The 67,591-nt window shown below is 51.4% G+C and overlaps 5 protein-coding genes and 1 long non-coding RNA gene across 8 annotated transcripts; all 6 read left to right on the forward strand.

Annotated features, from left to right (window-relative positions):
• The first annotated feature begins 136 nt into the window (after positions 1-136).
• HOXD10 (homeobox D10) lies at positions 137-2,567 on the forward strand. Its single transcript, XM_059055318.2, has 2 exons — positions 137-896; positions 2,290-2,567. Exons 1-2 carry the CDS (start codon positions 152-154, stop codon positions 2,565-2,567), a joined length of 1,023 nt encoding a protein of 340 aa, XP_058911301.2. The 5' UTR covers positions 137-151.
• A 3,398-nt stretch (positions 2,568-5,965) lies between these two features.
• On the forward strand, positions 5,966-8,400 carry HOXD9 (homeobox D9). The gene is made up of 2 exons (XM_059055319.2): positions 5,966-7,082; positions 7,430-8,400. Exons 1-2 carry the CDS (start codon positions 6,275-6,277, stop codon positions 7,669-7,671), a joined length of 1,050 nt encoding a protein of 349 aa, XP_058911302.1. The 5' UTR covers positions 5,966-6,274; the 3' UTR covers positions 7,672-8,400.
• Positions 8,401-13,310: 4,910 nt separating this feature from the next.
• Positions 13,311-18,684, forward strand: HOXD8 (homeobox D8). Of its 3 annotated transcripts, XM_059055327.2 has the most exons (4): positions 13,311-14,390; positions 14,775-14,917; positions 16,792-16,850; positions 18,515-18,684. In XM_059055327.2, the coding sequence occupies exons 1-3, from the start codon at positions 13,850-13,852 to the stop codon at positions 16,807-16,809; spliced, it is 702 nt and encodes a 233-aa protein (XP_058911310.1). In that variant the 5' UTR covers positions 13,311-13,849; the 3' UTR covers positions 16,810-16,850; positions 18,515-18,684. The 3 variants fall into 3 exon arrangements, with proteins under 3 accessions (XP_058911310.1, XP_058911306.1, XP_058911307.1); XM_059055323.2 differs by lacking the exons at positions 16,792-16,850; positions 18,515-18,684 and having other exon boundaries at positions 14,775-16,246; XM_059055324.2 differs by lacking the exons at positions 16,792-16,850; positions 18,515-18,684 and having other exon boundaries at positions 14,778-16,246.
• Positions 18,685-20,358: 1,674 nt separating this feature from the next.
• LOC136793603 (uncharacterized) lies at positions 20,359-33,579 on the forward strand. Its single transcript, XR_010839141.1, has 3 exons — positions 20,359-20,549; positions 31,139-31,164; positions 33,338-33,579. It is a non-coding gene; the product is annotated as an uncharacterized lncRNA (long non-coding RNA).
• A 424-nt stretch (positions 33,580-34,003) lies between these two features.
• On the forward strand, positions 34,004-37,473 carry HOXD4 (homeobox D4). The gene is made up of 2 exons (XM_059055329.2): positions 34,004-35,543; positions 36,084-37,473. The coding sequence occupies exons 1-2, from the start codon at positions 35,126-35,128 to the stop codon at positions 36,425-36,427; spliced, it is 762 nt and encodes a 253-aa protein (XP_058911312.1). The 5' UTR covers positions 34,004-35,125; the 3' UTR covers positions 36,428-37,473.
• Positions 37,474-51,881: 14,408 nt separating this feature from the next.
• HOXD3 (homeobox D3) lies at positions 51,882-55,399 on the forward strand. Its single transcript, XM_059055314.2, has 2 exons — positions 51,882-52,422; positions 54,569-55,399. Exons 1-2 carry the CDS (start codon positions 51,882-51,884, stop codon positions 55,324-55,326), a joined length of 1,299 nt encoding a protein of 432 aa, XP_058911297.1. The 3' UTR covers positions 55,327-55,399.
• The last annotated feature ends 12,192 nt before the right edge of the window (positions 55,400-67,591 follow it).

Consider the following 67,591-nt stretch of genomic DNA (forward strand, 5'->3'; position numbering starts at 1 on the left):
CGAGGAGGCTGCGGCTCAAGGCCATTTTCAAATCTCATTGGCTTGGTTGTCATGTGGTCGGCAGAGGCATCCACAATTACACGGGGAATGTTTTCCTAGAGATGTCAGCCTACAAAGGACACAATCTCTCTTCTTCAAATTCCTCCCCAAAATGTCCTTTCCCAACAGCTCTCCTGCTGCTAATACTTTTTTAGTAGATTCCTTGATCAGTGCCTGCAGGAGTGACAGTTTTTATTCGAGCAGCGCCAGCATGTACATGCCACCACCTAGCGCAGACATGGGGACCTATGGAATGCAAACCTGTGGACTACTCCCGTCTCTGGCCAAAAGAGAAGTGAGCCACCAAAATATGGGTATGAATGTGCATCCTTATATACCTCAAGTAGACAGTTGGACAGACCCGAACAGATCTTGTCGAATAGAGCAACCTGTTACACAGCAAGTCCCTACTTGCTCTTTCACCACCAACATTAAGGAAGAATCCAATTGCTGCATGTATTCTGATAAGCGCAGCAAACTCATTTCTGCTGAGGTCCCTTCGTACCAGAGGCTGGTCCCTGAGTCCTGTCCCGTTGAGAACCCTGAGGTTCCTGTCCCTGGATATTTTAGACTGAGTCAGACCTACGCCACCGGGAAAACCCAAGAGTACAATAACAGCCCTGAAGGCAGCTCCACAGTCATGCTCCAGCTCAACCCTCGCGGCGCGGCCAAGCCGCAGCTCTCGGCCGCCCAGCTGCAGATGGAAAAGAAGATGAACGAGCCCGCAAGTGGCCAGGAGCCCGCCAAAGTCTCCCAGGTGGAGAGCCCCGAGGCCAAGGGCGGCCTTCCAGAAGAGAGGAGCTGCCTGGCTGAGGTCTCCGTGTCCAGTCCCGAAGTACAGGAGAAGGAAAGCAAAGGTCGGTATGAGCAGAGTTGCCACTCCAGCGGGGCGCGCAGCCCGGGAACCCGGCAGAGAGAGGGAACTCCTGGGTGCCCAGTGCCAAACCCGGCAGCCTGGGCCCCCGACTGGCAAGTGCCACTCCTCCCCGCTCTTAGAGGGGCAATCTTAGTCCCGAGATGGTTTCCGCTTTTCCTGCTCTGCCTTCGCTCTCCTGGCTACTCCTGGCCCCGCGCTGATGGCGCCCCGGCAGAGGAAGGGCTTGCTGGGTTTATTTTTCCTGAGCTAGACCTGAAATGCAACAAAAGAGCGCAAATGAGACCTGCGGCTGGTAAACACGGCCCCAGAACCTCCTTTCTCCTGCTCAGATTTGTAGTCCCAGCCCTGCCTTTCACCCAACGATGATTTTAAGGTGGTCAAAGGCACCGTGTTCGTGTTCAAGTGTATGCACCCCGCATCCTGCGAGCTTGGGGGCGGCAAGAGGAATGAGGTAGCTGGGCTGGTTGGTGCTTGGGCCGAAGAACAGGGCTCCTTGCCTCTGCGGAGCTAGGTAACCTTGGCTTTGTCTGGGGAAAGTGCCGCAAGCTTTGCAATCCATTTGCAAAGGCGGCAAAGGCAGGAGGGGGAGAGAATGGAATGTGTGTGGCCCACCCAGCAGGGCCAGCCTGAGGGCTGGGCAGGGCAAAGAGCCAGGGGCTCTGGCTTTTCTGCCCCTGATCCTCTCCCTCATTGCTCAGAGTTGGGCCACAGCAAGGAGCTACATTTCTGGGAGAATGTTTTTGTGTGGGGGCAAGAAAGCATAAGAATTCAGGAAATTCTTGGGCACACAGCGATGCCGAAGCAGGGCGGAGAAGGTGTACTCAGTTATCTTTTGAAAGAGAATTGGTGCCTATTAACCTGGCTGTGCGGGGCTCTCTGCCTACCTAGGAGAAGTGGGAAAGAAGTGTCAGACTTGGGGATCTGAGGAAGCAGTGGGGTTTGTAGGCTTGTCAGGCTGTGGCTTGCTTCTTCCACTCTAGCCCTGTTGTAAGATGATCACTTAGAATGTTGCTGGTGAGATCCTGAAAGTTTACTATTGTACTAATATTTTGTGCAGGTCAGAAAAGAGAGAGAGAGAGAGAGAGAGAGAGAGAGAGAGAGAGAGAGAGAGAGAGAGAGAGAGAGAGAGAGAGGTGGAGAGAATGCTGACACAGAGGGCGAGAGTACCCACCCATCGTGTCATTTGGGGTATTTTAGCTAATCTGGCATCATTTACAAATCCCTTCCAGGGCCCACCTCGTGTGAGTAATGTGTAATACCAGCATTTCCCAAAGGGCCTGGCTGCCAGAGGGGTCATGGCCAAGGGTACATTTGAACAGACTGAGAAAAAAAATTCTTGATTTTTTTTCTTCTTCTCCCTTTAATTTTGTTAGAGGAAATCAAGTCTGATACTCCAACCAGCAATTGGCTCACTGCAAAGAGTGGCAGAAAGAAGAGGTGCCCTTACACTAAGCACCAAACGCTGGAATTAGAAAAAGAGTTCTTGTTCAATATGTATCTCACCCGCGAGCGCCGCCTAGAGATCAGTAAGAGCGTTAACCTCACCGACAGGCAGGTCAAGATTTGGTTTCAAAACCGCCGAATGAAACTCAAGAAGATGAGCCGAGAGAACCGGATCCGAGAACTGACCGCCAACCTCACCTTCTCTTAGGTCCGAGGCCCGTCAGAGGCCAGGATCGGAGAGGGGGCACCGATTTCCAGGGCCGAGTACTGGAGGACTGGGAAGGCGGAAACAAAACCTTCATTGCTCTTTGTTTTTTTGTTTTTGTTTTTTCCTGCTAGAATGTGACTTTGGGGTCATTCTGTTCGTGCTGCAAGTGATCTGTAATCCCTATGAGTATATATATATATATATATATATATATATATATATATATATATATATATATATATATATATAAACTAGCACATGTAATTTATTATTTTTTTCATCGTAATGCAGGGTAACAATTACTGCGAATTTTCATTTGGGTCTTAACTTATTGCAACTGTAGAGCATCCATCAATCCACTTGTCCATCCAGCAATGTGACTTTTTCATGTTTTTCCTAACACAAAAGGTCTGTGTGTGTGGTTAGTCCATGAGCTCATGGCGTTTTGAGTGCATCCAGTACTTAAAAGTACTTTAACATATATAGTTTAAAAAGATTAAGAAAACCCACAAGCTTTGGAGGGGGGAACTAAAAAAGCACATTACAATGTATCTTTTTGCAAATGAGTTTAGCAATTGTCCTTGGTGAGATGGAATATTGAGACTTTGCCTTGTAGCCTTTCCCTTGTGGTGCATCTATGGTTTGGTAGAAGTACAACAGCAACCTGTCCTTTCTGTGCATGTTCTGGTCGCATGTATAATGCAATAAACTCTGGAAACGAGTGTACTCCCTCTGCTTTCTGAAATGGAAATATGTTACGGTGGAAACGAAAGAATTTGGTGAGATTGTCTTCCTGTTAAACTGCTTGTTTGGGGGCAGTTGTCCGGGTGGTAGAGAGCAGGGGAGGGGAAATGGGAGAGAAAAGCTGAAGGGGGTCTTTGGTGCTGAAATTTGGCAGTGGTCAGGGGAGTGCTAATCCAAACTGTGTGTGCTGTTCTCCTAGTTGGGAAGAAGGAGGGTCCCCTCTCCCCCTCCCCCAATGATAGTAACATAATTGATTTGTCAGTGGGTGTGAGCTTCCCCTCTAGTCTCAGCCTGGTAAGTAAGCCTGTGCCCAAACCGCATTTTCCTCGCAGCTCCCCACTTGTGTGTCTTAGTCTCTTTGGTTTTGGTTGTGTTATTTTTAATGCTTTCATTGGAGTCTCGGAGATTTCTGGCTGGTGTGCCATCATCAGGGGCTGGGTTGAAATCTGTCTTACCCACCTGGAAGCCGCCAGGCCTCCATTACAGGAGCAAGGACAAGCAGCAACTTAGCATTGCATCGGATCCAATTCGGCCCCCATTTCCCTCACCCCCACCCCCACCCCCACCCCCAGTGCAAGACAGCCAGGCCAAAGTGAAGTCGAGGATAGGTGAGTTTTCCCATCCCACGTTGCCCTGGTTTCCTTGTGGAAGGATTTTATGCTCAGTCATTACCTTTTAGTGGCCTACATGAAAAAAATTTTTAAAGGCAGAAAAGGTTTTCCCCAGTTAGTCCTCCTCTATTTAATTACAAAATGCTGGTTGGAGCCATTGTATCTGGGAGGCAAGAAAATATACGAAGGGTGACCGAAAGAGAATTTACAGATGAACATGACTTCCCATGAAGTCCAATGTTCCAGCTACCACCATGGCTCAGAAAACTCCAGCCAGCTTTCACGTGTGTGTGTATAGATAGATAGATAGATAGATAGATAGATAGATTGCAGGATCCTCAGCCCAAGAGGGTCCAGACTTTAGTCTGGCCAGGAAGGAGAGAGGAGAGGCCTTGGGGGTATGAGCTGACAGAATTCGTTACCCATGTTGTACTGTGGTTTCAGAGGGTCTCCGATAGATACAAGCAGCTTCACAAAACACGTCCTTTTCATTTGTCCCCTTTTAAAAGGGTGTCTGAGCCTTAAAACCCTCATCCAAGGAGTCTTTGGGAGACTCAGTATTTATTCAGAGTTTTAAACTTCCTCCTGAAAACGAAGAGTCTTTCCCAGTTCCAAGACAGAACTCTTTAGGGTAGCCATTTCCTAGGGTGGAAGAGGAACGGCTGCGCATCAGTGCCAGGTTGGTAACACTGGAATAGATTTGCCCAGACCTCCATTGGTTGGGCAGAAGAGGAGGGCAATTTTAGCTTCTCAGTTGACCCCCTGCGATGTGGGGAGCACCATTCGTTGTTGACAGGGGGCCATGTCTCGGAGGAAAACCCGTGCTACAGGCAAAGGCAGCTCCTCTGGAATAAAATCAGGAAGCCATTGGCAAAGGCAATAGATTAGGCCAGAAATAGCCATTTTCCCCCTTCCTTTCCGGGGCTCGAGGTGGGCTGGGAGCCCTCCAAGGGTGCGCTGGGCAACTTGTAGAGCGAGGAATATATCCTCCACCGCTGGCGCCCCAGCTGCTTTTGTCTCGGCTCCCAACCGGACTTCCGAGGCTCTGTACCATGGATTTGGGAGTGACAATGGGCATTTCCCTCAGATTCAAGGCTGCCCAGCCTTACCTTTGGAGGCTTTAAAAAAAAGAAAAAAGAAAGAAAGAACAGAATTCCTAAGAGAGTAGCTCAAGGACCAAGCCATTTAAAAGACATATCCGAAATCCACTCAGAGGCCTTTAAGTGGGAACCATGGGAAGCGGCCTGGCCCAGGGAGATGCTGGCCTCTTTGAGGCGAGTCGGGGCCGGGGGGGCAGCGGGTGGGAGCGGGCGGGAGCGGGCCTGCTCTACAATCTGGGTTCTGCCCTATGGCGTGTTCTCTTCCAGGACCTTTCCAGAAGTCCCGAAGAAGATAAGGCAACCTGGCCGCCACTGTCCGCGCAGTGCCCACTGCCAGCTTGCGGACGCTTCCGAAGGCAGACAGAGCCCGGGCGGTGGCCGCCGCCACGCCCAGCCCACGGGCCAGGCCGCCCCATCTCACCCCTCGGGCCTCGGCGTGTGCTCAGCCTCACGTCGGGGGTGTGTGTGGCTGCGCGCGCGTGTGAGTGTGGTAGGGGGAGGGGACCCTCCGAGCTGCTCCATCCGTCCGTTTTATTAGGGACACATTAATCTATAATCAAATACACCTCATAAAATTTTTATTGAAAGGCATAATATCATTACAGAGGTCTTCCACCTGTTTTAAACAACACGACAAGCTGTGAGAGAGCGTGTGTGTGGGTATGTGTAGGGAGGGGTGGGTTTGGGTCGGGAAAGAGGCACGGGGAAAAGAACTCCTCTCGGGCGCCAGGGGGGCCGCCTCCAAAGGCCGTCCTGTCTCGGGCCGCACCGGCTCTTCGCTCCCCCCCGGGCTACTCTGGGCTCTGCCAAGTGCTCTGTGCGCTCAGGACGCACGGCCGGTAGCTCCGAGTCCAGGCACTGGGGAGGCAGCACCAGCTCCGGACTGCAAGACCGAGTGCGGCCAGAAGTGAGGAACAAATAGTCCCCAGCGCCTCCTTCGGCCGCGATCGGGCGTGTGGTCCCAGCCGCCGCCGGGCTGGCCGAGTCAGGCCGGGCTGAGCTCGGCGCACGGGTTGGGACCCGCGGGCTCTAATTGCCGCGCTTATGTTGATGATTTTTTTTTTTTTTAAATCACAGCAGCCCCCACTTTAGCGGACTGATTTACTCCCGGTATTGGTAAATATGATCACGTGGGCCGCGCGACCAATGGTGGAGGCTGCAGCCTGCGAACTAGTTGGCGGCTTGGGCGCCGGCGGGGAGCGGCGCGCCGGCGGGCAGTGTAACCTTGGGTGGGAGCGCAGGGCGCCTCAAAATGTCCTCCAGTGGCACCCTCAGCAACTACTACGTGGACTCGCTCATAGGCCATGAGGGCGACGAAGTGTTCGCCGCGCGCTTCGGACCTCCAGGGCCTGGCGCGCAGGGCAGGCCCTCAGGTGTGGCCGACAGCCCGGCCGCCGCCGCCGCCGAGTTTGCCTCGTGTAGTTTCGCCCCCAAATCGGCCGTGTTCTCCGCCTCGTGGTCCGCGGTGCCCGCCCAGCCCCCAGCGGCGGCGGCGATGAGCGGCCTCTACCACCCATACGTGCCCCCGCCGCCCCTGGCCGCCGCCGCCTCCGAGCCCGGCCGCTACATGCGCTCCTGGATGGAGCCGCTGTCCGGCTTCCCGGGCGGTGCGGGCGGTGGCGGGGGCGACGGTGGCCCGGGCCCTCGTCCCAGCCCTGGCCCCAGCGGTCCACCCAACGGGCGCCACTACGGGATTAAGCCTGAAAATGGAGCGGCACCGGCCGCCGCCACCGCCGCCACCACCACCTCCACCTCCACCTCCACCTCCTCCTCCACTTCCTCCTCCACTTCCTCGTCTTCCTCCTCCAAACGGACTGAGTGCTCCGCGGCCCGGGAGTCCCAGGGGAGTGGCGGCCCCGAGTTCTCGTGCAACTCGTTCCTACGGGACAAGGCGGCAGCAGTGGCTGGGGGAACCGGGCCCGGGGCGGGGATCGGGTCAGGGTCCGGGGCAGGCGGCTCATCGGAGCCCTCGGCTTGCAGCGACCACCCGAGCCCAGGCTGCCCGCTGAAGGAGGAGGAGAAGCAGCATCCGCAGCCGCCGCAGCAGCAACTTGACCCAAGTAAGTGCAAAAGAAATTGCCCCCTGATTTATTGCTGAAACCTGTAAGGCTCGAATGTGCAAAACTGATAGTTTTACTAACCTATAAAAACGTCTAGACGCCTACCCTAGCCTAGGCGAGCAACACGCATCCATAAAAAAGCTTCCCATAACCACCTACCCTGGGCGCGCGGTTTGTACGGTAAACAGAGCGCGGGCATTAAGGCTTTTTATGATAATTCCCCCCAAGTTGTGAAAAGCAGCCATCCTTGGTGAAATTAATTTAACGACCTCTCTCCCCCACCCTGTCGTCTCTCCCTGCCTCCCCTCCGCCCCTCACTCCCCTTCTCCAAACACCCCTCTTCATAGACAACCCCGCAGCAAACTGGATCCACGCTCGCTCCACCCGGAAAAAGCGCTGTCCCTACACCAAATACCAGACGCTTGAGCTGGAGAAGGAATTCCTCTTCAACATGTACCTCACCCGGGACCGGCGCTATGAGGTGGCAAGGATTCTGAACCTCACAGAGAGACAGGTCAAAATCTGGTTCCAGAATCGTAGGATGAAAATGAAAAAGATGAGCAAGGAGAAATGCCCCAAAGGAGACTGACCCGGCACGGCGCCGGTGGGACCGCTCGCTTTGCAGTGGCAGAGGGTTTTTGTGTGTGTGTGGGTGCTTGATTTCCAGAAGTTCTCCAGCGATTCGGACATTACCCCCGCCGGCCTTTTTTTTTTTTTTTTTTTTTAAGGTAGAAGTGACTGTATGGTTGGTTTCTGTGAGGTATTTGGGGGACTGTATTTGCTCGCTTATGTGTTGGAGAAACCAAGTGGCTTTGGGGTGTTCCCCTATCCCGCTCCCCCGTTTCCTGTCCCTTTGGTTCCTTAGGAAATGCTATATTTTGTGAGTGCACGTCGGTTTGAGGAGCCCTCTCCTGTGTAAATGTCCCCTATGTTTCTGAAAAGTGCTGTAGTTTAGCCCCCAGCGCTGCTCAAGCAGGGGCCAAGCGCACCCCACTTCCGAGAGCGGAGGCAGAGCGACGACAATGAGGAGGCCGGCCTAGGCTGAGCCCCGGCCGTGTTGCCCACCGGTTACGGAAGCCCACTTTCCTCAGGGAGCCCGCGGGCCCTCCACTGAGACCTGGAATGAGGCCGAGAGAGAAGCCCAGGGCCTCCGGTGGGTCGGTGGGTTTCTTCTCAGGTCACTGGAGGAGCCGCTCTCTCCCCTGGAGGGCTTAGCTCCCGTGGGCGGCCGCGGGTGTAGGCCCTCCCGGTTCCTGCCTCAGGACCAGTTGTAAATGTTACCGCTTCCTACCAATAAATGCTGACCTGATCAAATGGAGCCCAGACGCTGGCCCTGAACATTGTGTGCTTGCTTTCTCCGGCTCTCTGCAAAATGTCACCATCATGGGACTTCTCCCCCATCCCTGGGAAGGAGACGCTGCTAAAAATCCGGGGCTCTTCCACCTGAGAGGTCTCTCTGATGTGCCTCTGAGTCTCCCTTTGGGCGGGCAGACCCAGCCTTGAGCACAGACCCTGGGGGCACTTGGCCGTCCTCCCCCTGCCCCCCGCCGCCCAGCCTGCTTCCAGTGCCCCTGCGAACTCTGTGCTCTGGGCCCAGTGTCAGCCTTGCAGCAGTGCCAGCGGCCCCACGGGCTCCAGAAGCCAGGCACCCTCTCGCTGGGGCTTTGACGTACCGTGCCCCACCTCTCCCCCTGCTCATGGAGTCGCAGCCATCGACACCCCGTCTCCAACCCCGGGAGAGGCCAGTTCTGCCCTCTGGGGCAACTCCTCCAGGTCCGCGGGGCTGGCTGGCTGGCTCTGGGAGGGCTGAGCCGGGTAGACCGTGAGCTTCCGCTCCTCCCCACGTGAGCCCCAAAGTGACCTTAGCAGATCAAAATGGTCAAGGCTCTCCTCCGCAGCTATCCCCACCCCGCTGCCCCCTCCCCCCACCCAGTTTCTGTGTGTTTAGCCCCAGCTCGGCCCTCTGAGGGCCGTTCAGAGGCTAAAATGAAGGTCATTGTAAGTGAAGGATTGGGCCCAGCCCAGCCTTTGCAGGCCGGAGAGGCAGGCGCCTGGCGGCCTGGGCTGGGAGGAAGGCGGGGGCGATGGCAGAGTTTTGGGGGATCCGGCTGAAAGAGGGGACTTGAAGGAAAAGCAGAGGGGGGCTGGGAGGGAAACCGAAGGCCCAGATCCGGCAGAAGGTGCTGCGTACCCCCGCCCCTGCGGCCAACCCGATACCTTGGGCTCTTTGAAAACAGGAAGAGACAAGGTGTCATAAAGCCATCGAGCCGGCGAGACGTCTGGAGGTAATGAGTTTACGACAAGCCCGGCGCTTCTCTTTGAAACCATCTCATTTTGATGTTTGTGTTTGTGGGAGGAAAGGAAAAATGCAGACAAAACTGGGTCTTAAAATCTGGACAATAAAATGTAAACAGGACTCTGTTGGACTAAGAAGGCAGGGGCTTGGGACCCCCGGATGAGGTGTGAGCACCTAGGGAATAAAAATGGAGGGCGGTGGGAAGGAGGAGACGATAGATTTTTGATTTTTAAAATGGGCTGGGTATTAGAAGTAGCCGGTGGGTGGCTCTCAATAATATTTGACTATGGCCGCCTTCTAGCTTGTACTTTAAAAAAGAGAAAAATAGGCCTGTTATTTGGGGGTGGGAGAGTTTGTAACTGCAAACTCATGGTCTTTTCCTGCATGGTCGGCGGGAAAAGATGCAGTTACTTAAATGACCTTTCACAAAATATCTGGCCCTCCACTGCAAACCTCGTTGCAGAAATATTGTTGGAAATTATATCTATTTGCTTATAGAAAAATTAATCGTTACAGCTGAATTAGAGGAAAGAATTTTTGAAAATGAGAAAAAAGATTAACCTCTCAGGAAACACCTAAACTGATTAAAGTCTTTGCTTAAAAAAAAATCAAGTGGAATGCTTAGTCAATTCACTTCACTATGTGTCTTTTGATATAAATGTAATGTCTCATTTATTGTGCATAGAAGTTCCAGTGAACACCGCCCAACAGGGCCTTTTCAGACAGCCATTCAGAGATACAGCAAAAAGCTTTTAATTTGACTTCTATACCCCCTCCATTGTCCAGTGAAATGGGCCTGAAGCATTAAAACTACAAAGTTAAAGTAGCAAATAGTCACGATTTAATGCTAAGTGTAACGGCTTTAAAAGAAAATAATTAACAAATGTAACTTCTATAATTTCTTAGTTTTTGAAGTCCCTGGCTCCATTGGGGAAAAAAAACAGGCCTGTTGCAGTTGATATTTAGAAAGTTGCGGTTTTTAAAAATCTAGCCCATCCTATAATTGTGGGCGATTACAGAATGGGGACTTACTGTGTCTGGCAAAAGAAGGGCTGGAAGCTTTTGAAAAAGACACTACTGGAAGCTCTTGGGAGCCCAAATATCTTCGGCATTCAGGAGCCCCTGTTTGCTGCACTTGACTCGTTGACAAAGGGATGAAGCTAATTATTAGTGTCTGTGATCCAAGCCCCAGTCAAACTAAAGAACAAGATTGGAAATGGTTTGAGTCGAATAAAGAGAAGTTAAGCTCCGTCGGCTAGAGGTGGCATTTGACCACTAGAGAGCGCCGTTGCTCCACTTTGTGATAGTAAAGCTGGCGTTGCGGCGGAAGGTTTTGATTAAAGATACTTACAATCTTATTTTAAATTCCAAATTAGGATAAATTTAAGCAAAAAGAAGCAATGTGCACTGTTAAATTCTCCAGAAGTGTTTGTTACTTATAAAATTTTGGCTTAGGATTTCAGAAAATTTGGACTACGGCACAGCGGAAACTATAAAACGTTATGGTAAGTCAATGCATTGTATCAAAACAGAAATGTGTAAAAGCATACATCTTTACGAAGTTAATCGCACTCTGTTCCCATTCAGATTATAAACAGAATGCTTGAAGGAAAAAAAACAACAACTAAGTGTTTTGTCCCAAGAGGAAATGTTGTGTTCTAATGTTTTCTTAATTAGGCCAGAATGCGTAGAAATGAATTCTGTAGTGTTTCTTTTTCGCTCCCCGGCCCCCTCGCCCCAAGAATCACAAAGTTCTAGAAGGTGCCTTGTATTATTGAGATCTAGGCTCGTTCTTCTTTTTCCCCCATTCCATTCCAAAACCCACTATCGAGGGTTTAAACACGCACACACGCCAAACAGTGAACTAAAAAGGCACAATTACATTCCAAGGCTTTATTGAAAATAATACTCTTTTAATTGGGTATTTGCAAGATTGGAGTACAAATCGTTAACTGTCAGAATCAGTTCGTTCGGCTTCGGATTTAAAGGAAATTTTACTTGGCGATAACTGGCAGAAAACAACAACAAAAAACCCTTACCCGTCGCCATGCCGACAACAAAAGCCCCCTTCCACTCCCTGCTAATTTAAAAGTTAAACAAAGCATGCCTTTATCATTTGGAGATTCATTAGAAATCCGTTTACCTTAACCATTTTCAGCTATTCCCTGTAGAAACAATAGAGTCTTAAACATTATCTTGTTATGCCTTTCCATCTCGACCTTATTTTCTCCATTTGCAAAATATGATAGTCCACTCGGACTGACCTCAGCTCACCCACAAGCTGGGCCAACCCACAAGGAGAGAGTAGTTGAAATCACTCGCCTGCTGCACCTTTGGGAGCCGTCTGGGGGTTTTAGACGTTCGCATGTGGCGTGAAAAGCCGGGGGAGGTGTGTTTTAGCTTTAGCTGGAGCTTCCTCGGTGGGCTCGGGAGTGTTTCTGATGTCGGTTCCCAAGGACGGTGGGCCTGGCGCCCTCAACAACAGTAGCTCATCCCAAGGAAAAGGGTCACTCAAAGAACCCACGAAAAAAGGCAGAATAGGCAAAGGAAAACGCACTTAAATGTAGAGACCTATTACATTTATTGGACATGAAAACGGGAGGGGGGAGTGGGAGATGTAGGGAAGAGAAGGCGAACGGTGGTGTAACGCCAAGCGGCTTCAAAGCGAGTTTCTAAAATCAGGAATATTTTGCCGATTCACACTCGATTTCCCCACATGACACGGGACGTTCCTCTTCCTCATCGCTCATAAGCTAGAACGAGCTTTCTTTTTTTTTTTTTTTTTCTTTTGGAAAAATCGGTAACTTTTAAAGCTGAGCCGGGCACCCGCTATCGGCGGTAACTTCACCGGCTTGTTGGATGAACTAGAATCGTCAGAAGACGCGCGCCGCCTGCAGCTGCTTGGAACCGGCGCGATCCGAACGCCGGCCCGGAGGCTCCTTGGGGGGGGGGACTCGCGGGCGTCGGTCCCCCGTGCTCCGCCTGGGGCCACCGCCTGCCCTGGTCCGCTCCGCGCAGAGGCTGAGACCCGGGAGTCGTGCGTCTTGCCCGAGGAAATACCACCCACCCCAGCGTGAGTCCTCCCTTCCCGCCTTGGAACATTTCTGTCCGCTTTTCTATTTACTCCCTCAGCAATGCTAATGTTCCCCCCCCCGCCGCCCCGCCACATTCTTCAGCCTCCCCCCTGAGCCTGGTACTGACGTCTATCGAGGGTGAAATGATGGAAACTATATTCAAGGGCATGATTTCCATTAAATATCAATTAACCTGGGAGCCTCAGCCAGGCGTGCAGTGCTTCAAGGGTAAATGTACATCTCATTTCCACAAGGCCTGCTCGGCTGGAAAAGAAGGGCTTAGATTCGCTTTGATAATGCAAGGTATTGGGGTCACCCTTGTGGCCTTTAATCAAATTACTTGGATAGAACCTAATGCAAATGTTCGGTCCGGATCTTCTACACGGCTTGCCCTCGTTCCCCGGGCTGCGCCCGCGTGTCCAAAGGCGCAAAAGCCACAGCCAGCCTCTGAGGGGCTGCTCCAGGGGCCCGGGGAGGGAGTCATTTGCTCCACAGCCTCCTGGGAGTGTCCTCCCTGCCTCCCTCCCCGCCAAGTGTAAGGCTCTGCTGCGCCCCCGCCCCGCCGGCCGTGGTCCGCATTCCCTCGGCCCCCGGGGGCATGGCGAGCCCTTGGCAGTGCGGCTTTATGGGCCCCCTTTAAGGCCGGCGGAGGCATCTCCCAGCCACTGTGAGGCGTTCATCGTGTGCAGCAGTGTCGCCTCCGCGCGGATCCCTCCGCGCGGTTATCTCGCGTCCATCTCGCTCCCTCTCTGCGCAGTGGCTTGGTGCGAAAATGCCTCGCCGGGGCGCACCGGGGTGGCAGCCTCGGCAGCGGCGGCGAGAGCGGTGGGAGGGGGCTGCGGGGGGAGCGAGGTGAGAGGTGGCGGCGGGCAGAGGGTGTTTTTTTCCTTTTCCCTCTAGAGCGGGGGTTTGTAAACCGAAGCCAAAGAGTGTCCCCGTGGGCCGGGCGTACTTTTTTTCTTGTCCGGTGCGCTCCTGCAGGGCCGCCTGGTGCCTGAGAGGAAACAGTGGAGGCAGCGGGGCAGGTCACCCGGGGCGTCGGCGATTTTACTGAGGCCAAGCCAGCGCGCGCCGGGAGAGGCCGGGCGGGCGGTGGAACGCGGGGGCTGGGTGAGGCCCCGCGACCCGCCAGGGAGGCGGCGCGAGGTAGAGGCGGCGGGCGCGAGAGCGGAGCATGAGCGCCCAGTAGCCGAGTGCCCGCGGCTACCCGACCTCAGAGGCGACGCGAGGGCGGGCGGGCGGCAGCAGCAACGTAGCCCGGCGGCCCCAGCGGCGCCAGCAGCCGCCCCAGAGGCCCCCGCGGCAGTGCGGTGGCGCTGAGGCACTTTCCTTGCCTGCTCCGCGCCGCCCGCCCGCCCGGGGCCGCCCTTCCTCGGCCCCCGGCCGCCGCCGCCCCGATGAGTTCGTACTTCGTGAACCCGCTGTACTCCAAGTACAAGGCGGCGGGCGAGGCCATCAATCCCACTTACTACGACTGTCATTTCGCGCCCGAGGTTGGCAGCCGCCACGCCGCCGCCGCCGCCTTGCAGCTCTATGGCAACAGCGCCGCCGGCTTCCCGCACGCGCCCCCGCAGGCGCACGCGCACCCGCACCCGTCGCCGCCGCCTGCCGGGCCGGCTTGCGGTGGTGGGGGCGGCCCCGGTCCCGGCCAGGAGTACTTCCACCCCGGAGGGGGCAGCCCGGCCGCAGCCTACCAGGCCGCCCCCCCTCCGCCGCCGCCGCCTCCCCCCTGCGGCGGGATTGCCTGTCACCGGGAGCCCGCGAAGTTTTACGGATACGATAACTTACAGAGACAGCCGATTTTTACGACCCAGCAAGAGGCCGAGCTGGTACAATATCCTGACTGTAAATCGTCCAGTGGTAATATTGGCGAGGACCCAGACCACTTAAATCAGAGCTCGTCTCCTTCTCAAATGTTTCCCTGGATGAGACCACAAGGTTGGGATGCTTTTTTTTTTTTTTTTTTTTTTTTAAGCGGGGAGAGGGGGAGAAATCTGCTTTCATCTCACGTTCTAGCTTTAAAACTCCCTTTTCCTCTCCCTCTCCTTTTCCTTTTTGTGTAGCTTACAGTGACTCTTATAAAGTAAGATAAACTTCTCTTTTTAAGTGGAAACCATGTAAAGATGATGGGGACAGAATGATTGCGAAGACGTTTTCTCTGCTCCTCTTGATTGCCCATCCTACATACATATCAGACCTAAGGAGAGTTGTGTATATTTCACCCCTTAGACCCTTCCAGAAACCTTCAGCAACCTGCAGATGCACCATTACATTTTAAAAACACTTATTTTTCTCTTTTTTTTTCCTGTTTGTTTTAATCAGCAGCTCCTGGTAGACGAAGAGGAAGACAAACCTACAGTCGATTCCAAACCCTAGAGCTGGAAAAGGAATTCCTTTTTAACCCTTATCTGACCAGGAAGAGAAGAATCGAGGTTTCCCATGCCTTGGCCCTCACCGAGAGACAGGTAAAAATCTGGTTCCAGAACAGGAGAATGAAATGGAAAAAGGAGAACAACAAGGACAAATTCCCGGTTTCCCGACAGGAGGTGAAGGATGGGGAAACCAAAAAGGAAGCCCAAGAGCTGGAGGAAGACCGAGCCGAAGGCCCGACAAATTAACTTCCACCTTTAAAATTTTACCACAGATTATTGAAACTAATGATCAGCATATGCTGGTGAACACCACCTATTTTCTTTGTTGGAAAGGACTTTACCTGTATTTCAAGCTACCTTCATGTCACTGCACTTGAGGTTTCTGCGCTTTGAGAGGGATTTGGGTGTTTAAAAAAAAAGTTTCTAGTGTCGTATAGAAACAGCCCTTGAGCTGTCCTGTGTAAGAGTAATTTGATACTGACCTTGTAGCTATATTTTTATAATGGTAGTTTTTAATGGCTGAGCTGGTGATTTTGCCTCAACAACGTAAACTTCCTAATGTTTAGCACTAAATAATTGAATATAAAATGCTTTATTAATCAAACAAGTGCACTTGAACATTTTAAATTTTTTCTTTATGGTGAGTAAATTAAAAGAAGTCTATTAATTTTTTAAAAAAATTATGCCTGCAGAATATTTACTTTATATTATTTGATTAAAATGTATTATTTATATTTTTTCTTTCTACTTTTATAATGAATGGTTCGGGTGCCTTTTGTTTACTCCTAAAAGGTTTCTTTGAGTATTTTGTAAATGTAATATCTCTGGGAAAAAGTCTGGGCCAAATATTCAAAAAGCACATGTTAGCTGAAAAGTGTAATGTGTAGTCCTGGCTCTGCAGCTTCCTTAAACTTGGGGAAAATGTTGGGCCAGTGACAGAAGTTTCAGGACAATGTCGAAGTTGACATTTAGTAATTTTTCTATAGTTTATACAAATTACGGCAATTTAATCATCTAGAGTGAATGAATACTTGAAAAAACAATTATAACATTTTCACTCATACTTTTTACTTTGGCAAGTCGCCTTGTGGAACGCCTCTCGTTTCTGAACTTGCTTTCGTTTTGAACTGTGCTTGGTATTGCCTGAAATTGCTAGGTCTCTGTGCTGTGGCCGCCGCTGTGATTCCGTTTTTTTGAGGAGGTGCCATATTTATTTGTATTCCCTTCGCTCTGTTTGCACGCCCATTGTGAGCCAACTTGCTGTGCACGTCTCAGATGTCGGTTGGTACGTCCTCTGCTGTTCTCCAGGTTGGCCTCACCTATTTGAAACAATCCTTGAGAGCAAACGCAGAAAAATCCGAGTGTAAACAACCGCTGCAGAACATAGCTAGCTCCTTAATAAAAGAAATGAATCTTTTTCTAGAGCTAGTGTCTTTGAGCGCCGTCAGTAACCCTTTTCCTGAGTCAGGAACAATCGCCTGGGCTCACGTGAAGGCAACATCCTGCTAAAGCATCTATTTGATTTTTTAAAAGGGGGGGTTATATGCACCCTTGCTGTAAAAATAAATAAATCAGTACAAGGAGGGGGGCCTCTCTTTCATTCCAGAGAGGGCTGGCTCGGCTATCCCAGCTTCATCTTGCTCTAAATAACCTTGATAAGATACTTTGAAAGCTTTGAACTTCGCAAAGGACTGGAATCAGGTCCAGTGGGGAACAACCCAGAGTCCAGGTTACACCACAGATTATTCCACTGAGCTGGCGCTGTTGCTGGGGTTTGGGATCTGTTATTAACAAGATACCCATTTTCTATTTGAGGCTGCTCCTACAGCTGCCATTTTATGAGGGAAGAGGATGGGGGAAGAGGGGCAGGAGGGAAGAGGAGAAATTCAAGTAAACTAACATTTCTCCCCCCAAAAGGGAAAGCACCTTTATCAGGTAGGCATTGAAGAATTCTCTTCTTTTTCTAGATGCCTGTATATTTTTAAAGAGGTACATTTTAATTTCCAGAGTGGCTTTTACTGCACAGGTAAGAAACTGGAATCCTATAGTTTTAGGCCTGTATCACACCCTCAGGCATTGGTGAGCTGTTTGCCTGCTGTTTTTCAAGTACCAGGGAGATGTTGGCACTGGTTTGGCAAGAGGCAAAGCACCACCTGGCTTTCTATCCAGGGAAGAGGCCATGGCTGTGGCATTCGCTGACCTGAGCCAGGAAAGACATTTTAAATCAAGGGTGGTGCACGAGAGGAGACAGCTGCAAACGTGCATGCTGCATTTGGAAACATTTTGCTCTGTGTGTTGCCTGAGATTCTGCTGTTGACTAGTTTAGAGCAAGTATACCAAGTGCCTGAAAGCATGGCTAGGGAACAGCCTGGCTGGGGAGAGGGTGGGAGTAAGCTGGCTAGAGACTTGTGCTGGTTGAGCTCTAGCTGCCCTCCATTTAAGGGACTTCTCTACTAGCAATATTCACTCTCTCCTACACAACAATGCTCCCCCAAAATTATTTTTAGAGCCATTGATATGGGCAAGACTCTCTGTATGGTGTGGGACCTGGTTGCATGGATATATGTGGAAATCAGTGAAGGAAGGGAGGTAAAAATATTATTTCCTCTCCATTTTGTGCTACTCTGAAAGTGTTGTACCTTCTGGCCCCATCGGCCCCCTAACCCATGGTAAACTCGTAGCTCATGTACAGAAAAAGGCTGTTGCAATAATTAGTACATTTGAGAGTATTTGTACATTTGCAAATTTGGTATTTTTGGTATATATTTGGTGTATTTGTACATATATGTAGATTAGTCATGTGTAGAAAGTGTTGGTAATGAATATAGTAGGTATATGTGCTTCCTTTTGTAGGTAGGAAAAGAGTGTAGACTTGTCTCCCAATAAAGAGCTTGTGGAATTACAAGTCACACACACTCACCACCTTCTTTCTTACAGTGGCTAGAAACCCCCATCACAGTGTTTCATGCAGACAACTCGCAATGACGAGTGCAGGAGATGCCCTTCTAATTGGCTCAAATCTGAAAACATCCGAGGGTTTGCAGCAATAAACCGACATTTTTGCTGCAGCAATTTGCATAAACCTTCAGAGAACCCTTTGCAAACAGCCGACACTCTGGTGCTCTGGACTGCTTAGAGAGTCTGCTTAGAGAGGTTTGTAAACCGTTTACAGAAAAATCGGACCCTCCAATGTTAACACTGGATGAAAATACCAAGAATCCGAAGTGATTTAGGTTCTCTGTTTGTGTGGATCAGAAACACACAAAAGAGGATGTGGGTGTCAATGGTTCCTAGAGAAAAGTCAGTTCAGGGGCTCCCATTTTGTGAGATTCCACAAAGCCCAGCACATGGCTTACAGGCTGCATAGGGGGAGAAGTGCAAATATGGCTGCTTTTTCAAAAATGCAGTCTTTTCCCAGCCCTCCTTCCCCCAGCTGAAAAGGAGGGTCATAAAGCTCTGTCTTTATTTGGGTAGTGGAAAACTGACAATTGAGGTAATTTCTCAGAATATTTCAGAATTGAACAAGTTATGTTCAGTTCCACACGTACAGACCAATGTAAAGTGCTCTAGCTTGGGAGGGTCCAACAACATGATTGATTTTCCTGTATAATTAAAAATATTGTTTAATTATTCTTCAGTGCAGAAGGTGTTGCTATTTCACGACCAAACCTCTGTCCTCTGCTTCCCCAGTGTTTGCTGAATCCTCGAGCATCTGGTGGTGAACAGGGCAAGAGAGAGAACATTTAATGGACCCTGGCTGCTGCTGTGGTTACCTCCAGCAAAGTTGGAGCCCACTGACTTTTTCTAGAAAGAATATGACTTTTGCTGACACATGGCAACAGAAGTACTTTAATCAAAAACATCCAAGGTCATCGGCTTTTTCAAGGGATACAAATGGCCTGCTCCAGAGGGTGCTGCGTGCTTCCTGCTTAAGTCCATGTCCACTTAGGTACTTACTGGGTGTGAGGATGTTAATAGAGAACTTTCAAATAGACATCCAATGCAAATGTTTATAAACGTATTACTAGAAATCCAAAGACAGTGTCCTTGAAAGGATGGGGGGTGAGAGGTTACCTCTTAACAGGCAGGTTGTAAAGCCTGATGGCCATGCCCATGCATTAATGATGAGGGGAGCCAGTCAAGGACATTTACTTTCAGCTGGGGTTCACTGGGGCAGCTTCCATGAGAAGTGCAAAGGGAATGTGACTCCTGCCTTTGAAGAAGGACTATTTTTTTTTCCAAGCCTGAAACTGGGGAGTTGCTTTTTTCCTAAACAAATGGAGCCCCTCTCCTCTTCAATGTTGCATTGACCAGGCTTTCCAGTGGACAAACATTTGGGGGGCAAGGGAAGAGGGGCTAAAATTAATTCCATAAAAATGAGAATTGCTCGTAGGGGAGACTTAAGCAAGGGGTTTCAGAGGGAATCCAAAAAGATTGCCTCTCCTCTAACCCAGGACTGTTCAGGAGGATGTTTCTGCCGAGAAAAAGGATAGGCATATTGGGAGTTCAAACTATAATTTTGGAGAAGTTGACAAGTACGTAAATGCATTTCCAGCCTTTGAGCTAGTTGGCAATTCTCCTACTGCAGAAACTGGAAGAAATGGGAGGGACCCCAACTTATGTAGGAGACGGTTGGTGGGGGGAGAGCACATTTCTTGGCCTGCAGAGCCCGGGTTTTCTGCGCAAGGTCAGACGGGAGGGCTTGCCTGGAGCTGAGGGGCAAAAACCGAAAGTGCTTGTCTGCTCTTTCAGAGCGGCCTTTTGGTGAGGTAAGGGGAGGGGAAGCCAAGTGAAGGGAGAGTTGGAGGGGTGACTGCCAGGATCACCTCCCCAAGCGAGCGCGGGGGGCAGCACACCGCACTCATTCTCCCTGTAACACAGCGCTCAATGAGCAGAGGTTTCAAGCCAAACCACCAAAAGAAAAAATAAAAGGAAAAGAATTCCTAGAAAAAGAAACCGTGAAGGCAAGAAAGGCAGAGAGAGCAGTGGAGAGGGACACAGAGGAAGAAAGAGGAGAGGAGGGAGGGAGGGAGGAAGGAAGAGGAGGAGGAGGTGGAGTGGGAGGAAGGAGAGCAGAAAAACAGAAGAGGGAAGAGGAGAGAGAAAGAGAGGAAAAAACATGGCGCTTGCGAGCTGTATGTGCAAAATCCGCAAGGAATTGCAGTAAATTCCTTTTTGTTTGAAGAAAATTTACAACTTGGTAATAGACCTTTTTATGACCTATTTGCGGTCGTCATTGGCTGCGGCTGGTCATGTGCAGGCTCCGCTCGCCTTCACGGCCTTTTTCCTGATTTCCCAGGCGAATTTCCCCCCGCATTCTGCCTTCCTAGAGCCTCACCCCCTCTTTTTCTAACCTTTGTCTCCGCAGAGGTGGGCTCCAGTCGCCGGCTGCGGGATTGCGGGGTACGCGGCGGTCTCGGCTCCCGCCCGGCTCCCAACTTGGCCCCCTCGCCCCGGCCGCGCCGCCGCCGCCCCCGGTGCCGGTGGGGATCCCGGCGGGCGGGAGAGCCCGGAAGGAATCCGGGGCGCCGAGGCCCCGGCTGGCGCCGACACCGCCCGCCGGGAGCAGCCGGCCTGCTCTGGGTGACCGAGCCGCGCGGTTCCGACGCGGCTTCTTCTCTAACATGAGCGGGTCCCTGCCGCGCAGAGCGCGCGTAGCCCGGCAGCGCCTAGTGGATTACAGCAGCCGCCCCGGCCGACCGCCGCCTCCAGCTCGGCACCTCCGGTAAGAGCCGTCCCCTCCCCGCGCCTCCAGCGCTGCCACCGAGAAGCTCGAGGCGCCCACCCGTTTGGGCAGCTCGGAGATCCCTGCCCGACCCCCCTCCTCTACTCCGGGACCTGGGAGTGGCTGCCTGCGCCCCCTGCCACAGATCACTCCATCTCTGAGCAGGCGTCCCCTGGGGCCCCGGGTAGGGTCCGGCTGAGCTCAGAAGTCGAAGGGAAGCCCTTTTTCCTCTGGAGATTATGGGAGGTGGATAGCGGCATAGATGGAGAGCCCCTCTATCCCCACCCTGGGAAGAGTGTGCAGATGGTTCCTGGATGTGTCAGCTTTGCTGGGGGTCACTAAAGGCACTCTGTAGTGCCTTTAGTGTTTTGAGGTTTGTCTGTGGTCAGAGGTACCTGGGAGGCTAACAGGTGTGTTTTGAGGGTTGGAGCTTGGGGGTGGGGTGGATTCTGTGTATCCAGGATGTGCTTGGTTTGTTAATCTAGGTTTTGATGAGTGATGCTAATTTCTAGGGTTTATGGTTTATTGGGCCTTGTATATGAGATGGAATTTTAAATATTAACTGCTTCTCTAGTTCTTAGATAGTTTTTGTAACAATTCAAGGAAGATTCCTCACACATCTAATAATCTGTCAGGTGAATTTGGATTATTCTATGCCACAAAATGGATGCATGTTTTGAGAGGTAGTAGTATCAGAAAATCTGGTGCAGGTCTTGGGGGAAAACCAGGAGACATTTCAGAAATTCGAAACATGTCTAAGTTCAGACATCGCGTGTGTTTCTTATTTGCCGGATTGGGAAAAGAGTAGATATTTTGCTCTCTAAATGTACTGTCGTGGTGTGTGTGTGTGTGTGTGTGTGTGTGTTGCCTACGAATGAATATTACATAGCAACATTTCCAACTCTACTTGAAAATTACTGGACCAAAATATCTATGAGTCGAAAGAAAATTATTTGCAGAAAAAAATGCTATTTTCTCCCACGGATTTTGAATGGCACTTGAGGATGCAGTTCTCAAATCCTATTGCCTATTCTCTCGTGGACACGTTGTGAAATACTAAAACCTTTGGGACAATCTGCCGCATTGCGCATGAGGTTGACCTGCGCGCAGCGGAGTATCGTTTTTTCAAGCACCCAGAGGAAAATCCTAACATTTTAATGTTCTCCCAAATATTCCAGTGTAACCGTGTTGGCCGTAAAAGAATTTCTGAACAATAAATGACATCTTTGTAGAAAGGTATTTTTAGTAATTAACGACGGAATCATGCGAGTTTCAAAATGGAGGGCCACTATTAGTGGCCAGTTGAAGTCTAGCAGAATTGTCGTGAATCACTATGAGCACTAACAAATTAGAAACTCAGAGTGATTTTTAAATCTGGAACGTCTGTATTTTGTAAATATTTCTGTATTACGGTACTGCTGAGATCATTCTTTCATATTGGTTTAGAGCATTACCTACTGAAAAGCAGGGCCCTGGTCAGGGGCTCACAAGGCCCTCCCCTGGCAACTCCAGAGCCTAAGGAGCCCCTAGGCTGCCTGAAAGCTCGGTGGGGGTGGGGATGAGTTGTGGCCATGATGGCCAAGCCCTTGTGTTCAGAGCTTCAGTCGCCTTTCCCTGGGTTCGATGGCTGAGCGCGCCCAAGTGACTGAGAACCTGGGCGGGCTGCAGGTCCGATTACGCAGCAGAGGGTGACGTCATGGGCAGATAGGGAGGACCAGGGGGCTCTTTGTAAGTCCCCTAGTAGCATTAAGAGTTTAAATGGTCAATTGCATTAAGAGCTTAAATGGTCAATTGCATCTAAGGAAATAAATAATCTGCAAATCACATTTGAACGCAGGCCATTTAGTCCAAGAGGAGACTAGTTAACGCTTTTGCCACTGCCAGAAATGCCCCCACTGTCCCGGTTAACCCAATTTTTAAAAAATTAAGCGAAATTAAAAAAAACACTTGGACCCTAGGACCTCACAAGTGGGGGAGTGTAACTCTCAGCGTCCTTGGGCCGAACCTCTACCCCTTTTGTAGATCAGGGAGCCGGTGGCACGTCCGGGCCTTAGTGTCTAAGGTCAGGCAGTGAGCTGGGCTTGCGCTCTCCAGGAGGACCAGAAAAAAGCTCGTTGTTATAAATGCGGTCAAGCACCAGGGCTGAAAACCAAATGTATTTTCCTGTCAGATGCTCCTCCAAATAAATATATTTCGCCAGAATTCTGTTTTCCGAGATCGAGAAGCAGGGGAAGGAACAAAGACAGTATTTCACTCTGGACTGGCAGGCAGCTGTTAGAGGTATTTACGGCCTTGCCGCAGTGCGGCCGCCGGGCAGGGCACGCGGGGGCACCGGAAGCTGGGGAGAAGGCACCAAGAACTCGGAATTCCGATATAAGTCCAATTTAGGGCCACTTTTCCGGAATTGGTGTGAATAGATACCCTCTTTCTAGGAACTGGTCCCTTAGACTTCATAGTTGTGCAGACTGAGGGAGAAGTTGTGCTCGCTGAACGTAAGGTGGTTCCCCCCCCCCACCCCGCCTTGATTAACGACTTGGGAGAAGGCGAGCACTAGATGTGAAACTGCTGATCCAAACGAAAACCTTGAGAGGGTTCACCGGCAACATGGCGATTTTGTTGGTTTGGCGCAACAGGGCTTGCAGATCAGAAAGGACGTTTGAGGCTTTTAACACAGGTTTTCCTGAAAAAGTATGTTTCCTGCCTCTCTAAGATGGGGCGTCCAAGCGCTTGTGCAGGTAGGCGCAGAAGCAGTGCGCGGTGCCTCACACCGCCCAGCACTGCGCACAGCTACCGCACAGCTCAGTGCCCCAAGCGCCTGCCTTGCCCGCTTGCCCAGCGTCCGGCGCATGTGCAATGAAATAGCCCAGCCTGGGGATCCAACCAGCAAAGCACGGAAGGGGGGAGGGGGCGAGTGGACTCAGAGCAGGAAGATATAACCCGATCTCTCCAACTCCTCCCTCAGGATTCGCCACTCATCTTTCCTTTATTCCAGCCTTCATTCTAAATATAGTCAAACATCTTGCCCTTGACTACGTTATTTTCAATCATCTTGACTCACCACCCCACCCCAATTTAAATCTGTACTTTAGAAGCAGTCTGCAAATGCGAGCTCTGGCCAAAAGGAAACCAAATCTTTGAAGGTGTTAAAATAAGCACGCACACATACATTTTTTAACACCTTCAAAGAAGATATGTGTGTGTGTGTATCTGATCCTTGGGTAAGTGTATATAGATTTTCTTCAACCTGGTGCTTCTGCTTTGGGAAAAGGCCTTTCCTCTTGGCGCCTGTTCAAACCGCCAAACTTCAGGCCAATCCTTCAGCCGGACCATTCCCAGATCTTGTTACGCCAGCGCAGCACGTTCGAGGGCTCTGTGGGGACCACTGGCTCAGCAGAGAGCGGTCAAACAATAAATAAATAAACGGACAAACTGGAGGGCTTTTCCGCCTGGGCTCGCCTAATTAATGGAGGATGCACGCTCCTGGGCCGCAAGCTTGTTGTCAGTGCTGCTGGGGGAGGCGGCCTCAGAGCCCTCTCAACTCCTTCTGACCGCCCCAGGGGACAGGAGGACCAGCTTGCAGCCTCTGGCGCGGGAAGACCTCCGCCCGCGCGAAGAAGCCCGGGCCTCGGGTTTCTGGGGCTGGCGCAGTCCCCCTGCTCTGCTGTCTGGCGCCTTGTCCAGGAGGAGGCGCTGTAGGACAAGCGTCCTGTGGGCTACGGAGGCGCGGGAGACGTCCCGGGCGCCAGCGGGCTGGGGGAGGGGAGGACACGTGACCCCGCCCCTCCGCCTCCGCCCCCGCCTCCGCCTCCGTCTCCTCCTCCTCCAAGTGTTTTCCGCCTGCGAGGAGAGTTGGCGGTGCTGCGCCTACACCCAGGGGCGGCTTCCCGAGCAGAGGCAGCCCAGAGTCCCGGGAGCCAGAAGGCAGGTTTCGCGGGTGGCGGGCTACCTCAGTTCCTCTGCTTTCCCGGAGGGGGCGCGATTTTCGCGTGCTGGGCTCCTAAGAGCAGGAAGAGTGAGAGGCCGGTGGTGGGGCAAGCTGCAGCCAGTCCCAACCAGCCCCCTAATTTGGGCTGCTGTTCTTGCCGCTTTCCTTTCCCTTAATTCCTGGTACCTAGAACCGGCAGCCTTGAAAAGCCGAGCGTTCAGCCCCTCCTCCCTCAAGCTGACAGGCCTCGCCCTGGCTCACCTAGAACAAGGCCTTCGTCCTGGGACTCCTCGGGCCTCCCTCGAGGCTCTGAGATCCAGGGTGAATCCCACTGACTGTGCGGCTTGAGAACAACACAGATGCTCCTCTCTCCCCTTTTCCACACCACCATACACCCTTCTTTCCCCATTGTACCCATTTCAGGCCTTTGGTGGGTTCCATGGGGTATTGCATCAGCTGTGACACCCAACTTCAACGACTGGCTCGGATCCAACCCCACTGTTCCTCGTTGCCTCCTGGCAGCACAGTCTTTTGCCTCCCTCTTTTCCCTAGTTTAGGGCAGTGATTCTTAATGAAGGCCTGCATTCAAACCTCTTGTTTATAATGCAGATTCCTGTGTTTCATGCCATACTTACTGAATCAGAATGTCCAGAACCTGCAGTTTGTAAACACTCTCCACCATGGCAGTTAGGATGTACGCTTATGTTTGAGTACTGGTCAAGGGTCTCTCCTGCTTCTTCTATGGTTCTTTGGTCTCCGGAGGCCAAGTACTCTCTACCATTCAGCAACAGCCATTCCCCTAGGTTTGGGGGCTCCCTCCTTAATTAGGTTTTGTAATGTCACTACCCCATAAGCTGACTAGTTGCTCCCATATAGGGAAGGAGACATTGATCCCTTGCTAACTTGGAGATTTTTTCAAAGAGGTGAGTAGGTTCTGGGTACAGACCTGCCTTCTTTCAAATCTTTATCACTTACCTGCTGTGTGACTTTAGGCAAGTAGGACAAATTCTCTGGGCTTGTTTCCTCATTTAGAAAGTAGGGATAATAAGAGTACCTTCAAATGTTGTTATGAGGATTTTTACTTATGTAGCACTACTATATGCCCAGCACTATTCTAACTACATACATTAACTCACTGATTAAGCACTTAAAACAGTTTTTTTTTTGGCACAAGCCAAACATTCAATACCTGTTTCGACCACATGTTAAATAACAAACATTCAATAGGAGTTCCTTATCATCAGTATCCTTTTTCTGTTCAGTAATCAGGCCTAGACTTTTAGAGCTGAAAGAGACTGGTTCACTCACCTAATCCTTGAATTGTACGGAGAAGACAGGACGAGGTTTGGTCACAGGAGAACATGGATCTGGGACTTTTCCTTTTGCTGTAGTGGGCCTCATAGGCCCCTCACCCTTGGGTCTCAGTGTCTGGCCCCTGCCTACAGGTAGACTTAAGGGCCAAACCTAGGAGGAAAGTGCCCCTAGCTCCTCAGTGGACACATGTCAGGTAGGGGAGGCCTCACACCTACATGGGCACATCTGTGACTCCTACAGAAGGCTCAGGCCTTACCACAGAGCAGGCCCTACTTTCCACCTTCTGGAGTCACCTTCTCCACCACCACCCATCAGTCGCACCCACTAGGCCAAGCATCCTCTTTTACAGCCCCAGGGCAAGTACCCTCTTTTCAGTCTCTTGAAAGCTCAGACAGGGTGGGAAAGCAAAAGGCCAGTGAGCAACAGCAAAGGAGGCAAGGAGTGCCCGACTCCCCCTTAATCTGCTTGTGTTCCAAGATCTGGGCTCCAGGACCGTGGCTGAGCCACAGCTCCAAACTTGGGCCAAAGTGATGTCAAGGTGTGGCTTAAAGAGGCCTATGCCCCTCAAATCTCCAATTTTTTTGATTATTTATATCTTTTAAAAATAATTATATGTATACTATTTCACTCTATAACCCACACATATGCGCGCGCGCGCGCGCACACACACACACACACACACACACACACACACACACACACACACACACACACACACACACACACACACACACACACACACACACACACACACACACACACACACACACCCGCAACCAGGTTCTACGCCTTAGCCCTGGCCTCCATGACTTCTGACGATAGGCTTTTCCTAAGAAAGCCTCCGCAGCCCTTGGTCAAGCTGCTTCTCTTGGCTTAACCAGGAGTCCACCTGGGTCAGATTTTCTGTCCAAACCCACCTAGTCTCTTCTGCTGTCAACCATGTCGGGCAGAGTTTGGCTCATGAAACCGGGCAGTGCTGTTGCCACCCCTATCTCCTGTGCCATCTACCCTCTATTCTTGGTTCTAAAAGGACTTAGGTGACTCCCCAGATCCTGCTTTTCTTGGGACTGCTGGAGCCTTTTCCAACCTCTGGCCCCACCATCAGAGATCCTCCCCCAGAGCCTGTTCTTTTGGATGCCACATCTCACTGTTAGAGTGGTTCCCTCTGGGGTCACCTTTCCTTCCCAGAGGACACCAAGGCAGAGCTCCAATAAGCAGACTCCACTTAGGGGGGAGGGGCGGGGGTAGCAGGAGACATGGTCCTCTTTCAGTGATGGGATATAATGCCAGGAATATGGAATTATATTTCTCTCCTGCTTGGGACTCCCTGTTCAGCCCTTTTCTGGCTCTACCGCCAGCCTGTGTCCCTAAGTGCCAGGCCTGGCAGTCTTTCTTTATCTGCCCCCAGCCTAGGGAGTTCATCCAAAGTCCCATCCCCACCTATCCTGGTTGTGCAGACAGTTTAAGGGAAGAGTTCAGTACCACTTCTGGGCAAGAGGCCTCTTGAAAATCAAAGTGAGGATATTCTTTCCTGGGCCACATAGCAAGGGCCCTTAAGGTGGGCAGAGAGTGGACCTCAATACATTTGGAGTGCAGCTGATGCCTCTTGCAGCCCCTTCAGTCTCTCCTCCTTCCTGGGAGCGGCTGTGGCATCTGGCTGTAGCTCATGGAAGCTCTCTGAGCAGGAATTCCCAGGACTGGCTTTTTCCAGCTCAGTGGGGAAGGACAGTGTCCAGAGTCTCAATTTACCCAGAAACCAAATTCCTTACAAGTTTTTAAGAAGGCCCCCACCCCACCTCTTCTCCCCGACCTCTTCCTGAGGACTGTTACCACCACAAGTCCTTGGAAAACCCCAACAAATTGGCCCAAAGTAGACTTCTGTTCTCCCTGGTGCTTAGCCTTCTTACTAGACAGAGTTTGCTCTTCCCCATGTGCACTTTGTCATTCATCTACAGAAGCCCAGCACTGAGGGCAGGGGCCAAGGAAGATTGGAGGAAGGTAGACACTCTCTCCTTTAATCATGTCGCCTGTCTGTCCTAAGACTAGAAAGTAATTGAAGTTGTCTGCCTCAGTGTCTTCCTTTCTTCTCTCCTTTTCCCTTACCATAGCTGGTTACTTTGCTGTTATTATCTAAATGTACAGAGTAGGCTATATAATTTTATTCTTATGAAAAAAGCCACAGTGAATGCTGCAGGCAAGTTACCATCCTTTATCACCATTCATTCAAACAATATCTACTGAGCCCTGAGTAGGTGTCAGACATTGTTTCAAACACCATCTCCTCAGCCTGGTCTTCTCTTTACATGCTCCCTCTCCCATAAAAAGCTCATAACAATTGCCTAGAATGTCATAGGTCCTTTGATTCATCCTCTTTTATTAACTTAAGGAAAAATAAAGAAGGCTTTTCCCAACCCCTCAAACTTTTGTTATTTTTTATAGTGGATTAACAGGGACTTGTTTTGAAGCTGCTCACCTAGTGCTAATAGAGTCAGAAAACTTTTTTAAAGGATTGATCTTTACTCACATTTTAAAAACAGATGCTACCAACTTAAAAAAAAAAAAAAAAAAAAAAGGTACTCCTAAGTGGCTAATGGTGGCGGGGGGAGAAATAGATGCCATACAGTCTGGGCTAATAGACCCCTGCTTTCTAGCTAGTGAAAGTGAAATCAAGAAATGGGTTTAGAAATGCACAGAGAATGGGTGGAAATTAGGAGGCAAAGAGATTTTTGTGGAAAGGAGTCTCTTTCAAGGGCTTGATGGGTTTGCTGATGAGAACTTTTACAACTGAATTTGACTTAGAAATCATATACGTATATGTGCTCTACAAAGCTAAACAGAACACCCATTCTTTTAATCGGAATAGTCAAAATCATACGTTTTCACACTGTTTGGTAGCAACTCTGGCAGGCTATGGAAGGATGTTGGTTGTCAATTCTCTTTTCACTCACTCCCCTTGGTGGGAGCTGGGGGCGTCTTCTCCACCCCCACCTACCCCAGGCATAGAGTGGCACATTCTACTCCATGGATCAGTGCTCGGGCCCAAGCTCCTTCTCTTGGCTTTCGCAGCAGGAGAGCCCGCTGCCTCCCCCTCTCTTAGTCTCTCCCTCTGGTGGTGGTGGAAGGGTAAGGGGGGCGGAGAGAGAGGATCCCACCCAGATTTGGACCCCCAAGCCCTGTGGTTGGGACACTATGGGACTGGGGACATCTGACTTCCTGGGCTTGGGTTCCTTTAGAGCCTCATTTACTTCCTCACACCCTGTCCCCTTCACACCAGGGCTGTTTTATTGTTTTATAACCTTCTTTAGAGCTTCAGTTGCCAAAGATGCCGATGGGGCTATTCTCCACTTTCTCACTTTACCAAACCCCAAGTCTTGCTGTTTTAAGCAGTTTGGCCACTTGCAAAGGCTTCCCTTCCAGATCTAAGCAAATCATAGAAACCTCTAGGCATGTGGCTACCTTCAACTTTCTTTCGCTGAGCTCATTCGCAACAATACAGAGCCAAGTGTTAACTCCAGCTGCCCCCCCACCCCCAAGCCCACCCAGCGTCTCCCCAACCACCCTTTTCTTATTGAAGCTAAAACAAAATCTCAAATAGCTTCTGGTATAAGCAAGTAAGAAGCGGCCTTTGGCTTTCCTCTTTATTCACCACATCCAAAGCTAAATAAAAAATGATTGAAATAAAGGAGTTGATGGTACTCACAGCGGATGCAGCCAAAGAATCATAAGACATGCCCATCAACCAGCCTTTTCCAAATAGCACTATCTCCCCCAGTCTCAATAGACATCCCTGAAAAGATGCTATTTGAAAAGCCTGGGGTATTGATATGAATATAACTCCCCCCTTGCATCCTAGATATTTGGAACTATTTAAATGTGAGGGAACAGTTGCAGTGAACCTTTATTTAGTGAATAAAAGTTTAAAGTGGAAGGTTATTTATGGTTCTGCCAGAGGTGGAACCTGAGTGGCTATTTACGAACACGTGATCCCAATAAACTTTGTTTTATGGCTTGAGAGTTGACAAGCCAAAATATAATTCCCACCATAAATTAGGTTAAGAGCATACAAGTGCAGATGCTTGGTTCCTGAAGCAGCAATAGAAAAGTGAGAGGCTCCAGCTAGCGCCGGGCTCAGGAGACAGGTCTGCTCCCAGCTCCCCTGACCACTAGGAGAGAAAACCAGTAAGTCACTTATTACTTTTTCCAGGACAACTCCAGGGGTGGGGGATTTCTCTGCCCCATCTTTTCCACCTGGTGTGGGGAGAAGTCCCCTGGAAGTTAATTTTAATTTTCGCTTAAACCTAAATCAAGAAATAGAATAGGAATCCTGGTTTTCTCCTCTCCTTTCTAGACGTAGAAAGTTAGGAATTGAGGGCTCCCACCTCACAAGAGGGACTTTCTGTCTCTCTCCTCCTCATAATGGGGCATCTGCTTCTGAAGTGGAATAAAACGGGTAGTCTAGGTGGACAGAGAGAAAGGATAAGGATGGAGATGGCTCTGCCTTTGTGATTTCTCAGAGAAGACTGCCATCCCAGAATAAAACTATAGGAGACTGAAAACTTAAAGCTGGACACCAGCCCCTGTGAGGATCACTGCTTTGTAAGATTGCTTTGTGGGTCCTCCAGCAAAAATGCTGACGAAATGATGTCATATCCATAGAGCTGGATAACAGTCTAAAGCATTGCCATTTACCTTTAAACCCATCGGTTTTCCTCTTCCTTGGTTATCATTTGGGTCCTCATTTCCCTTGGAAATTGCTCTTTGTTTTGAATTAGAGCAGAAGTGGGAAGGCAAGTCCCAGCCTTGGCTGGTCCTTCTTTGGGAAGGAAAAGACAGTTTTAGGGGAGCGCTGGTTGGGGCTGGGGAATTTGAAACCAATCTGAAATTGGAAAAGGGGTCTGAATTGCTCCTAGCGCAAGACAGACGGGGAGCTGGGGCAGGGGACAGATGCAGCGGCTAACCCCCTCCCCAGTGGACCTGCGCCCACCCCGCCGATTGTGCAGAAGAAAACACACAAAGGCCCGTTTTCTCCTCGCTTCCCGTTTTCCCACTGGGGAAACCCTGTTACAGACAGCCTGAGTCGGGCCAAGCAAAAAGTAAGGTTTTGCTCAAGGGGTGCATAGAGTGGGGGAGGTGATGGGGGCCATACTCTCCTACCTCGTGGGTCTGCCCTTGAGCACTGCAGTCTCCCGCTCCGCGCGCGGAGAACTTGGCGCAGTTCCTGGGGGCGGGCACCCGAAGCAGGAGGGAGGTCTGGGTATTGGCGGGGTGTCTGGGCCTTGTCATTTTTCTGTGTATCATCTATCTTTATTATCCTGTGGAATTTAAGTGACCCCCGTTTTCATTGCAACAGGTTCGGGACCGTGAGAAACCGCCGCTGTAAGTACCTTCCCGTTTCTTCCGAATCGCGAAGGGGCGGTATTGATAACTGGGGTGGTAGGGGCGAAGGGCCGCGCCAGAAGAGTGGGCGGGTGGAAGAGCAGCCCTGCCTCCCCAGGCCTGGCTGTGAGAGGGGAGCTCGAGTTGGAGGTTGAGGATCTAAGTTGGACTCCTGGAAAGATTTTCTGGGGACTGGTTTACAGTCACCTAAGTAAGAGAACGGGCCACGGCCTCTCGCCCTTGTCTCCTTGGACCTCCCTGGACCTTCCCGGCCTTCCCAGGCCTTCCCAGCTCGCACAGGTGCAGCTCCGCCGCAGCAAACGCGTCTGTGAAGAGCTTGCAGCTAATTAGCAGCCCGCCCTATTAACAAGTCGCGGCGAGCATCGCTTTCTGCTCGAATCAACCTGCTGAACACCCAGGCAACGCGATCCCCCTTTGCCGCCCAGCCTAGCTAAACCCGGTCCAGCCTGGCCCAACCTTCTCTAGTTTTTTATAAAAAGAAAGAAAACAAACAAAAAACCGCAACCCTCTGTGGCTGCGGGTGTGTGGGGTTGGCCGGCTTCCGGAAAGGGCTGCGAATTCTGAGCTTTACGTGGAAGTCCCTCCTTCCCCCTCCCTAGGCCCCGGCCCCAGCCGCGGCGGTTTGGGCCCTGGGTTGGGGAACTCCGGCCGAGCGAGGAGGGAGGGATACGGCCCTTCTAGGTCACCTCTGCTTCTCTATAACTGCAATTTGAGAATTTCTGCGCCAGAGCGTCTAGCATTGCAGGCAGACGTGGTGGGGAGGGGGTGCGGGGGGGCAGAGATTTTTGGGGTCTTGGGCTTGGAAGTTTGGACCTTTCTGAGTTGCATATGCCGCAGAAGACAGGTACATTTCTGAGGAGACCTGTGAAATCTCCAGGAAGGCTCTCTCATTAAGATGATGGTAGTGGGGAGAGAATCAAGGAAAGACCAGTGGCCCCTCCCTCATGCAAAACGGAGATGATTTTATTTTCATAGAAGATGGAATGTGCGAAGATGTTAGGAACCAGGCACCCTCCCTCCCTGGTGAGAGGGAGGGTCCGGGAAGCTAAGGCTTGGCTCTGGGCCAGGTTTCTGCCCTCAAGGCTGGGCAGCCTAATCGACTCCCTGGGGGCTGTGCCCAGCCCCCCAGGAGTGGAGATTCCGCCCAGTACATAGTTCACCTCTATGAATCAGGCTGTCTCAAGTGAAACAGGGCTCAGGGCTCCAGGCTGGAAAATCCGGTGTCCCCAGGAACTCCTGGTCTTGCCCTCTTCCTGAGGCTGCCCTGGCTCCGGGTGCTTATCTCTGTGGATGCTCCTTGCTTGCAAACCCACGATCAGCACCCTGTAGCTGAACACAGCACAAAAAGCCGGAGACATCAAAAGCATTTGTATGGGCAGTTGAGCGGGAGGTGAATATTTAACGCTTTTGTTCATCAATAACTCATTGGCTTTGACCTGTCTGAACAAGTTGAGCAATAAGGTGAAATGCAGGTCACAGCGTCTCACAAATATGAAAATGTGTACCCTCACCCAGCTCCCCAGCCGTCCCAGCAGGCTCCCCCAATTTATCTGGATAAATCCTAGGCCCAAGATGCCCAGGAAGGCAGGTGTGTGGGAGCTCTTGGCATTAGAGGAAGTTGGGGGGAGGCCCCCTGGGACAAGGGAGCTGGGTGTGGGGCAGCCTCAGAGGTCTTGTTAGAATTGGCACCCAGGATATCCCTACAAAATAGCCAAAGCATTGGAACCAGAGGATGGCGGTGGGGGGAGTGTGCAGGGAGCGTGCACAGTGCAGAGTAGGAGAAGCCAGCCAATTTTGCCAGGCAGAGGGGGGCTCCACCGTACCAGGCCCAGGTTGAGGCTTGAAAATAATTTTTGAGTCATGAGGGTAAAATCAAAACAATCAAAAAAATTTTAAACACCTCTAGTCTACAGTCAGGGATCCAAAAGCCCCACCGGAGCCGGGGCATCCCTCAGCCCCTGAAGTCCATCCGGGCCCTGAGTGCTCTTGGTGCCCTGAACCGAGGGGTGAGCTCGGGACTGCGCTGGAGCGGGCACAACTTGTGAACTTTTATACTCTTGTGTGCTGCTGTCGGCAAAGCAAAAATAATGAAACTTTGTGATATGTTTGTAAATGATTTCGAATGACCCCTTGCCCTGCCCTTCACCATTAGTGCGCCGGCCCCAGCCCAGGGCAGCTCGGTGCCTGCAAGCAGCGCCTGCCTCGGGGTCTGCAGCAGCAGCCGGATGGAGAGGCCAGCCGGGCTCAGGGCCCTGGAAGGTAAATGCGCGACTTCTTGGAGAACTAGCTTTGTCAGCCAACCTGGCTTGCCCCGACAGTGGGCAGAAGAATGAGCAGAGGATATTCCCTCTTGCCTCTTTTTCTTCTGCCATTGAGGGCATTTGCTCCTTTCTGGAAAATACCACTTGCTAAGGGAGTGGGGGTTATGTGGATCCGGAGAGGGGGGTAATAAAGCCGCCGTTTCTGGGATGGATTATTTTTCTTCTTTTCTTTCTTTCTTAAGAAGACTGTCCTGACTCCTTGGCTGCTTGGTAACCCCAGCCCTGGTACAAGGATGGGGAACTCGTTGCTGCAAATTACCACCAAGCGCTTCAGGCTACCTGAACCATCTCTGAAAGGCAGGGTGGCTGCTTTGGGCTGGTGGCGGCTCCGAGGAAGAGGCGGGGGCTGGCAACAGTCTGGGTACTCACTCTGGGTGGAACCCGGAGGTAGTAACGTTGTCTATATATACCCTGTAGAACCGAATTTGTGTGGTATCCACATAGTCACAGATTCGATTCTAGGGGAATATATGGTCGATGCAAAAACTTCACATTTCTCCGCAAAAGCCAGAATTAGAAGTGGAGGCCAGAGGCAGCCGGCGGGTCAGTTGCCTCTTTCTGTTTTATTACCTTGGACTCCAGGAGGATCGTCTGAACCTGGTGACATAGAGCAGCCTTTTCCTGGAGAAGCTCCTCACCTTTAAACAGGGCCCCCTGTGTAAACCCCTAATTGGTTGCATGAATGCAGGGCCAGAGGGTTAGGTTTGGGGGCACTGGGGAGCAAGGTGGGAGTCCAGGTCGCCCCAGCCCCAGGTCTGCCCTCCAGGGGCATAAAGTTGGAGGGTGCCCAACGAAGGGCCTCATTGGCCGTTACTGCCATATGAGAAGAAGGTGAGCTGGGCAGAAGGAGTTTAGGGTCCTTTGGGGTCCATTTGGGTGAGCTGGGGGTGCCCTCACCACCTTCCTGGGTTACCCTTCAGCTGCCCTGGCTAGAGCATCACGCGGGCTTCTTGCCATACCAGCAAGGCCAAGATTTGGCTGGAAACACCCCGGCCTCAAAGAAAGCTTGGCAGTTACTCATTGCCTAATTTGATTCAGGCCAGCCAGATTGTAGTAACTTTTGGGTGACCCTGATGAAGACAAAGCCGGGATTCGGCCTTTGTATGGCAGAGTCCCCGCTCCGCAGGCTGGGCGGGCGGGAGTCCTGCCTGCCTGGGGTTCTCTGCCCAACTCAGAAGCCACCTCTTCCGCCCACTTTTTGATGCCATGCATCCTGACAGATGTGAGGATTCATTCCCCCTTGAACTGTGCCCATTTTGGGGAGCTGATTTCAGGTGGGGTGAGTGGCGAGGGCACTGGAGGTTAGCAAAGTCAGTGGCAGACAAAAGCTGGGGTTACCTGTGGGGAATGAGGGTGCTGGGATTAGAACTACATTAACATCTGGCGGGGGCCCTCATATGTGCCACGGCAAGTCACTTGATTACACGTATGTTATTTAGTTAAATTTGTGAAAATTATGAGATGCTCACCAACCCGGTGATAAACTCACTCCCTCGCTATTGGCTGGCCTGGTCACATGGCCGCCAACTTTATTCAGTTGACAGCAAGTAGGAGGGCCCTATGGAAGGAGAAAAAAAGACAACACGAGAAAAATTAGTATTTTCTACCTTCTGAAATTAATGGCCATGAGTTCGTATATGGTGAACTCCAAGTATGTGGACCCCAAGTTTCCTCCGTGCGAGGAATATTTGCAGGGTGGCTACCTAGGCGAGCAGGGCGCTGACTACTACGGCGGCGCGCAGGGGGCCGACTTCCAGCCCCCGGGGCTCTACCCACGGCCCGACTTCGGTGAGCAGACCTTCGGAGGCGGCGGACCCGGGCCCGGCTCTGCACTGCCCACGCGGGGTCACGGGCAAGAACCCGGTGGCCCCAGCGGCCACTACGGTGCCCCGGGAGAGCCCTGCCCCGCGCCCCCGCCCCTGCCCGGCGCCCGGGCCTGCAGCCAGCCGGGCGGCCCCAAGCAGCCGCCCCCTGGGACGGCCCTCAAGCAGCCGGCCGTGGTCTACCCGTGGATGAAGAAGGTGCACGTGAATTCCGGTAAGGCTCGGGCCCAGGACCTCTCAGTCTCCACCTCAGCCCGGCGGCCTGGGCCCCGAGAGGGGTTGCGAGTGGGTGGGGGCGTGTGGGGCTTCAATGGGCGCCGCAATTACTCTCTCCATAAATTTTTATAGCCGAGGGAGCAGGCCGGGACCATGTGGCTGGCTGCTTGGCTCTGGGCGCAAAAGGGGGTGGAGATGGGGGTGGGGTGGGGGAGGACTCCATTTTCAGAGCGGAGGGAACAGTGGAAGAGCGGTGGAAGAGGGGATTTCCAAAATGCCTGGGAATGCTGGAGCGGGCGGTGGGCTGGGGAGATGGGGGCACGTTTGGTGATCCCCGCCCGAGAGCCCGGGGGAGCAGGTGGGTCCGAGGGGGTGGGTGGGAGTGAGCGTGTGCGCCTGGGAGGGCGGGCGAGAGGCAGGGAGTGGGCCAGGAGCGCGCGGGGAGGGCCCGGGCCGCGGGGCGCGCCAGGAAGTGAGCGGCTGTGGCCTAACCCGAGGCCGGGCGGTGACCTGACTGTGCGGTCTGCTTGTCTCGCAGTGAACCCCAACTACACCGGCGGGGAGCCCAAGAGGTCCCGGACGGCCTACACCCGGCAGCAAGTCCTAGAACTGGAAAAGGAATTTCATTTTAACAGGTATCTGACGCGGCGCCGTCGGATTGAAATCGCTCACACCCTGTGTCTTTCCGAGCGCCAGATCAAGATCTGGTTCCAGAACCGGAGGATGAAGTGGAAAAAAGATCACAAGCTGCCCAACACGAAAGGCAGGTCCTCGTCGTCGTCGTCTTCATCCTCCTCCTCCTCTTGCTCCTCCTCAGCTGCCCCTGGCCAGCATTTGCAGCCGCTGGCCAAGGACCACCACACGGACCTGACGACCTTATAGAAGTGGGGACCCTGGGCCCACCCCTCCCTGAGCTCCCGGCTGAGCCGAAGCTGCGGGGGCAGGCCGGGCCTGCTGTCACCTCCCTGGGCTCTAAGGTACTGTAGGGTGGACCTGGGACAGGCAGGCCGCCCTCGGACTAGGTTAGCACCCTGCCCGAGGGTAGCTCCCTCCCTGGAGTGGGGATGGGGGTTGGGGGGGCGGGATTTTCTCTCTAAGTATATTATCAAATGGCAGGAACTACTGAGAACGTAAAACCTTGGCGAGTCATTAAACTCCTGAAAATCTCCGCTGTTGGATTTTGAATTTGCAAATGAAGGTTGGATGCTTTATCCCAGTGTGAATTTGAACATCCTCCCTCCCCCCCAACGCCCCTCCAGGGATCTTTGTTGTTTCATAATGTGGGCGTGTTGAGGCTGGCCACCCCTGCGCTAGGTGCTTTCAGTGGAAGCAGGAGGGCTGGGCCAGGATTTCGGAACCTTCTGGGTTGTCTGTATAATTTTCAGTGTGAAAAAATTTGTTTTGCTCCCAGTGGCCCCATGCCCAAAGAAATGAGTCTAAGAAGGAAGTGCAAATGGGTTGTTTTATGTTTAGATTATATTTGCTTAAATATTTATTTGTTGGAGAATTGGGGTGCAGAAATAACTGACATCTTATTGCCAAAAAAACTTACCATGGTGAAAGGGGCTGGGTTTCAGGGAGCAGAATCAAGAGATGCGTGGACTTACTTCTGGCTGTAACCGGCATTTTGAACTCCACCCCCTCCCCACTCCCCGGAAATGTGTGTAGGGGGCCCTTAACCCTTCTAGAGGGAAGCAAAGGATCCACTCAAAGTTGAGTTCCTGAAAATATATTTCCACATGTGCTTTTTTCAGCACTGTGCTTACAACCAGTTCTGGGTGATTAAAGGAAAGGGAAAAAAGAAAGAAACAAATGGTCCAACATTTTCCTTCTGGGGAAAGAAAACAAAACCTCTGTGTTCTGGGTCATTAGGTAATGACTGAATTTTCTGTTCCAACTGGATTCCAAATGTCCCCCAAATACCCCATATAGCAGTATTTTATAGGCATTGGTGTATGGCCTGCCTGTATGGTAGAGGGAATGTGCATTGGGGAGAAAGTGGGAAGGTGAGGAAGTCTTTCTGTAAAAAATGAAAAAAAAGTAATTGAATCTAGAAGTCCACAAAAGTTGGTCTTAGGGTTTTTTCCCTAAGTTTTAATTTTTAAAAAAACAAATCTAAGGAAGTTTTCTTCAACCCATTAATTAGGAGGAGAATTTGTGAAAGTATAAAAGTTTTCAGGCCCTCTCCTCTCCCTTGCCTTGAGAATAGTGGTTTAAAAAAAAATTGCTCTCAAACAACAGGAGAGATGTTCTTTAGTCATTTTTCTTATGCCTTGCCTGGGAAGGGTTCAAAGCTCACTTTTCTAAAATGTTGACCCTTAAGGATAAGGGAAAGAGTCAAAGGTAATGGCCAGAGTTCATAGACTCAAATGAAACAAGACTTCAGAAATTTAAACCGCAAAGCCTCGGGCTCCAAAAAGAACCCCCTGGTTGTAGCTACCGAAAAGTCACAAAAGTGGGGAGGGAGAGGGGGTGAGCTTGAAAGGGAGATTCAGAATTGGGGCTATTTTTTCAGTGCTTGAGAACACTTTAGAAGATTTCAGAGGTAATTTTTAAAAATATATTTAAGTGTAGGGGGAAAAAAGACTTCCTCTACAGGCATGTTCTTTGGTTCTGTGTCTCCTGAGAGCTGAGGGCAGGTATTCACTGGAGTCCCTAGGCTGAAATTCCACTTCTCTAAAGTGTCTTCCAAGCCTTGCTCTTTTGTATTAGACCCTAGGGACAGCTCTTTGTTCCTCCTTGGGGTGAGCCTGGCTCTCAGACTTGCACATGGCAATACTTGAATATCGCCACGTCGGGATATTAAAGATGGATATTCTTGCATTATTCGCATCATTGTTTCTATGACAAAAAGCACAGAGTTCATACATAGTCAAGACGTCTTTTTTCTGATGCCCTCACGTTGAGAAGCTGAAAAGGTATTTTACTGAAGTTCGGCTAAATTACAGAATCAGGTTCATCCAGAGGACAAATTTTCTATTCGATTAGCTGTATTTCAGCCAGGAGGACTGACCTCTAAACCCTTAACCTTTTGGACTTTAACTACCCTTTCTCTTCTTTTTTTCCCCCTCGAACATGGAGAGCACTCTTTGGATGTAGGATTTGAAAAGGGCCGCTATCCTTAGGCAAGTTGGAAAGTTGCTCAGATTGTTTCCTAAAACCCAAATCTGTGAATGCATTGAACCTTCTCCTTGGGAGGGGGTAATATATATTTTCACAACATCCAACTACATATGTATTGCAAAGATTATTATATAGATTTCCCCCTGCCCAGAAGTTCAGGTTACTCACCCCAGCTTCATACCAAATGCCAAACAACTTAACTGCCTTCACCCATGCCCCAGAGGAAAGCCAAGAGGCATGTTTTGATGAAGAAAACCCAAGGTCCTTCTTAAAAATAGCCCCACTACTTTGGAAAGTAACTTAATCAGAGAAACAACTTGTTTGTTTATAAGTCTCACTTCTCCTCCTCTTCTACAGATTGTCTTTTTGAAATGTTAATGGAGCTTGGATGGCCCAGAGGGCGGCCCTCAACCCTGAGGTCCCAGTCGGGACCCCAGCGTCCATTTGGGCCCACAGGAATGGGGCAGGGAAGAAGCAGGGCCCCCCAGTCACCTAGGGCAGGGAAGGAAATGAGTTTCCATCTGGGAACGTACTCTGGAGAAACCTAGATGTAGAAAGCCTCAGTGCCCATTTGCTTTTATTTGTTTCCAGTTTGTTCCCCCAAATATGAGCCAGAAGTGTTTGTTTTGAGTTTTTTCATTGGTGTGTGGGGGTCGTGACTGGGGGGTAGTGAAGTGTTTGGTGAGGACATCGCTCCTCAGACTCCCATCTCACTTTGTCCATTGCAGCCTTTTGTTGGGAGATGACATTGTCAGTCAGCCCCATGGTGTCTTCACACAAGATGCTTTTTAAATAGAATTGACCAATGTTCTGCTGCCACTGATTAAAGTATTATTTATACTAATTGTTGCCTGTAGTTTTGATGTAATTAATGGTTCTATATTTGAAATAATAAAAGGTGTAGCGAAATCTCCCTCCTGTTTGGTGCCTCCACAGAAGCATTCTTCATTAGGTCTTCTAAAAGCTAACATCCAATAGAAACAATTTATTATTTTCTGTAATGTGCCTGATGTGTGAAGGTTAAACTGTGTAAGGCTTAGCAGTTCTACCATTTCCCCCTCCCCCATACTACACACTCCCAATTTGGCCATCATATGTTGTGAGAATTGGGAAGCCTAAGGCTGGATTCAGGCTGCAGTGGGGTGGGCATTATTTTTTAAAAGGAAAATAAGTAACTTCCCGGGCTAAAAGGAGGCTCCAGTTTGGCTCTCAGCATGGCCTGGATCAGCCCCAGGCTCCCTCGGTCTCTCTTTGCAACATGGTGGGTGAGAGAGATCTCCTGGACCCCCAACTCTGAGGGCGTGTCTGGTGCTGGGTTCTGGGCCAACCTGGGGCTGGCGGGTGGCTGCTCGGATCTCACCCCTCTGGCCTCCAATCTTGGGCTCCTACTTCTCCTGTGCTGTTCAGCCCCACCGGGGCCTCCAGCACCTGCCCCTCCTCCCCCGAGTGCCCCCTCCGCCCTCCAGACCACAATAAACACTCCCCACTATAAAAAGTGGCGTGTGCTGTTTTTTTCACGAGGGCTTTTCACGTCTTGGCTTCGTCTTGAAGAGGGGGCCAAGACAGGAGTCCCAAAATAGATGGGAGGGGCCCTTACTCGCGACAGGAAATGAGCAGAATGCATAAAATCAGACATGTGTCCTTAATATATGGAAGGGCTCGCCTCAGACGCGTGGACATGTGTATTTATAAGTGCGCAGACAGAAGTTTAAATATTCAGACACATTTTATGATTGTTCTCTGCCCGTCTTCTGGTTAATGGCTCCTCCTGTGCCCACCAATACATCAGTACGGTTGTGTGTATTGAATCGCGGGGCAGGGATGAGGAGGAAGCGAGTGCACAGCCGAACCCGCCGGAGTACAGTACAGTAAATCGGGACCCTCGCAGACTGCGCTTCCCGCGCGCCCGCCATGTTGGGGAGCCCTCCCTGCCCCCCGCGCCGGGCTGGGCGGCCGGGGCTCGCCGCCAGCCGGGGGAGGGCCTTTCATAACCCGGAGAATTTTCAAAGTGCGAGGAAGATGATAAGAATAGATTTCTACAAGTCCTGACCACGTGATTGGTGAAATAATTAATTCAGCACGTCCCTTAAGAAACACGGATTCGTCATTAATCTGCCACGCAAAGGGCTCTCTCCGACTTGGAAAGTGCAGGGATCCCAAGAATATCACCCGCCGAGGGGGGCCGTGCGGCGCCCCCAGCCCTCCACCCTCGGCCCCAGGCGGCGGGCGCGGGAGCGCGGCCGGCAGGTAAATATTTTCGCGACTTTTATTTATTCTGATTTAAATCCTTAATGAACTTAGCTGTCAGGCCACTGACAAATAGTTCCCTTTGCTTCCTGATTTGGAACCGTGCGCCGGCGAGAAGTTGTTAGTGGCTTGGATGGTGACCTTTGGTTCAGCAAAGCTTTGCACTTATGAAAAATTACTGAGAGCCGCCGAGTGTGTGTGTGTGTGTGTGTGTGTGTGTGTGAGGGGGGGGGTGGTGAGGGTGTGCGAGGGGCGAGGGTGCGCGCGGGCTGCTCAGAGGCGACAGGAGTAGTAAAAACCCGCCCGGCTGGGGGACGCGCCTGGCGCACGCGGGCCGAGGTTGCCCGGTCGCCTGTGTCTACCGGGAACAATGGTCGCTGTCACGGCATCTGCTGCCTATTCTTAAACCGGTGAGAAAAGGCCTCGGCCCTCTTTTCAAGCGAGGGTCGTAAATTTTTCTTTGCGTCATAATGGAAGGCTATAAAATCGAGTTGAAATTTTACCCCAGGCAGGTTTCAACCAACAGATAATGATTTCGGAGTTGCTTCTCTCACTACCCACCCACGCACCCACGCTCTGCTGCTTCTGTCACCCCAGCAAGGAGTTTGCCCCTCTTCCCCTCAATTTTTGTATCTTTAATTTGGGGAGAAGATATAAAGGCAGGGAGAAGTCCCCGCCGCCCGAGGAATGGGAGACTCTGGGCTGAGGGGAAGAAGCCTCGGGGGAAGGGAAACGGGGTTGGGGGGGAAGAGGCCAGGGTGAGAGGCAGGAGCTGTCTCTCCCGCTGGCTCCAGTTTCAGCCTTTTTTCTCCTGCACTCCAAGGAGCTGCGAGGTCCCACGGACCCCTCCACTCCCACCCCACCTTACCCCACCCCCAGCTTGCCGGAGATCTGTGCTGGGGGCAGCAGCGGTCATTCTCCTCCAGCTCTCAACTCCGGCCCTGATGCCGGGGAGGAGGGCCTCTCTTTTTTGCCTCCTTCCCTCTAGTTGGCTTTGAGGATGACATCGGCGAGCTGGGGGCTGTCTGCGTGTGGTGGTTGTTTTGGGATTGTGTGTGTTTTGATTTCTTTTTTGGTGTGTGTATATTTCCCCGTCAGGACAGAGACAAAGTTTCCTCCGTTGTGAATTATACATTCAAACAATAACACATTAATTCAATTATTCAAAGATGACAAATGTTTATGTGCTTTGCAAGTGACTCTGGCGCAGATTCTGGGCGCTTTCTCTGAGCTGCTTGCGTTTTTCTCTCAATGAGAATTGGCTGCCCTCCCACAGCCCAACCCCACCCACCCACCCACCCCGACATTCCCTGGTAGGCGCAGAGAGGAACCCACAAAAAACCTCCTCAGCCCCGCCGCCAGCCCGGCAGCCAACAGCCTCCCAAGGCCCGGGCTTGGCGGGCACCGGCCCGGGCTATTTTATCAGTGTGACAATTGCCCGGGTTGGTGTGATAAATCATCGTAAGTAATTCCTGAAAGGGTGCGAGGCTGTTGGGGGCCGGGCGAGGACTGTAAATCTTTCCGGTTTATTGCTCTATGAACATATGCTCTGATTGAAGAAGGCTCAGATCCTTTCCTGGAGACAAATTCCCGCAAAGCAGCCCCCCTCTTTGGCTGGAGATTAACACTTACTGCAGGCCGGCTGCTCGGCCCCTGGCGGGAGGCTAGGGGGCGGGGTCCTCCGGGTGAGGGTGGACTGGGGGCACCCACGGTCCGACTCCAAGAGGCGCCCCGAGTGGGCCTCCAGCCAGGCCCGGCCGGGTGAACAAAGGAGGGGCTCGCTGACAGGTCTGGGTGCTCGAGCCTGTTCTCCGGGACTTTCCCGTGCTTCTGGAGTGGGAATGCGGAGGATCTAACTCCTTTCTCCCTGGCTCTTCCGCGGCTGCCGGGCACGTTCTCTTTCGCCTGTCCGAGACCTTGCAAGTGGCGACAGGGCATCTGCTCCGTGCCCGATGCCGCTAAGAAGCAGAGCTGGCTATGAAAGCGAGACTTCGGGGATGGAATGGACACCCCCAGATGGTGCGGGATTCCGGGGTGCGGGCCGAGCTGGGGTAGTGCCGTGGGGCTCACCGCAAGCCGGGAGCTGGAGGCTGGCTCCTCGCCCTGGCCGGGAGCTTTTAACTCTTCTTCCCGCAGGCAGAATTGTTACCTACCGTAAATTCCACCCGACCACTCGGAGAGTGCTGGAAACCTATCCTGATTTAATATTTCTAAAATAGAAGCTCCCTCTTCTCCCAGATAAGCCCAGCCAGGACTGATTCACAGCCCCCCTCGCGTTCTTGGAGGCGCCGCAGGAAGCGGGAAGCCGCGGCCTGGCGGTTGCTGGGCCTGCGGGATCCGTGGGCCCTGCCTGGATCTGGAGGCGCACAGGTCGCGGCAAACAGCGACTCCGCGCCTCGGCGGCTCCAGGCCGCGCAGAACCTGGGTGGAGTTGGCCAGACGCAGAGAGGAGAGAACGCTCCGGGTCTCGGCCCGTGCTTCTGCGCCTTTTCTGGCTCTGGAAGTGTAGGCTCATCGGCCGCGGCCGCGGAATGAGCCAGGGCCCCAAACTGTGGTGGTGGTGGTGAAGAGGGGTGTTCCTCGGGGTGACCAAGTCTGGTCTGTGAGCTGGAGCCTGTCACCTTAGGGCCGGAGCCTGCGCTGTGCCACAACGTAATTGCCTCCCCGGGGAGGGGAAAAGCGGCGCTTCCGACTAGGCTGCGCCTTGCCCGGGTGCTTGAGGATGCGGAGCACCGCGCGCGGCCGGGAAGCTAGGCGAACCCTGGGCCTCTGGTACTCCACAGCTGCCTCCGGAGACGCCCGTAAGAGAGGCAGCCTCTAAAATTTCCAACCCCCGGACCAGCCTGATGGAAGGCTGGGCCAGGGTCAGAGGTCGTGGGGGAAGAGACTCTCAGCGCTCGCATCCCACTGCCGGCGGCCAGGCTGGAGCTAGGTCACTCCCGAGCCGCGGGACGGGGTCTTACCTTCCGCCCCATACCCACCCTTGTCTGCCCAAGGGAAGGGACCGCGAAATCCCAGGTCTCCTGCCCCTCCTCCCAGCCCCCAGGCCTGGCTGCGCTCCGGGGCTGGATGGCGTGAAAGTTTCAGCCTCAATCAGTACAACCTTCCCTCGGGGTCACGTGAACAAATATGCTCGCATTTGAAGGCAGCGTCTGTATTTGCCGACTATGAGGGGGTTTCCGGGGCTCTCTTCAAATCCAGAAAGGGCCACATTCCGAAAGGAAAACAAACCCCGAGCTCTGGGGGGCCTGGGAGGGCTGGGCAGGAACCCAGGAGTGGGTGGGGGCGCGGGTGGCAGCCGCTCTGGGCCTGGGAGCGGACAGGAGGGCGGGTGGACCGACGGTCGTGCAGCGCAGGCAAAGCCGGCGCGGGGACTACGAACTCGTTCTTCCTGCGTTTATTGGTAGCTGAACCTCAGTCTGGTTCCGTTCTACCGGGAATTCCGTGTGCTCGGGTATATGGCCGCGTCTTCGAGCGCGCAAGACCAGGGTTGGGACAGTGTTGTCTGCAGACAAAGGGGGAAGGCTAGCTCTGCCCCCCACTGGCGCCCACTCTGAGGCCGAGGACACCAGGTTTATGATAAATTGGGATCCAGGTAAGCAATTGCATGACAAAATGAAATCTTCGGGCACGGGGCTGCTTGCTGCCCTGAGTGGGATACTACATATGATTTATTTTGTGTAATCTGTGATTGTGATGATTGCCAATTGGTGAGGCAGCACTCGTAGACCTAAATATACTTCTACATATACATCCAGGACGGTGATTAATCGTAAGGAGGTGCGCTTTGTGGGGATGCTCCCCGCCTACCCAAAGGTTAGAAGGACACACTACCTTGCCAGGCTGGGAGGGTGGCCGGTGGCATTATGGGGGGAGGTGGCAGTTTGAGAAGAGGGCCGGTGAGGAGGCTGGGGGCTGGAGGAGGTATTTTGGGGGTAAATGTACAGTTACGAGAACGGGTTGAAAATGAAATGAATAAAAAGAAACTTTTTTTTACACTGTCACTGCCAAAGTAAGATGGAGCATCATATTAATTCCTTGTCTTGAGCCGCCTGGCTGGGTGCAGGCAGGTTGATTTATACGTATTTAAAATAAACTCTGTGGCCAGCCAGCTCCCTGCATTGTTCTGGGAGCTAGCTCCACATACGTATGCCTTTATCTCTTGCTGTTGGCTTAATATTTTTTTCTTGCGAGGTTAAAGTGCTATTCAAGCTTCTCCCCCAAATTCAGTAGAACCCCCAAACTACCCAAAAGAGTTTGGGAGGCTCCTCCCCCTCACTAATCTGGTTTTTGACTGCGATAGTGGCAGAGAAAAGGTTTAGGGCTCCTGGGTCCTTCGCCTCAAAGAACCCAGAATGAAAACTAAATCATATTTTGGTTCCTGCATCCCATCCATCCTTTTGTTTATTGTGTCCTGTGGCTCCTGGATGTGGGAGGACAGGACAGGTCATCCTGGGTCTTTCCCCGGGGCCAAAGCCTGAGAAAGCCGCTCCATGAGTTGGAGTGAGCGTCTCCATGTTCCTGGGAGCCGCAGGGAAAGGCCAGACTGGGCCTCTGTGGGGAAGGGACCCAGAAAGCAAGGCGTACTCCCTTAGTCTAGGTTGGGACGGGCCCCAGCCAGAGAGGGACCGACTTCCAGGGGTGTTGCCATCAAAGGAGAGAGTAAAGTTGTTTTGTCAGTCGCCAGCGCTTGGCTCCATCAGAACTTAAAGTCGCTGGACATTATTCTTCTCTCACTGCCTTGGAGCTGCACGCCTGCCAACTTAGTCAGCTGAATCCAATTACTGCGAGCAGCATTTCATTTGGCCCCATGGAGCACTCACTTATAACTTCCCCGAAAATTTCAATAATCCGCACTAAGGCTTCCTATTCAAAAGACTTTTCCCGGTGGGGGATGGGGTCTAGGGCCAGGTCTGCTGGGGACCAGCTCTTCCTTGACAGCTCTCAGACGGGGCTCCCTCCCGCTTGCTCGCCCAGTTCCTGGCTGTGGAAAGGGTACTTGAGGCTGGTGGCCCAGAGCCAGCCGGATAAAGCCTGCGATTCTGGGCAAGCAGAAGGCTGAAGTTGGTTGGGACCGTGCTGGGTGCTGGGTGGGCTGGGAAAAGAGCGCAGGAGAAGATGGTGGGGGCTCTGGGTAGCCCAACTTTGGCCACCTTGGGGTCCTCTTTACTTTCCCCTTCCCAAGCCTCCTGCACCCAGAGCACACCGAGCACCCCAGAACCCCCGGGAGCAAACTTACCCTGTTCCTCCGCGGCTGGGAAAAAGAAATCTAGCTATAGCCACGGGGGTATCACGGCACCGGGTGGCCTTCCAATTTAGCCCTTCTTCTGAGGGGAAACTCCTAATTTTAAAGAACTCTTTTTTTCCAAATAAATAAATAACCAAGCGGTGAAAGTTGACGTCCGCTCACGTGAATGTATTGTATAAAGTGGCTTCGGGACCCGCTGATCCGGTCCGAGGGCCTGGGTGCATTGTGTTTCCACCGAGCAGCCCTCCGGGCCGTCTCAGTGGAGTGGGGCCCCTGGGTCTGGGGCTGGCTGGGGAGCTGAAGCCCGGGCGCGATGTTAGGAGCCCTACCGGTACGGGATCTCTCCGAGGCGCTTTCCGTTGGGTGTTCATTAAGGGGTGAGTTATTGCCGCCTGAGCCAAAGGTCACTTCAAAGGCTTATGGCTGCGCGCTCTGGTCTTTAGAAGGGCCCTGAACGCTTTGTGTGGGGCTTTCCCGGGCGCAGTTTGGTGTTTGCAAACTACTGAGTCGACTAATTGGCACAGGGCAGATGCAAGAGGGGGGATTGCATCTCTCCTTTCACCTGACCGGGGCGGGCAGTGGTGGGCACCTTGGTCTGTTTTGGGGTGAGGTGGAAGGGATGTTTGCTTCTCAGGCGGTTTGTAGCCCAAACTCGACCCAGCTGTGGGCAGCCCAGACCAGGAATGTGGTGGGTACCTACTGGAATAAAATAAACTGAGGGAAATCATTGGAGATATAATGTCCAAACCAAGAAATAACACCCAGCTCCCTCTTCACTGTGGCTGCCTGGGGAGCCTTGACTAGGACCCACCCAGGCCCATCTACATATCCACCCTCCTTTTCAGGTGCCCTGTGCTGTAGCCTCCTTCCCATCCAAACCCTGCACCGTCCCTCCCTTTTGCTCCTAAGAGGGGTGGGCTTGGCCTGGGGGATTGGGGAACCTGGGGCATTTAGGGCTTGTTTGGAGTAGGAGGAGAGGAAATGGCTTCCCCGTGCCTCTGACCCACTTGGCTCACGCCCTGCGGAGGCTCTGGCCCTTTCCTACTGTCCTGCCTCCCCCTTCTCCCATCCAGTCAAGGATTTTGGTGTTAAAAGCCACCTGCTCCCCAGGAGTCAACTGAGTCTCCTTTCTGCCAGTAAGAAGGTGCCTGGAGTGGCTGCGGACACCATGTAAAATAGTGACATTGATTATGACACCCTTAAAGGGAGTAATGCATATCTGCATGTGTTTGTAAGAAAGAACTGGCTGCCAGAGAGTTTTCCATTTTGTTCCAGATCACCTCAACAGAATAGACTATCAAAAGGAACCCGAAGAGCCTTCAAAGAGTTAGAAACAAAATTCGAAAAATCTCTCTCCCTCTCTCTCTCTCTCTCTTTCTTTCTCTCTCTCTCTCTCTCTCTCTCTCTCTCTCTCACACACACACACACACACACACAAACACACATACATTGTGGTGAGTGGTGTGATTTTTAAAAATAATTTCCACTACATTTCCATTTGTCCTGCAACTCAAGGTAGCCATCTCAGGATTCATACATCAAGACATAAAACAAAGGGCGGCTTTGAAGCGGATCACCTCAGTGTGAACTGCCGCCGGTTACATGATAACCGATCATCGGCCTTCAAATTTATGGCGCTTTAATGGCGTGAGCCCAGTGCCTTAAATGAAGGGCGTATTACGTATTAAGTTATCTGGGCTAAATAAGAGTGATTTAGAAGGCGCGTCCAGGGCTTCCCATAGGGCAGAAGAGCTCTGGCTGAGAGATCGGGAGAACGTGGGCAGAAAGCTGCCCCAGTTCTGCGGTAAAGACATCCCATTCTGAGCAAACCCGAAAAGTAGTAGTTTCGAAATGAAATCCCGAGGTAGTAAAGCCCACAGGGAGGGAAGAATCGTTGCTAGGTTCCAGTGAACTAATGGGGATGCCCAGCAATATTGCTGTCCGCCAGAAAGAGATCTGTGGGTTTCCAAAGCCCTGATTCTGGCAAAACAGAGAGGAAGCCAGGCCAGCTCGAACCTTAGAAAAAATTGAGAGGAACAGAAGCAACCGGCACTCCAACGCCTCCCTCTTCTCTTTCAAGTCGCACGGACTAACTCTACCCGTCCTTGATTTACAACGATCGCGGCGGCGCTAGTCACAGCCCAACGACTGCAGCCGTCTCTCTCCCCAGTCCCCTCTGCCTTTCCGCCGCCACGGCGGGCAGCGGGCGAACGGCGCGGGGCCGGCCTCCGCGCGTCCGGCGAGCCTCCCGGCCTCCCGAGGCCACGGAGGGCGGCAGGTCTTCGGCCCCCGGCCGGGCTACGCACGTCCCGTCCCGCGTCCGGCCGCCGAGCGGAGCTGCTCCGAGAGGCCGGTACCGGCCACTTTATATAATCCCCCGGCTCGCCGGGCGCGGGGCCGGGAAAAGTGCGGAGCAGGGAATTCTTTTGCTGCGCTTCCTCCTACGCGGAGCCTGTTTTCCACTTCTGAAAAGTGCCAGGCCTTGGGAAGTGTTGTTCTTTTCATTCCTTACTGAAGCGTTTACTGCAGCCGTGCTCGCAGTCATAAATTTTGCTACAAACCACAATGACAGGTGCATTGATATGCACCGTGAGAGCTCCAGCTGCTTAATAACTCCGTCCCCCGGCCGCTGTGAGCGCCTTTTATTTATTCGGTATCATATTTAGGTATTGATCCCGGGCAGAATTAAGTGCAGTGAGCAAGCATCAGGATTCAGCTGATTCGGAGGCGCGGCGGGTGCGGCGGGCCACCACGGCCCGGGGAACGGGCGGTGGTCGCTCCGAGGCCGCCTTCCTTCCGGCTGGGGGCCGTTTGGCCTTGCATTCCCGGCCTGCGGTTGGGCCTCGGAGCTGAGCTGGGCAACTTCCCGGGACCACGAGAAAGAACCAGCTAAAGCCCTTTTGGTGCCCCTTCCCCGGGAGGAGCCCGGGATGGCGCCGGCGGGGTTCTGGGGAGGCTGCCTCGGCCGGTGTTCCGGGCCGCGGGGCTGGGGGGCCGGGAGCCGGGGTGGGGGGCGCTGGTTGTAGGGTGGGAGCAGGATTGGGAGGTAGAGGGGAGGAGGAGGGGAAAGGGCAGCTGAGGACTTCGAAAACCGCCCCTCCCCCTACTCGAGTTAGTCTTCACCCCAAGGCATTTGGGTCTGGGGGCCCAAATGAGCAGAGGTACCAAAGGGCGAGAAAAGAAAGCCTTAAAAGGGGGGGGGGTCGAAAAGATGAGCCACTGAACAGTTGACCATTGTCCAAGTGATTTATGACCCGTTCCTGCTTCTTAGGTTCAAGCAGAGTTCACAAGGAGTAGCGATTTCTGGAAAGAAATAAGCTTTTTTTTTTTTTTTTTTTTTTAAACCAGTTTTGTAACAATATCCTCAGGTTCTGTTTTAGGAAAGGTGACTTCTTTGGGGCTGTACATTTTGGTGTGGGGGAGAGGCTGCAAAGCCCTTTTCAGTGAGGAGAGAGCTACTGCCCTTGCCTCTAGGAAGATGGACATTTGGGTGGTGGATCATCACTGAGTGACCCTTGAAATTCCTTAAGACAATGAAAACAGAAGTGGGAGAACAGATTCTCTGCTCATTCATGGAGCTGCCCAGTATTTGCACTTTTGAGGTACATGCACAGAGCTTTGTCTAGGAATATGCCATAGGAACAAATATATATGTAAAGCTATCTGTTTCAAAGACTTGGTCAGTTCCTAAAGAAGCTATTTTAATGTGACTGGTCTACCTATCAAGATAAACTTGGTCATCCTGGGAGGCAAGAGGGGGGATGTTTTGCTAGCACTGCTGTAAATGGAGTGACAGAAACAGCAGCAAGTTCTGGTGGTCTGAGTGTCAAATGTGACCATTTTGACATCCAGAGGGCCCAAGGTTTAAGACTGGAAGAAGGATCCCAGAAAAGTCCAGAGATTTAACCAAACTCAGAGAACATGTAGTCCTTTGGCCTGTGGGCAAATACATACAAATATTAGTCACAGGATGAGGATGTAGCTGTCCATTTAATATTCAGTAACTTTAATAGAGAATGATACAGAAAATGAATGAAAGAAAGATTAAGACCAGCTTTGTTTGGTAGATATCCTAATTACATAAGTTTAAGAACAACAATAGAAAACTATTCCTAAAACATTACATCCTAGTATTCTGTTATTCCATTGAGAAGGGTCTTTCTCTTATCAAGATTAATGGCATGTTCACTTTTATTTGAAAACAAAATGGGTAACTATACTACCAAATAAAGGCTAATATGAAGAATTTTAAAAATTGAGTTAGGTTGTTTGGTGTAAGTGTAGGGGAAATGAGTAAATGAAGGAGTGGTTTTAGTACTAGTGGTCAAATCCATTAGGCTACATAAGTTGTCTAGATAATGTGGTCCATCATAATGTCCCTGATGGAAACCAGGGAGTTTGGGGGAAGGAAAGCTGCCTGAAAGATGAGATCAAGAATTCAGACCTGGGAGCTGACCTATGAGTTTTCTTTATCAAGCAGATGAAAGTGGTTGAATGGTATTAGTTATACTTTAACTCATTAGGGGCTTTCAGGAGAAGAGGGGGGTGGGTGAGAAGGTAAGCCCCCCATCAAGAGTCAGAGGACACAAAAGCGGTAGAATTTTTCTTAGTTTTTTTTTTTCTTCTTCTACTTCTGGGTCCATTCATCATGCCAAGAGAGGTTCTCTCCTTGGTTGTAGATTGGGTGAGAGGTGGGGTGGAATGGATGATCCAGAGCAGAGGTCAACAGTAGTATCTATTTATACAATGGATGCAGCATTAACATGATAGAGTTATAACATAAAGCATCTTTCATTCGCCCATGCTCCATGCATTTCAAATTCTAAATCTCTTCACTCATTTCCAGTGGTATCCATTTAAAAGTAGTGGAGGACAAAGTTAAGCATCTAGAAAAATGTAGACCAAAGAGAAGAAACTTTTCTAGCCTCAAAATAAGTCTGGGAGTCTTTAAGTCCTCTTCTTGGCTTTTATCTCCCAGTAGATTTCACAGTGCTGACCCATGAGCTAACTGGTCAATTCTCACCCAGTCACCGGAGAGTGGACTATCTGCGTCTCTGTGAAACATGCTGTGATTTTGAAACCGGGTGGGGGAGATAACTTTTTTTGAGAGCTCTGGCTTTTCTGAGTGTTATAGGACTTTCTTTTGCCCATCAAAACCCTGGGATGACCTAATGACTGACTTATCCATTCATTCATTCACTCATTCAACAAGCATTTACTGCACTTACTACATGTGGTGCACTGGGCTGGATGTCAGGAATACGCAGGTGAATAAGACACAGTCCCTTCCTGCAAAAAGCTCAAAGTCTAGCAGGAGAATCAGTCATTAAAACGCATCAGGCCATAAATGCTCTTCTATGTAGTTTCAAAGGCTAAATTGACAATCTTGGAGAAAGAAAATTGTATCTGGAAAAAAAAAAAGCCCCTTCCCTTGGATAAAGGATACTCTTTTTTGTGTGTTTATAAGAAATTCCTTCTGACTTTTCCAAGGGTTCAAATAAGTTGAACTTTATAAAATCTCAGATCCTCCTACTATTAAGTTGGTGGGAAGCAGAGGGCCTGGGCTAGTCCTTCTATACTGACTGGTCTTACCAATGACAGTCCCTCTGGGGCCTCTCATTTTTCTTCTTTGCAGGTTGTCTGGAGCCTGGAGCTGCCCCAGCTCTCTCAGGATTTGGCAGACATTGGAGGTGGTGGTGAAGGAGACAGTGGTGGTCAATGTTATTTGAGCAGGGTCAGCAGGCCCCGGAGCTTCCTGAGTACACGATGCAGAAGGCTGCTTACTATGAAAGTCCAGGACTCTTCGGAGGCTATGGCTACAGCAAAGCTGCTGACACTTATGGCTATAGTGCCCCGCATCAGCCTTATCCACCCCCTGCTGCTGCCAACTCCCTGGACACTGATTACCCGGGCTCTGCCTGCTCCATCCAGAGCTCTGCACCTCTGCCAGCCCCAGCTCACAAGGGGGCTGAACTCAATGGAAGCTGCATGAGGCCTGGCACTGGGAACAGTCAGGGAGGGGGAGGTGGCAGCCAGCCTCCTGGTCTGAACTCAGAGCAGCAGCCACCACCACCCCCTCCTCCACCACCAGCCCTGCCCCCATCCTCGCCCACCAACCCTGGAGGTGGAGTACCTGCCAAGAAGGCCAAGGGTGGGCCCACTGCTTCTGGGTCCTCAGCCACCATCAGCAAGCAGATCTTTCCCTGGATGAAAGAGTCCCGACAGAACTCCAAGCAGAAGAACAGCTGTGCCACTGCAGGTAGCTCTCTGAGGGGGCTCATACCTGGGCTAAGTCCCCCAGACTGACCCCAAGAAACTAGCTCGCCTAGGAATTAAGAGGCTCAGGGCTGGAAGTGCAACTTTGGAGGCCATATGTGTAAACTCCTCATGCAGAAAAAAGGTTTTTTTTGGCTGCGCTGTGCAGTTTGAGAGATCTCAGTTTCCTGACCAGGGATTGCAGAGACTGAACCCGGGCCACGGCAGTGAAAGTGCCGAATCCTAACCACTAGACCATCAGGGAACTCCCTGTTCTTTCTTTGTATTGTCTCTGATTGTGGTCATATCCTTACAGTGACAGGGTGCTCACATCCGTTCGAGGCTGCTGGCATCATTGCTGGACATGTCTCATAGTTACTCATAGACCGCTCTTCCTTATACTGCCCTAATATCTGCTCTCCTGGGCTGCTGGTCATAACTCCTTCTTCCAGCCAACAGCTCTTCAAAACTTGAAGACAGATACTGTGATCCCCAAATCCAGGTGGTTGTGTAGCCCATATCACATGATTCCCACTCGCTTAAATTAATAAGAACTAAAGTCTATGGAATGCTATGTTAAGAACCATGTTAAGTGCTTTACAAACATTGTCTAATTTCATTTTCCAAAGAACCCTTTGAGGTAGGTATATGATAAAACATCCTTCAGGAAACTGTTAGAGATGATAAGTCACTTGCCCAAGATAACAGAACTACAAAATGGCACACCTGGGGAATTCTCTGGCTGTTCACTGGTTAGGATTCCTCACTTTCACTGCCGAGGGCACAGGTTCAATCCCTGGTTGGGGAACTAAGATCCTGCAAGCTGTGAGGCCTGGCCACCCCATCCCCCGCCCAAACAAAAACAAGAACAACAACAACAAAAAACAAAACAAAAAAACCCCAAATGACACACCGGAATCCAACCAGGGTCTGCAAAGAATACCCATGGGACTCTCCTTAGCCCACCCCAGCTCAGTTCTCCCCATCCCATTAAATCCCTAATGTGGAGGTACATATCCTAAGGGAAGAGGATGTACTCTGAAACAGGAGCAGCCTTGGGTTTTTCTCCCTGGAAAAGGAGACCCTGAAGTTGAGAATATTTCCCGTAGGTCCATTTAGGGGTGTGGAAGAAGACAGGTAGGGCCAGGAGCTCTGAGGCCTTCTGCCTCTCTGTGCTCAGCCTGTTTGGTTCCTGAACTTTTCTGGCCTTGTGTTCTCTGATGTACTTTATCTTCAGGTAGATGAACTTGCTCCCAGACCCAGGGCTAGCTTGAGGCCTGGGATGTAGTTAGCTTGTTATCAGTTCTCTGGTTTGCCTGCTGCTCTCTGGGGCTGCTGCTCCTGGGGGGAAAGTGTCTTCAAGTCTTTAAGCTCCTTCTTCTTCTGCCCCTCCTTCTCAGCTGCACACCCAGGCCCTCCCTCCCAGGAGAAATCCATTTGTCTTCCCAGGGAGGGAGTGGACAAGCTGCTGAGAGGTGGCAGGGGCGGTGGAAACCAGGGCTGAGGCTGCTGCTCCTAGCATTGCAGTATTCAGAATATACCCAGCCTGGTCTTGGATCCTCTAAAACTCTGGGGCTGTATTTTTATGGTTTGTCACCTCCCTGTATTTGGGTACTGAGCTCATGGGTGCAGCTGAGCTGGAGTGAGGTGCCAGGATCTCCACCCTCATTCGGTGCTTGGGGTGTTTTGCCCAGGAGCCAGACTCTGAGCAAGGCGGTTTGGGGCTGCCTCCAACCGCACCCCCCAGCCCCCTTCCCAGCTGTAGAGGCTGGAGGGACTGTTCGAAGAAGTCTGGCCCTGCTTTGACAGGGGGGAAGGCCTTACCAGCTGCTACTAGTCTCTCATTAAACTCCTCCTCAGCCTTTGGGACGAGATGGTGGGCTAGGCTAAAGGGGAGGGGGTGGGCTGAATGAGTTGGACCTCAGAAGGCAGATGGGAGTTTCAGATGCCACCGATAGGTAGGCCTGGGGCATTTGAGTTCTTGGAATCTCTTGGAATCTCACCTCTCAAACGCCCCTCCGCCGCTCCAGCCGTGATTAAGGTGGGGGGAGGGGGGAGGAAGAGGAAGGAGCCTGGGAAGCACCTCTCTCCGGCCCAGGGTGTCCCCACCTCTCCCGCTCAGCGTCCCCTCTCTCTCCCTCCTTGCCCAGGAGAGAGCTGCGAGGACAAGAGCCCACCGGGCCCAGCGTCCAAGCGGGTGCGCACGGCGTACACAAGTGCACAGCTGGTGGAGCTGGAGAAGGAATTCCACTTCAACCGCTACTTGTGCCGGCCACGCCGCGTGGAGATGGCCAATCTGCTGAACCTCACCGAGCGGCAGATCAAGATCTGGTTCCAGAACCGGCGCATGAAGTACAAGAAGGACCAGAAGGCCAAGGGTATCCTGCACTCGCCGGCCGGTCAGTCTCCGGAGCGCAGCCCGCCGCTCGGCGGCACCGCGGGCCACGTGGCCTACTCGGGCCAGCTGCCACCCGTGCCCGGCTTGGCCTACGACGCGCCTTCGCCGCCCTCCTTCGCCAAATCTCAGCCCAACATGTACGGCCTGGCTGCCTACACGGCGCCGCTCAGCAGCTGCCTGCCTCAGCAGAAGCGCTACGCGGCGCCCGAATTCGAGCCCCACCCCATGGCGAGCAACGGCGGCGGCTTCGCCAGCGCCAACCTGCAGGGCAGCCCGGTGTACGTGGGCGGCAACTTCGTCGACTCCATGGCGCCCGCATCCGGGCCCGTCTTCAACCTGGGCCACCTCTCGCACCCATCTTCAGCCAGCGTGGACTACAGTTGCGCCGCGCAGATTCCCGGCAATCACCACCACGGACCGTGTGACCCTCATCCCACCTACACAGATCTCTCGGCCCACCACTCGTCTCAGGGACGCCTGCCCGAGGCCCCCAAACTGACGCATCTGTAGCGGCGGCCACCAGCCCGAACTCGTGGCACGATTACCTCTTTTGCTGGGGTGGCTGGGGTGGCGGGCGGGGCCCGCGGGGCAGCTCGGTGACCCCCTCCCTCGCTCTGGCCCGGTCACTGCCTTCCGGTCTCGGGCCAACAGCGGCCGATGCGCAGGCGTCTGGGCCTCCTCTCCAGGCTCGCCCTGCTTTGGGTGACTCGCCATAAATCAGCCGCAAGGATTCTCCTCTGTAAGCCTGACAGTGCCACATAACTGCGGACCGAGGGACTCTAATCTGGTAATGGTGTCCCGAAGGTAAGTCTGAGATCCATCGGCGGCGTGCCCTGCAGAGGGTCCAGAACCCAGAGAGTCCGGGCATGGCCCGCGTCTAGTTTAGTTGCGGAGACCTTAATTTATATGCTTCTTCCCGTCCCGTAAGGATTGCATCGGACTCAACGATCTGTATTTATTATTTGAAGCGAGTCATTTCGTTTTCCTGATTATTTATCCTCGTCTTAATGTATTTATGTGTATATCTGTAGAATTCTCCAGCCGAGCTTAGGAACGCGCTCCCAGGCCGCGGGGGCCACATTTCACCTCTTTAGTCCCCTTGGTCTGAACTAGTTGAGAGAGTAGTTTTGAACAGTTGTAACCGTGGCTGGTGTGTGTAGTTGATGTTAAGGATTAAGACCGCAAATTGTCCTTCACGGGTAGAGTCAGGCGGCCCCATGGCGTGGCACGACACCCGTTATTCTCTTCCCAATAGCCACAGACCTCGCCACTCGACACAGTTTATTGATTTCAAATTGTCTGGTACTATTTGAACAAATATTTAGAATAAAAAAAATTTCTCAGTCTGAAGTGTATCTGTGTTAATCACGCACACTTGCAAGTAGGTCAGTCTATCTTGTGCACAATCCCAGTGGAAGGCCCCCCAGTAGGCTGACCCTTTGAAATATTTTTTCCACTTATTTGGAATCCAGTACACAAATTGGTTCTGGGGATACTTGATTACCTTCCAGCTATTGACTTTAGGTTGTGTGTGTGTGTGGGGGGGGTAATATTTGAGGATGCAAACCTAGAAATGTTCTGTGTGGGATGATCTGGGTAGGGTGTTTCACTGCTGCCTGTTTTGCTGTTTCTATCGCCCTCTTTCTAGACACAAATCCACTTTTTTAGATTGCACTTACATTGGGGAGGCCAGAGCTCACTTTTCTGCGCTAAGCTGTAAAAAATAAACTTTGAAAGAAAACTGACAATCAAAGACACAAGAGAAGTCATAAGAAGAACTGAGCTATGAGAAAGCTAAGATGCAGAAAAAGAAATAATTACTTGAAGCCATGCACCTAAGCTTTTTCTCTAGGAAATTCTGTCACGATTTTTTCCTTATAGAAGTCAGTGGTTCATTTCTCAAGAAGACAAACGTTCCCCATGATGTAAAGTAATAAAAGTTTCATTAATGGAACATAACAAGTATAAACACTTTGTTTACTCCTGCTTCTTTGTACAAAATGGGCAAAATGTCTTCGAGGATTTATAACCATTTTGTAAATATTACTGTGGTGTTAGCTGGGGTGCGCTACTTACACCCGCTTCTCTAGAAGGAGGCACTCCGAGAACGCCTTCAGATAAGGTTCAATTCTTTTGTATTTCAGCAAAGTGGGCCCACGCATCTCTATTTGGTTTGACAAATAATGCAACTCCTACTACATCCCCGGTGACACGAGGTGAAATTCCTATTGTGTGGAAATAATTTAACTTCTAATCTTCTGGTGGAACAACAATCGTTTCTATTTGGATGTTTGTGTTTCGCTAAATAGTGATGGCTGAAAATAATATTTAGTTTCCTTGTTCCTCTGTGCTGTTTTTAAAATGGCATGTTAGATTGGGGGTGGGAGGGGATTATCCTTTTTGCTAAATTTCACTTCATCCAAGCAGGTTTAAAGTATACATGTTGTAGAAGTGTATCAACAGAATAAATGACTTCAACCGAAGGGATATTTTACCCACTTCCAAGGCTTAAAATTGTTTTTCTGTGAAATTTGCATCCATAGGCAGAATTTCTAATTGTCTTGTAAGAAATTATTTTTTAAAGCTATTAGGGAAATCAAAGAAGAGCTTGTTGCCTTGCAGGGATTACAACAACCCTTCTTAACTGGCTAAATATTAGATGAATTGTCAGGCTGTTTAGATTCAGCCCGGTTTTCCCTCATCTCCTCTTCCCACCATAAATAATAATAAAAATACATAATGCATCATGGCTCCAGGCGTTTTCCAGCGCGGTGTGTTACCGCAGGAGTATCTGCTGAGTCTGCGGGTGTCTGCAAGGCCCCAAGTGTCATCTGCGGCTTAGCGTTTCATGGATTAGATTTTAAACGGTGTCTAGCCCGGCTGACATCAGCCTCCTCTCACACTCGGGCTCAAAGAAGCGCGGGGTTGGGGGCTCCCTCTCCAGGCAGCCGCAGCCGCCCCGAAGCACCCCTCGCTAGTGGGGTGGGAGATCTCTTGGGGCAAACCTGCGGTCCTCTCTCACCTCTGGAGAAAGGTTCCCCGAGGCTTCTGAGAGCTGCTCGGATGGATCCGTTCCTGCCACTGGCGTGAGCGTCATGGGATGGCCACACTCGGTGGCTCCCGGCGCGAGTGTGGGCGGCGGCGAGTCTGGGGACGGCGCTTCCCGCGCGGCCGCCGGCCAGGGCGAGAGCGGGGGCCCGCGCACGGCCATTTAAAACTTCATAAATTATAAACAAGCCGCCTTGGCCTTCGCCATAAATTCTGCTGCTTTTGAGCCTGCAATTAGTGTTAGGAAGCACCGGAGTCTAAACACAACCAAACGCCCTCTGAAGAGCTCCAGTGCCCGAGGTTGCAAACCTTTATTTCCCAGTGCCACCCCCTCCGCACCCCGAGGTTTGCACACAGACGCCTCCTCCCCCGCCACCACCGGCGGTACACACCCGGCTGGCTTCCCGCTCTGCGAGGGAAGGTCACAATAGCTGCTCTATCGGCGAAGGCGCCCGCCTCCTCCCTCCCGGGTCTCGGAAAAGCAGAGAAAGAAGAGTGGGGGAGGGGAGTCCTGGGCCCGGCATGGCGCTCCGGGTCCAGGCCTCTCCTTCTCCCGGAGCAGACTGCAGCGGGAAGGGGCAAGTTTGCTGCGGAAGGAAACCGCCATCCCAGACCAAGGCTTCTTCCCGGGAGCGGCGCGCGGGGGGCCGTGGGAGCTCACCCCGGCCTCGAGGCTGCTGGCCCCTCGCTACCGGGCGCTGCGTCCAGGGCGCCCGGAGAAGCGGGTCTTCCGGCAGCGGCGGCGCCATTGTGCGCGCGGCTTCCCACGGGCCCCGCGGCGGGGAGGCCGCACAAAGGCGGCGCGGGGGCCTACACCGGCAGGTGGTGAGGGGCCGGCCTCTCTCCGGGCCTTGGGCTCGAGGAGGCTTTACCTCGTCTGCGCAAGGGGCGGAAATGGCTCTCTGGCTGTGGCCGTGGCCAGCTTTGCCTTTTTCCTACAGAGACCGATTTGAGAGAGGTGGCATCAGGGAGTTTGTGGGGGAGTCTCCTGGGACCTGAAGAAAGGGCTCGGGGCCTCAAGCCCAGGCCCACGGATGGGGGGTGGCGGTCATTCAGGAGCCCCGGGTTGCTCCGTCGAGACAGTCAAACGTGAATTAAAGCAGCGCTGAGGTGAGGTAGCTGTAATGGCCAGCTGCAAAATGGGAGGTGGGGTGGGAAAAGCTTTCGGCCGAGGGAGAGCCTGCCCTGGCAACGAGGAGAAACTCAGGACCCAGCCTGGAGTGGAGTCAGAAGACCCAACTGAGCTAGCCAGAGGGTTGGGGAAGTTGCCGAAGAAAGGCCTGAAGAGTAGTCCTGGCCCCTGGAAAGGTGGCAAGAAAGGGCGACTACACATTCTACCTCCTGGCTTTCAGACCTCAGCCTTATCCAGCGACCTGACAGAGAAGAATCCACCTCTGATGGAATCATTAAGTTAACCCTCCATTAGTACCATTTCTTTGTGCAGGCGTTCAGATGAGAGAGAGAGAGAGAGAGAATATAGAGCAAGTGCTTTCCCCTTGGAGCAACCCAAGCCTAGTCCCTATCAAAGACACATCAGCCAAATTAGTTTCCCAGGCCCCGGAGGCTGCTAACCTTGCTGAAAAGGAGTTTTTGAATTTCTATCTGTAAGGAGTGTTAAAAAAATAGTGGTTAACTATACTAGCTACTCGTCCCTTCTCCCTCCCCCATTCTGAACCAGCCAGCTGACCCTTGAGTGAAGTGATCTTCTCAGCCAGCAGGCATGGAAGCCTAGGCTCCCCATCTGTTGAGGTTTTTCATTAGGGAGGGTGAAGAGGATGTGTGTGGGTGTATGTTTGAATAACAAAGAAGAAACCCAACATTCTAATAAAAAGTGTTTCTCTGCTTGACCTGGGGGAGCCAGAAGCTTGTTTACACCATGAATATTCAAGGGACAGTCACAGGCCCGTTTTGACTTTATCCTGAGAATTAGGTGAAACTTCCACCTGAAGTCAAGAATGGGTTAATCCCAGTTAGATCCAGGAAGGTCCTCTTCATCTGGCAACTCTTGGCCTTACTCTGCTCCTTCTTTCAGAAACTGTAAGAAAAGAATAGGATGAACAGAAGTTTATATTAAATAAAAATAAAAAAAGAGACAGAAGTCTCCAGTCCCCACAGGCCTATAGCCTGATTACTTCAGGGCACTGCAACTTCCCAGAGAGGGGCTTAGCTATGGCCTGGGTGAGCGGACCTATCCCTAGACACTTTGGGCACAGGTTGCTGAGACTGAGTTGCCAGACACACCCTCATCACCTCTGACGACTGGCTCACTGAGACCTCTCTTGCAGAAGGCCTGGATGGAGAGAAAAAAGATAGGGTAGATGAATCCTCTGCACTTACTGCACTGGTGATACTGGTGGTGGAGAGGATCATCACAGAGAATGAAATCTTAGTTATCATTGCTCCCTGTATTCTACTCCAGCTACAAATGCCCTTATTTTCAGGGCTCAAAGTTGGTTCCCAATGGATTTTTATACCTGGTCCAAAGCCCATGCCTAAACACTTCGCTCAGGGCTCATACTCACCTTGGCAAGTTAGGAAAGTACAAAGACAATTCAAAGACCCACTTTCAGGCCCGGTCCAGCCTGAAGCACAGTGAACAAAAGGTTTCCGCACATGCAGGAAGAACCAAGGTAAATAAATGCATGTCCAGTCATTTGCAGTAGCAGAAGCAGGTGAAGGGTCCTCAGGAGATCAGCATGGTCGGAGATACGACCGAAGTCTTCTTGTCCCAGGTCTTGTGGCAAAATATCTTGACTGGTTCCTGTATCTAGTCTGGATCATTTTTATGGAAGAATAATAGCTGGAAAACCATTAGAATAAGATTTTAACATTAGTAAGAGCCCAAGGAGGAGATCTTAATTTAAATGAGGATGCATGGAGAACCCCGATACAAATGCAGTGTTTTTGCTGGGGAAGTGGGGCTAAAACCGGGCCAAGAGGACCTGTTGGACCAGGGCCTTTTTGAAGGAGTGGAGAAGAGTGTCCCTGACCTATGAGGAAACAGGGAGAAGGTCTTTTGATGGCTCTATTGTTCAGAGCGCTGCCTTACAAATACCACATCCCTCCCAACCTCCACAAGGGCCCAAGGGCCGAGGGAGCGGGAATCTGGGTCGGTTGGGCTGAGCTCCAGGCAGTGGCAGAGCCACGACTGACCTCCCTCACCCGCGTCTCCTAATCTCTTGGGGCAGCAACGATGCCATCTCCGCCACAGGCAGAAAACACACAAAGGAGGCCCCCACCCATCCTCGAACCTGGGGACACACTGGGGAGGGGGCTGGCGTGGACCCCGAGTCCGAGCACCTCCCACCCCCGCGGGGAACAATAGCCGCCGCCTCCCCGGGGCGGCGGGGCTGTCGCGCTGCACAAAGGCCGGCTCGGCCCGCGCCATGTGACGCACGCTCGATCCAGTCTCCCGGAGGCGGCGCGGCGCGGAGCGGCGGGCGGGTGGGTGTTCCTGACCCACCTGGAACACTTTCCGAGAGACAAACGGTGAGTTAATCACCCAACCGGCTGGCGACCGCGTCCCCCTGGCCCGCGGGGAGGCAGGGGGAGGGGCGGGGGTGAAGGCCTACTCTGCGTGTGTGTCTAGGGTGGGGGCGGGAGAGGTTAGTCCTATTAAGAGTTCATCAATCACCGGTGTGCACTTTTCGCTCGACAGCGGCCCCTCCTACTTCGGAGCAAGTCTGGGCCAGCTGCGATCCGACCAGAAACCGCAAGCGGAGGAGACGCAGGCACGCAGGCTGAGCGCTAACGGAGGGCGCGACCCGCCTCCTCGCGCTCTGCCGCGCGAGGCCCGAGGGCAGCGCCGGCCGGTCCCCTCTTCGCACAGCGGCCGCGCGTCCGCCCGCCAGCCCAGCCCACAGAGCACCCAGTGCGCGCAGGCCCCCCAACTGCCCGGCCCCAACGCCGACCCGCCCCCCACGCACCTCCGGCCCCCCCACTGACCCCCTTCAACGCTGCTGTCCCCCCAGAAAGGGACAAATTCATCTCTGAGGGCAGGACAAGAAAAATTTCAATGGGTCGGAAGGTTCTTAAATACACTTTTATTTAAGAGTTTTGGGTCTTCCCTGGTGGCGCAGTGGTTGAGAGTCCGCCTGCCGATGTAGGGGACGCGGGTTCGTGCCCCGGTCCGGGAAGATCCCACATACCACAGAGCAGCTGGGCCCGTGAGCCATGGCCGCTGGGCCTATGCGTCCGGAGCCTGCGCTCCGCAACGGGAGAGGCCACAACAGTGAGAGGCCCGCATACCGCAAAAAAAGAGTTTTATACACGATGTCCCGAGGGATCAGAATTCAGGAGAGACGCTGAACTAGTTTCGTTCTCTCATTCACCTGTAGGACTATTTGTGGGAGGAAGCAGGATGAGACCCGTATTGAGCTTGGAACTAAACTTGAATGCCATTTAAAATAACCATAAAAATACACTTAGAACACTAACCACAACGATATGCATCTTCTTTCTTTGATGGTGTGAGAGAAGGATTGGAGTATTTCTACTCTGGCTCTTTTGGGTTCATTTTCGAAACAGTGAAGAAGGAGACTACAAGCGGTGGGGGCGGGGGCAGGCTTCAAGTCTTGCAGCTGTTCACAGCAGGAAGGCCTGGATGAGCGGGTAGCCCGGGCCTTGTACCCCCTCTTGAGCAGTACCTGTTGTCCTCTCTGTGATAAGTTCTAAGAGAGTTCTGGGCTACCCTCTCTTTAACCTTTGTTCTAAGTGACAACAGATGAGAAGTTTCTCAAGTTAATGTGTTGCCTCAGCCCATAGGAAAGAGCCCCTGAAGGACAGAAAGTCCCAGATTTCTCCCCCTCCTCTCAGCCCTCTCTTCTCTCTTACCATTCTCTTGGGTGGAAAAAACTTGCTCTGGAGAAATGGTCTACTGCCATTTTCCTCAGAAAGATATAAACTGAAGCATTAAGCCTTGCGCAGGGTCCTGAACTTCTCAAGCAATTAAAATACTGGACCTCTTGTCCTTGGTTCAGAGTCCTCTCTCCCTTCACCAATAGCTACTGAACAGCTCCTATGTGCACTGTGCTGGGCTCTGGGATACAAAATTGATGTGTACGCCCTTCGATCTACTGGGGGGAGAAAAAGAATTAATCCTAAGACATTGTGACAGATGCTATAACATAGGTGTGGCCAAAATGTTCCTGGAATAAAGGAGCCACTGACAGTATCGTAGTATCAAAAAAGGGTTCTCAGAAGAGATAAATTTGGGTCCCTGAAGTACAGGTGTTTTAGGCCCAGGAAGGAGGGACATACTAGGTGGAGAGAGCAGCACATACAAAAGCAGGGAGGGAAGAAAGAGCAAGGTGTGGACCTGGAACAAGGAGAGGAGCTGGAGTGGGGCATCTGGCTGGACAGAGAGGTTGTGTAAGGGCCATGGAAAGGCGTCTGGACTTAATGTGTAGGCAAGGGAGAGCCACTGAAGGTTTTAAGCTGGGACATGTGGTTACCTATTATCTACATTTGGAAAGCTGACTCTTGGGGGTACTGTGTCTGAGGGGACAAAGAAGAGATAGCAAGCACGAAGCACAAAGGAGGAGGCTTCTGCCATCATCAAGCCTAGAGAGGTAGAAACTTAATACGGATGAAGAGAACATTTAGGAGGAAGAATTCACAGAACTTGGTATCAATCGGATCAGCGAAAAGAGGAGTTGTGCTTATTAATCCCTAGGTTTCGATTTTGACGGCCTGAGGGGGTAGTCAGGTCATCCACCAAAACGAACAGTGGAGGGGGAAGAGGAGACTCCATAGGGGAAATGAATGAGTTCAGGTTTAGGTCTCTGTACATTTGTTTCTGCTTTGCTAACTGATAGACTGTGTGACCCTAAGAAATTCACTGAATCTTTCTGGCCTTCAGTTTCATCATCAATGAAACAGTCAATAAAGATATCGACCTCGTATTAGAACAGTGTGCGTGTGTGCATGTGTGTGTGCACTCCCACACTTAGGTATGATCTTTACCAGGTCCAAGTGAGTGTCCTGTATAATGCTAAAACCTAGAGAAAACGTCCTCTTACCCACACCATGGTGATCAATACTGAGATCCTGGGTGGCCAGTGAGAAATGTAAGTCTCAGGGAAATTAAAAACAACACCCTACTGCTTTCCAGATATTGAATCCAACCTAATGCTTAGGGCTAGGTCAGATCAGATTGCTAATCAGAGTCCCTCAGCTTCCAGAGGGTACTCTCCAGGGGAACATGCGAAATGTAGTCTTGGTATCAGACCACTAAAGGAGAGGCCTCTTAGCAGATGTCTGAAAGCTTCTGTGCTTTTTTTAATACCATGTGTCTTTCAGGGAATGCCCTTTGAACCTCCTTAGGCTTCCTTGTGGCACAGTGTAGTATAGGAAAGAGTGCTGAACATCTGACCATGGCCATTTACATTGCATGTGACTACAGTAAATTGTTTATCTTTTTTCTATGTCAGTATTAGCATTTGTAAAATAAAATTATAATAGGATCAAATACGATAAGGAAGAATGACATTTTTGGAGATGCTATAAGGGTAAGTGAAAGGTATTCATTTTCACTGATCAGATTGGCAAAAATAAAAGAAACTTTAATATCCCACTGACTTGTCAAAGGTGTGGGGAAACACGAATTCTCATATGTTGCTGGTAGAAGTATAAATTGATTCACTTCTAAAGAGATCAATTTAGCAACATGTATCAAAATTGCCAGTGCACATACATTAGACTAAGTAATTTCATGTCTAGGAATTTTTCAAATAGGCAAAAATTTGAACATGTGTTTCTAATACCAAAATGAAAATAAATAAATGCCCATTAATAGGGACTGGCTAAATAAATTGTGGTAGATGCATACAGTAGAGCAGCATAAAATTGTAAAAATAAAGCAGAAAGTTCTGTATGAAATGATCTTCAAGATATAATAGGGGGAAAAGCATGGTGCAGAAGAGTCTTGTAATGTGTTATCATTTGTGGAAAAGTATGGGGAGATGTATCTATAACCAAATATATATCTGTCTATAATTGTAAAGGTATAAAGTATTTCTGGAAAGATATAAAAGTGGTGAAGAAACTCGTGAAATTGTTGTCCAAGTGAAGAGGAACTAGGTGGCTGGGGACAGGGGTGGGAGAAAGGCTTTCACTGCATACCCTTTTGTACCCTTTGAATCTTGAACCACGTAAATTCAAACTTAATATCCATTATAAAGATAAAGGAGCAAAAAAAAAAAAAAAAAAGACCAGTATAATTGACCTGGGTGTACCTATGTGTGTTCACACATATCCTTATTTGTACTTGCCTATCCAGCTACATTAATCTAGGGACACCTCTTGTTTTGTCTCCAGGGCCCTGATGCTGATCAAGCTGAACAGGAAATGAGGGGATCCTTTACCTTTGCTTGGTGGAGGGTATGAGGACCTGGGCTCAGTTCTGCCCTTTCTCGCTTGAGCAGCTCAAGGTGGGGCCTCAGAAGTCTGGGGCACAGGTTTAGCAAACAAATGGCAAAGGGAGGGCTGCAGGCCTCCCAGTCAGCCCCACTGGCTGTGTGGTGTCCTTGAACACTGCTCTGTTGCTCAGGGTGGAGGCCACCACTGTGCACAGGACAGGCAGCCTGACTCCATCCTCTTTGCACACTGTGGGGATTCGGGAGACCCAAGTTCGTTCTCTCATCTTTTGAAGAATGGCTTTGTCTTTTAAAGTCTGGGTAAATAAAGTAACTTCCCCACTAAAATGAGGGGTTTGATGTCGCTTATCTCTAAGGGTTTTTCTAGCATTGACATCTTATGCTGCTAAAGGTCAATCTCTAGCCAGAGTAAGAGTTACACCTTAGGCCAAGGGACGGTTGGCCCCCTCTGGATCCTGAGGGCTCAAGTGCTCATTCCAGGCAATCTGGGAGACATGGAAGGAAATGAGAGTTGGCTCCTCTCTCTTGAGACCCCCATTCCTACTCCTTCCTTCTTCCCAGTGCCTCAGAACCACTCAGCTTTCTCTGAAGGGCTTAGGAGAGACAAATCCCTTTCTTTCACTTCCTACCCCACTGGCATTCTCAAAGCCAAGTTAGGGAAGTGGCAAGAAGAAAGCTGGGTCTCTTCAAAGCACTATTTTGTCAGCAAAACTTGAGACATTCCTACCGACTACCTTTTAAGAATATTTTCTGGAACTTCAGCCCAGCTAGACTTAAGTTTGACATTGACATTGACCTCTCTGCCCCTACTACCCAACAGGCTTCTGGACACTTCTCAGGTGTAATCCTGCTCCATTAAGCCATGAACTCTCACCTTGCTGGTCAAGAATCACCCCTCTCTCCCCACACTGCCCCCCACCCCCACTCCTAAAGCAGAAATTTTCAAAGTGTGGTTCCGAAGAACACTGCTTTAGAATCACCCAACAGGCTTATTAAAAAGAAAGACTCCTGAGTCAGACCTATTAGATTAGAAGCTCAGTGGGGATGCAGGGGAGGCTGAGGAACCTGCACATTTAAACAAGCTTCTCTGGTGATTCCTACCCACCTGGAGTGGTGCCAGGAGCCAATAATCTAAGGATATCCTTCAGCCAATATTGGTCATGGTGAAGACACACCATTCTGTCCATTTTTACTTCTGCCTAACAAACGTTTCTTTTTTTCCTCTTTGATTTGAATTTTATTTATTTTATACAGCAGGTTCTTATTAGTTATCTATTTTATAATATTAGCGTATATATATCAATCCCAGTCTCCCAATTCACACCCCCTCTGCCGCTCCCCCGACCCCCGACCCCGGCTTTCCCCTCTTGGTGTCCATATGCCAACAAACGTTTCTCGAATGCCTCCTGTGTGCCAGGCACGGGCTTGACCCACAAGTCTTTCACAAAACTCTAGGGAAAGGCACACCACACTAAACTGTTTTCTTCAGGGAGGGTCACATTATCAGACTTCGGACAGGTTTTGAATTCCTGTCTTTAGGATCCCGTTCATCCCTACCTCTACCTTAGGATAGAAGGATGCTGCAGAGAGCTGCAAATCTTGCTTAAGAGAAAAGAACCCTCCTTTTTATCCCAACAAGCAAGAAGAGCCTTTCTGTCTTTGGGGGCTGTGGAGCCAAGAGTTTGCATGTGCTCAAGCATCTCCAAGGGATAACACAGTGGGTCTTGTGGAGAGCAAGCGATTGTAAGAGGCTTCTTAGGAACAACTGTAAACACACAGAAGACCAGACTGCCACCCTCCATCACTTCTGTCTGCAGAAAAGAAGACCGTTGTTTGAGTGGGAGAGAAAGGTAGTCCTGGGGGGTGGTTAGGGGGTGACTGCTGTGGTGAGTATGATGGGACAGATTTCAAAGCATTCCTACATCAAACACAACCTGGCAATCAGGCCCCTAGGCTGTCACCTCCTGCTGAGAACTCACAGTACCAAGACCCAGCAGGGTAAGTGACCCTCAAGAATCCATGACTCAAACAAGCAATAAAATCAGTAAGACATTTCTTCCATACTCTGTGAACTTCTAGGAGACAAAACTTTAAAGTTACTAAAAATATCCTATATTTGTATCTTTATACACACAATTGCCCCAATAATATCTTCCAACATCTCCTTAGAAAATCATAGATTCAGATTTTCCTAGAGTAGATTTATAGTGTAGCTAACATGTGCCAGAAATGAATCCCTTGTTCCTTTGGTTTGAGAATATCTTTTTTCTCAGCCTAAACTTCCCCTAACAAAAAAGTTCTTACACAGTAGGTCCTTGGCAAATGTTTATTGAATCTGAGTCTGAGATGAT

The sequence above is a fragment of the Kogia breviceps genome, chromosome 2, assembly GCF_026419965.1.
Source record: "Kogia breviceps isolate mKogBre1 chromosome 2, mKogBre1 haplotype 1, whole genome shotgun sequence".
NCBI lineage: Eukaryota > Metazoa > Chordata > Mammalia > Artiodactyla > Physeteridae > Kogia > Kogia breviceps.

What these genes read in the sequence shown, in the direction of transcription:
- HOXD10 (XM_059055318.2), top strand. Translation starts at nt 152, where the DNA reads ATGTCCTTTCCCAACAGCTCTCCTGCTGCTAATACTTTTTTAGTAGAT. An exon ending in ACAGGAGAAGGAAAGCAAAG is followed by an intron (nt 897 to 2,289) that starts GTCGGTATGAGC and finishes TAATTTTGTTAG; the next exon opens with AGGAAATCAAGTCTGATACT.
- HOXD9 (XM_059055319.2), top strand. Translation starts at nt 6,275, where the DNA reads ATGTCCTCCAGTGGCACCCTCAGCAACTACTACGTGGACTCGCTCATA. An exon ending in GCAGCAGCAACTTGACCCAA is followed by an intron (nt 7,083 to 7,429) that starts GTAAGTGCAAAA and finishes CCCTCTTCATAG; the next exon opens with ACAACCCCGCAGCAAACTGG.
- HOXD8 (XM_059055323.2), top strand. Translation starts at nt 13,850, where the DNA reads ATGAGTTCGTACTTCGTGAACCCGCTGTACTCCAAGTACAAGGCGGCG. An exon ending in TCCCTGGATGAGACCACAAG is followed by an intron (nt 14,391 to 14,774) that starts GTTGGGATGCTT and finishes TGTTTTAATCAG; the next exon opens with CAGCTCCTGGTAGACGAAGA.
- HOXD4 (XM_059055329.2), top strand. Translation starts at nt 35,126, where the DNA reads ATGGCCATGAGTTCGTATATGGTGAACTCCAAGTATGTGGACCCCAAG. An exon ending in GAAGGTGCACGTGAATTCCG is followed by an intron (nt 35,544 to 36,083) that starts GTAAGGCTCGGG and finishes CTTGTCTCGCAG; the next exon opens with TGAACCCCAACTACACCGGC.
- HOXD3 (XM_059055314.2), top strand. Translation starts at nt 51,882, where the DNA reads ATGTTATTTGAGCAGGGTCAGCAGGCCCCGGAGCTTCCTGAGTACACG. An exon ending in GAACAGCTGTGCCACTGCAG is followed by an intron (nt 52,423 to 54,568) that starts GTAGCTCTCTGA and finishes CTCCTTGCCCAG; the next exon opens with GAGAGAGCTGCGAGGACAAG.